Raw genomic sequence first — 72,089 nt, forward strand, 5'->3', positions numbered from 1 at the left:
CAAAATGGCTGTATTTCAAATAACTAAATATAACCCCTGTATTTGAAGGGTGTAACTCACACGCCCTGACCCACACTAGGACGCAATTAAAGATTTGTGCCCAAAATGGCTGTATTTCAAATAACTGAATATAACCCATGTATTTAAAAGGTATATCTCACAATGACATCATATTGTTTTTTTTGCAAATAGAGTCTGTTTTTAAAAACCCAGAAAATTATGGCTGTATTTCTAGCTTAAATTGCACACTGACTAATCCAGATGTTGTATATTGCCAAAAAAGTGTTTTTATTTTGTAACAGTATATGAAAGCTGTATATATTAACCACTTCAGCCCCGCTAGGTGAAACCCCCTTCATGACCAGAGCACTTTTTACACTTCGGCACTACACTACTTTCACCGTTTATCGCTCGGTCATGCAACTTACCATACAAATGAATTTTACCTCCTTTTCTTCTCACTAATAGAGCTTTCATTTGGTGGTATTTCATTGCTGCTGGCATTTTTACTTTTTTTGTTATTAATCAAAATGTAACGATTTTTTTGCAAAAAAATGACATTTTTCACTTTCAGCTGTAAAATTTTGCAAAAAAAACGACATCCATATATAAATTTTTCGCCAAATTTATTGTTCTACATGTCTTTGATAAAAAAAAAATGTTTGGGCAAAAAAAAAAAAATGGTTTGGGTAAAAGTTATAGCATTTACAAACTATGGTACAAAAATGTGAATTTCCGCTTTTTGAAGCAGCTCTGACTTTCTGAGCACCTGTCATGATTCCTGAGGTTCTACAATGCCCAAACAGTAGAAAACCCCCACAAATGACCCCATTTCGGAAAGTAGACACCCTAAGGTATTCGCTGATGGGCATAGTGAGTTCATAGAACTTTTTATTTTTTGTCACAAGTTAGCGGAAAATGATGATGATTTTTATTTTTTATTTTTTTCTTACAAAGTCTCATATTCCACTAACTTGCGACAAAAAATAAAAAATTCTAGGAACTCACCATGCCCCTCACAGAATACCTTGGGGTGTCTTCTTTCCAAAATGGGGTCACTTGTGGGGTAGTTATACTGCCCTGGCAATTTAGGGGCCCAAATGTGTGAGAAGAACTTTGCAATCAAAATGTGTAAAAAATGACCGGTGAAATCCAAAAGGGGCACTTTGGAATATGTGCCCCTTTGCCCACCTTGGCAGCAAAAAAGTGTCACACATCTGGTATCACCGTACTCAGGAGAAGTTGGGGAATGTGTTTTGGGGTGTCATTTTACATATACCCATGCTGGGTGAGAAAAATATCTTGGTCAAATGCCAACTTTGTATAAAGAAATGGGAAAAGTTGTCTTTTGCCAAGATATTTCTCTCATCCAGCATGGGTATATGTAAAATGACACCCCAAAACACATTCCCCAACTTCTCCTGAGTACGGCGATACCAGATGTGTCAGACTTTTTTGCTGCCAAGGTGGGCAAAGGGGCACATATTCCAAAGTGCACCTTTCAGATTTTGCAGGCCATTTTTTACACATTTTGATTGCAAGGTACTTCTCACACATTTGGGCCCCTAAATTGCCAGGGCAGTATAACTACTAGAGTTGAGCGAACACCTGGATGTTCGGGTTCGAGAAGTTCGGCCGAACATCCCGGAAATGTTCGGGTTCGGGATCCGAACCCGATCCGAACTTCGTCCCGAACCCGAACCCCATTGAAGTCAATGGGGACCCGAACTTTTCGGCACTAAAAAGGCTGTAAAACAGCCCAGGAAAGAGCTAGAGGGCTGCAAAAGGCAGCAACATGTAGGTAAATCCCCTGCAAACAAATGTGGATAGGGAAATGAATTAAAATAAAAATTAAATAAATAAAAATTAACCAAAATCAATTGGAGAGAGGTTCCATAGCAGAGAATCTGGCTTCCTGTCACCCACCACTGGAACAGTCCATTCTCAGATATTTAGGCCCCGGCACCCAGGCAGAGGAGAGAGGTCCCGTAACAGAGAATCTGTCTTCATGTCAGCAGAGAATTAGTCTGCATGTCATAGCAGAGAATGAGGCTTCACGTCAGCCACCACTGCAACAGTCCATTGGCATATATTTAGGCCCAGCACACACACAGGCAGAGGAGAGAGGTCCCGTAACAGACAATCTGGCTTCATGTCAGCAGAGAATCAGTCTGCATGTCATAGCAGAGAATCAGGCTTCACGTCAGCCACCACTGCAACAGTCCATTGGCATATATTTAGGCCCAGCACACACACAGGCAGAGGAGAGAGGTCCCGTAACAGAGAATCTGGCTTCATGTCAGCAGAGAATCAGTCTGCATGTCATAGCAGAGAATGAGGCTTCACGTCACCCACCACTGCAACAGTCCATTTGCATATATTTAGGCCTAGCACACAGGCAGAGCAGAGAGGTCCCGTAACAGACAATCTGGCTTCATGTCAGCAGAGAATCAGTCTGCATGTCATAGCAGAGAATGAGGCTTCACGTCAGCCACCACTGCAACAGTCCATTGGCATATATTTAGGCCTAGCACACAGGCAGAGCAGAGAGGTCCCGTAACAGACAATCTGGCTTCATGTCAGCAGAGAATCAGTCTGCATGTCATAGCAGAGAATCAGGCTTCACGTCAGCCACCACTGCAACAGTCCATTGTCATAAATTTAGGCCCAGCACCCAGGCAGAGGAGAGAGGTCCCGTAACAGACAATCTGGCTTCATGTCAGCAGAGAATTAGTCTGCATGTCATAGCAGAGAATCAGGCTTCATGTCAGCCACCACTGCAACAGTCCATTGGCATATATTTAGGCCCAGCACCCAGGCAGAGGAGGGAGGTCCCGTAACAGAGAATCTGTCTTCATGTCAGCAGAGAATCAGTCTGCATGTCATAGCAGAGAATGAGGCTTCACGTCAGCCACCACTGCAACAGTCCATTGGCATATATTTAGGCCTAGCACACAGGCAGAGGAGAGGTTCATTCAACTTTGGGTAGCCTCGCAATATAATGGTAAAATGAAAATAAAAATAGGATTGAATGAGGAAGTGCCCTGGAGTCCAATAATATATGGTTATGGGGAGGTAGTTAATGTCTAATCTGGACAAGGGACGGACAGGTCCTGTGGGATCCATGCCTGGTTCATTTTTATGAACGTCAGCTTGTCCACATTGGCTGTAGACAGGCGGCTGCGTTTGTCTGTAATGACGCCCCCTGCCGTGCTGAATACACGTTCAGACAAAACGCTGGCTGCCTGGCAGGCCAGCACCTCCAAGGCATAAAAGGCTAGCTCTGGCCACGTGGACAATTTAGAGACCCAGAAGTTGAATGGGGCCGAACCATCAGTCAGTACGTGGAGGGGTGTGCACACGTACTGTTCCACCATGTTAGTGAAATGTTGCCTCCTGCTAACACGTTGCGTATCAGGTGGTGGTGCAGTTAGCTGTGGCGTGTTGACAAAAGTTTTCCACATCTCTGCCATGCTAACCCTGCCCTCAGAGGAGCTGGCCGTGACACAGCTGCCTTGGCGACCTCTTGCTCCTCCTCTGCCTTGGCCTTGGGCTTCCACTTGTTCCCCTGTGACATTTGGGAATGCTCTCAGTAGCGCGTCTACCAACGTGCGCTTGTACTCGCGCATCTTCCTATCACGCTCCAGTGCAGGAAGTAAGGTGGGCACATTGTCTTTGTAGCGTGGATCCAGCAGGGTGGCAACCCAGTAGTCCGCACAGGTTAAAATGTGGGCAACTCTGCTGTCGTTGCGCAGGCACTGCAGCATGTAGTCGCTCATGTGTGCCAGGCTGCCCAGGGGTAAGGACAAGCTGTCCTCTGTGGGAGGCGTATCGTCATCGTCCTGCCTTTCCCCCCAGCCACGCACCAGTGATGGACCCGAGCTGCGTTGGGTGCCACCCCGCTGTGACCATGCTTCATCCTCATCCTCCTCCACCTCCTCCTCATCCTCGTCCTCCTCGTCCTCCAGTAGTGGGCCCTGGCTGGCCACATTTGTACCTGGCCTCTGCTGTTGCCAAAAACCTCCCTCTGAGTCACTTCGAAGAGACTGGCCTGAAAGTGCTAAAAATGACCCCTCTTCCTCCTCCTCCTCCTCCTGGGCCACCTCCTCTTCCATCATCGCCCTAAGTGTTTTCTCAAGGAGACATAGAAGTGGTATTGTAACGCTGATAACGGTGTCATCGCCACTGGCCATGTTGGTGGAGTACTCGAAACAGCGCAACAGGGCACACAGGTCTCGCATGGAGGCCCAGTCATTGGTGGTGAAGTGGTGCTGTTCTGTAGTGCGACTGACCCGTGCGTGCTGCAGCTGAAACTCCACTATGGCCTGCTGCTGCTCGCACAGTCTGTCCAGCATGTGCAAGGTGGAGTTCCACCTGGTGGGCACGTCGCATATGAGGCGGTGAGCGGGAAGGCCGAAGTTACGCTGTAGCGCAGACAGGCGAGCAGCAGCAGGATGTGAACGCCGGAAGCGCGAACAGACGGCCCGCACTTTATGCAGCAGCTCTGACATGTCGGGGTAGTTGTGAATGAACTTCTGCACCACCAAATTCAGCACATGCGCCAAGCAAGGGATGTGCGTCAAATTGGCTAGTCCCAGAGCTGCAACGAGATTTCGCCCATTATCACACACCACCAGGCCGGGCTTGAGGCTCACCGGCAGCAACCACTCGTCGGTCTGTTGTTCTATACCCCGCCACAACTCCTGTGCGGTGTGGGGCCTGTCCCCCAAACATATGAGTTTCAGAATGGCCTGCTGACGTTTACCCCGGGCTGTGCTGAAGTTGGTGGTGAAGGTGTGTGGCTGACTGGATGAGCAGGTGGAAGAAGAGGAGGAGGAAGCCGAGAAGGAGGAGGTGGCAACAGGAGGCAAAGAATGTTGCCCTGCGATCCTTGGCGGCGGAAGGACGTGCGCCAAACAGCTCTCCGCCTGGGGCCCAGCTGCCACTACATTTACCCAGTGTGCAGTTAGGGAGATATAGCGTCCCTGGCCGTGCTTACTGGTCCACGTATCTGTGGTTAGGTGGACCTTGCCACAGATGGCGTTGCGCAGTGCACACTTGATTTTATCGGATACTTGGTTGTGCAGGGAAGGCACGGCTCTCTTGGAGAAGTAGTGCCGGCTGGGAACAACATACTGTGGGACAGCAAGCGACATGAGCTGTTTGAAGCTGTCTGTGTCCACCAGCCTAAATGACAGCATTTCATAGGCCAGTAGTTTAGAAATGCTGGCATTCAGGGCCAGGGATCGAGGGTGGCTAGGTGGGAATTTACGCTTTCTATCAAATGTTTGTGAGATGGAGAGCTGAACGCTGGCGTGTGACATGGTTGAGACGCTTGGTGACGGAGGTGGTGGTGGTGGTGTTGGTGGTACATCCCCTGTTTGCTGGGCGGCAGGTGCCAACGTTCCTCCAGAGGCGGAGGAAGAGGCCGAGGCGGCAGCAGCAGAATAGGCCGAGGCGGCAGCAGCAGAAGAGGTAGCAGGGGGAGCCTGAGTGACTTCCTTGGTTTTAAGGTGTTTACTCCACTGCAGTTCATGCTTTGCATGCAGGTGCCTGGTCATGCAGGTTGTGCTCAGGTTCAGAACGTTAATGCCTCGCTTCAGGCTCTGATGGCACAGCGTGCAAACCACTCGGGTCTTGTCGTCAGCACATTGTTTGAAGAAGTGCCATGCCAGGGAACTCCTTGAAGCTGCCTTTGGGGTGCTCGGTCCCAGATGGCGGCGGTCAGTAGCAGGCGGAGTCTCTTGGCGGCGGGTGTTCTGCTTTTGCCCACTGCTCCCTCTTTTGCTACGCTGTTGGCTCGGTCTCACCACTGCCTCTTCCTCCGAACTGTGAAAGTCAGTGGCACGACCTTCATTCCATGTGGGGTCTAGGACCTCATCGTCCCCTGCATCGTCTTCCACCCAGTCTTGATCCCTGACCTCCTGTTCAGTCTGCACACTGCAGAAAGACGCAGCAGTTGGCACCTGTGTTTCGTCATCATCAGAGACATGCTGAGGTGGTATTCCCATGTCCTCATCATCAGGAAACATAAGTGGTTGTGCGTCAGTGCATTCTATGTCTTTCACCGCTGGGGAAGGGCTAGGTGGATGCCCTTGGGAAACCCTGCCAGCGGAGTCTTCAAACAGCATAAGAGACTGCTGCATAACTTGAGGCTGAGACAGTTTCCCTGGTATGCATGGGGGTGATGTGACAGACTGATGGGGTTGGTTTTCAGGCGCCATCTGTGCGCTTTCTGCAGAAGACTGGGTGGGAGATAATGTGAACGTGCTGGATCCACTGTCGGCCACCCAATTGACTAATGCCTGTACCTGCTCAGGCCTTACCATCCTTAGAACGGCATTGGGCCCCACCATATATCGCTGTAAATTCTGGCGGCTACTGGGACCTGAGGTAGTTGGTACACTAGGACGTGTGGATGTGGCAGAACGGCCACGTCCTCTCCCAGCACCAGAGGGTCCACTAACACCACCACGACCATGTCCACGTCCGCGTCCCTTACTAGATGTTTTTCTCATTGTTATGGTTCACCACAACAACAAATATATTATTTGGCCCAATGTATTGTATTCAAATTCAGCGGGATATAAATTTGAGGCCTAGTATTTAGGCGCTGGGTGACCGGTATGGATTTAGTGACAGAATTAGACTTGGAAATGCACAGAAGCGTGTGTGTGAAGTTATTCTGAATGACCCTATGTGCACCTTCAATATGATCTACCCTTTTAGGGATAGATTTCAAATAGCTCTGATATAGCAGAAACGACTAAATTATGAAATTGCTAAATTGGGAATTGTATTTCAACCCAGAACAAAAAATGTGCTTTGACGGACACTAAATAACTTTCCCAGCCACAACAGGACAGCGGTAACGAGAGATTTAGCGGGATATAAATTTGAGGCCTAGTATTTAGGCGCTGGGTGACAGGTATGGGTTTAGTGACAGAATTAGATTTGGAAATGCACAGTAGCGGGTGTGTGAAGTTATTCTGAATGACCCTATGTGCACCTTGAATATTATATACCCTTTTAGGGATAGATTTCAAATAGCTCTGATATAGCAGAAACCACTAAATTATGAAATTGCTAAATTGGGAATTGTATTTCAACCCAGAACAAGAAATGTGCTTGAACGGACACTAAATAACTCGCCCAGCTACAGCACTAGGGACAGATTTAGCGGGATATAAATTTGAGGCCTAGTATTTAGGCGCTGGGTGACAGGTATGGGTTTAGTGCCAGAATTAGACTTGGAAATACACAGTAGCGGGTGTGTGTGAAGTTATTCTGAATGACCCAATGTGCACCTTGAATATTATATACCCTTTTAGGGATAGATTTCAAATAGCTCTGATATAGCAGAAACCACTAAATTATGAAATTGCTAAATTGGGAATTGTATTTCAACCTAGAACAAGAAATGTGCTTGAACGGACACTAAATAACTCGCCCAGCTACAGCACTAGGGACAGATTTAGCTGGATATAAATTTGAGGCCTAGTATTTAGGCGCTGGGTGACAGGTATGGGTTTAGTGCCAGAATTAGACTTGGAAATACACAGTAGCGGGTGTGTGTGAAGTTATTCTGAATGACCCAATGTGCACCTTGAATATTATATACCCTTTTAGGGATAGATTTCAAATAGCTCTGATATAGCAGAAACCACTAAATTATGAAATTGCTAAATTGGGAATTGTATTTCAACCCAGAACAAGAAATGTGCTTGAACGGACACTAAATAACTCGCCCAGCTACAGCACTAGGGACAGATTTAGCGGGATATAAATTTGAGGCCTAGTATTTAGGCGCTGGGTGACAGGTATGGGTTTAGTGCCAGAATTAGACTTGGAAATACACAGTAGCGGGTGTGTGTGAAGTTATTCTGAATGACCCAATGTGCACCTTGAATATTATATACCCTTTTAGGGATAGATTTCAAATAGCTCTGATATAGCAGAAACCACTAAATTATGAAATTGCTAAATTGGGAATTGTATTTCAACCCAGAACAAGAAATGTGCTTGAACGGACACTAAATAACTCGCCCAGCTACAGCACTAGGGACAGATTTAGCTGGATATAAATTTGAGGCCTAGTATTTAGGCGCTGGGTGACAGGTATGGGTTTAGTGCCAGAATTAGACTTGGAAATACACAGTAGCGGGTGTGTGTGAAGTTATTCTGAATGACCCAATGTGCACCTTGAATATTATATACCCTTTTAGGGATAGATTTCAAATAGCTCTGATATAGCAGAAACCACTAAATTATGAAATTGCTAAATTGGGAATTGTATTTCAACCCAGAACAAGAAATGTGCTTGAACGGACACTAAATAACTCGCCCAGCTACAGCACTAGGGACAGATTTAGCGGGATATAAATTTGAGGCCTAGTATTTAGGCGCTGGGTGACAGGTATGGGTTTAGTGACAGAATTAGACTTGGAAATACACAGTAGCGGGTGTGTGTGAAGTTATTCTGAATGACCCAATGTGCACCTTGAATATTATATACCCTTTTAGGGATAGATTTCAAATAGCTCTGATATAGCAGAAACCACTAAATTATGAAATTGCTAAATTGGGAATTGTATTTCAACCCAGAACAAGAAATGTGCTTGAACGGACACTAAATAACTCGCCCAGCTACAGCACTAAGGACAGATTTAGCGGGATATAAATTTGAGGCCTAGTATTTAGGCGCTGGGTGACAGGTATGGGTTTAGTGCCAGAATTAGACTTGGAAATACACAGTAGCGGGTGTGTGTGAAGTTATTCTGAATGACCCAATGTGCACCTTGAATATTATATACCCTTTTAGGGATAGATTTCAAATAGCTCTGATATAGCAGAAACCACTAAATTATGAAATTGCTAAATTGGGAATTGTATTTCAACCCAGAACAAGAAATGTGCTTGAACGGACACTAAATAACTCGCCCAGCTACAGCACTAGGGACAGATTTAGCTGGATATAAATTTGAGGCCTAGTATTTAGGCGCTGGGTGACAGGTATGGGTTTAGTGCCAGAATTAGACTTGGAAATACACAGTAGCGGGTGTGTGTGAAGTTATTCTGAATGACCCAATGTGCACCTTGAATATTATATACCCTTTTAGGGATAGATTTCAAATAGCTCTGATATAGCAGAAACCACTAAATTATGAAATTGCTAAATTGGGAATTGTATTTCAACCCAGAACAAGAAATGTGCTTGAACGGACACTAAATAACTCGCCCAGCTACAGCACTAAGGACAGATTTAGCGGGATATAAATTTGAGGCCTAGTATTTAGGCGCTGGGTGACCGGTATGGATTTAGTGACAGAATTAGACTGGGATATGGCCAAAAAATAAACAGACTATTGCTGGTTAAATGCACTTGGTGTGACAGCTTCACCCTGATGTAGGCTTTAGCCAAAAAACAACCACACCATTGAGGGTTAAATGCACTTGGTGACAGGCGCAGCTTGCCCCTGATTTAGTATATGGCCAAAAAATGAACAGACTATTGCTGGTTAAATGCACTTGGTGTGACAGCTTCACCCTGATGTAGGCTTTAGCCAAAAAACAACCACACCATTGAGGGTTAAATGCACTTGGTGACAGGCGCAGCTTGCCCCTGATTTTGTATATGGCCAAAAAATGAACAGACTATTGCTGGTTAAATGCACTTGGTGTGACAGCTTCACCCTGATGTAGGCTTTAGCCAAAAAACAACCACACCATTGAGGGTTAAATGCACTTGGTCGCAGCTTGTGCTGGCGCACCACAAGACACAAAATGGCCGCCGATCACCCCAGAAAAATGTGACTGACAAACGGTCTGGGCAGCCTAAAAACAGTGAGCAATTGAGGATCAGCAGCTCAATGATCCACAGCTGCAGATCGATCAGTTAATCAAGTCCTTTGGAGGAGTTAATCTGCCTAATCTCGCCCTACTGTCGCAGCCGCAACCTCTCCCTACGCTAATCAGAGCAGAGTGACGGGCGGCGCTATGTGACTCCAGCTTAAATAGAGGCTGGGTCACATGGTGCTCTGGCCAATCACAGCCATGCCAATAGTAGGCATGGCTGTGATGGCCTCTTGGGGCAAGTAGTATGACGCTTGTTGATTGGCTGCTTTGCAGCCTTTCAAAAAGCGCCAAGAAAGCGTCACAAAAGCGCGAAGAAAGCGACGAACACCGAACCCGAACCCGGACTTTTACGAAAATGTCCGGGTTCGGGTCCGTGTCACGGACACCCCAAAATTCGGTACGAACCCGAACTATACAGTTCGAGTTCGCTCATCCCTAATAACTACGCCACAAGTGACCCCATTTTGGAAAGAAGACACCCCAAGGTATTCCGTGAGGGGCATGGCGAGTTCCTAGAATTTTTTATTTTTTGTCACAAGTTAGCGGAAAATGATGATTTTTTTTTTCTCTTTTTTCCTTACAAAGTCTCATATTCCACTAACTTGCGACAAAAAATAAAAAATTCTAGGAACTCGCCATGCCCCTCACGGAATACCTTGGGGTGTCTTCTTTCCAAAATGGGGTCACTTGTGGCATAGTTATACTGCCCTGGCAATTTAGGGGCCCATATGTGTGAGAAGTACCTTGCAATCAAAATGTGTAAAAAATGGCCTGCAAAATCCGAAAGGTGCACTTTGGAATATGTGCCCCTTTGCCCACCTTGGCTGCAAAAAAGTGTCACACATGTGGTATCGCCGTACTCAGGAGAAGTTGGGCAATGTGTTTTGGGGGGTCATTTTACATATACCCATGCTGGGTGAGAGAAATATCTTGGCAAAAGACAACTTTTCCCATTTTTTTATACAAAGTTGGCATTTGACCAAGATATTTTTCTCACCCAGCATGGGTATATGTAAAATGACACCCCAAAACACATTCCCCAACTTCTCCTGAGTACGGCGATACCACATGTGTGACACTTTTTTGCAGCCTAGATGCGCAAAGGGGCCCAAATTCTTTTTAGGAGGGCATTTTTAGACATTTGGATCCCAGACTTCTTCTCACACTTTCGGGCCCCTAAAAAGCCAGGGTAGTATAAATACCCCACATGTGACCCCACTTTGGAAAGAAGACACCCCAAGGTATTCAATGAGGGGCATGGCGAGTTCCTAGAATTATTATTTTTTTGCATAAGTTAGCGGATATTGATTTTTTTTTGTTTTTTTCTCACAAAGTCTCACTTTCCGCTAACTTAGGACAAAAATTTCAATCTTTCATGGACTCAATATGCCCCTCACGGAATACCTTGGGGTGTCTTCTTTCCGAAATGGGGTCACATGTGGGGTATTTATACTGCCCTGGCTTTTTAGGGGCCCTAAAGCGTGAGAAGAAGTCTGGAATATAAATGTCTAAAAATGTTTACGCATTTGGATTCCGTGAGGGGTATGGTGCGTCCATGTGAGATTTTATTTTTTGACACAAGTTAGTAGAATATGAGACTTTGTAAGAAAAAACAAAAACAAAAACAAACAAAAAATTTCCGCTAACTTGTGCCCAAAAAAATGTCTGAATGGAGCCTTACCAGGGGGGGGGGGGGGGGGGGGTGATCAATGACAGGGGGGTGATCAATGACAGGGGGGTGATCAATGACAGGGGGGTGATCACCCATATAGACTCCCTGATCACCCCCCTGTCATTGATCACCCCCCTGTAAGGCTCCATTCAGACATCCGCATGATTTTTACGGATCCATGGATACATGGATCGGATCCACAAAACACATGCGGACGTCTGAATGGAGCCTTACAGGGGGGTTATCAATGACAGGGGGTGATCAGGGTGATCACCCCCCTGTCACTGATCACCCCCCCCCCTGTAAGGCTCCATTCAGACATCCGCATGATTTTTTACGGATCCATGGATACATGGATCGGATCCACAAAACGCATGCGGACGTCTGAATGGAGCCTTACAGGGGGGTTATCAATGACAGGGGATGATCAGGGTGATCAGGGTGATCACCCCCCTGTCAATGATCACCCCTCCTGTAAGGCTCCATTCAGACATCCGCATGATTTTTTACGGATCCATGGATACATGGATCGGATCCACAAAACGCATGCGGACGTCTGAAAGGAGCCTTACAGGGGGGTTATCAATGACAGGGGATGATCAGGGTGATCACCCCCCTGTCACTGATCACCCCCCCTGTAAGGCTCCATTCAGACGTCCGCATGTGTTTTGTGGATCCGATCCATGTATCCATGGATCCGTAAAAATCATGCGGACGTCTGAATGGAGCCTTACAGGGGGGTGATCAATGACAGGGGGGTGATCAATGACAGGGGGTGATCAGGGAGTGTATATGGGTGATCACCCGCCTGTCATTGATCACCCCCCTGTAAGGCTCCATTCAGACATCCGCATGATTTTTACGGATCCACGGATACATGGATCGGATCCACAAAACACATGCGGACGTCTGAATGGAGCCTTACAGGGGGGTTATCAATGACAGGGGGTGATCAGGGTGATCACCCCCCTGTCACTGATCACCCCCCCTGTAAGGCTCCATTCAGACATCCGCATGATTTTTTACGGATACATGGATCGGATCCACAAAACGCATGCGGACGTCTGAATGGAGCCTTACAGGGGGGTTATCAATGACAGGGGGTGATCAGGGTGATCACCCCCCTGTCACTGATCACCCCCCCCTGTAAGGCTCCATTCAGACATCCGCATGTTTTTTTACGGATCCATGGATACATGGATCGGATCCACAAAACGCATGTGGACGTCTGAATGGAGCCTTACAGGGGGGTTATCAATGACAGGGGGTGATCAGGGTGATCACCCCCCTGTCAATGATCACCCCTCCTGTAAGGCTCCATTCAGACATCCGCATGATTTTTTACGGATCCATGGATACATGGATCGGATCCACAAAACGCATGCGGACGTCTGAATGGAGCCTTTCAGGGGGGTTATCAATGGCAGGGGATGATCAGGGTGATCACCCCCCTGTCACTGATCACCCCCTTCTGTAAGGCTCCATTCAGACGTCCGCATGTGTTTTGTGGATCCGATCCATGTATCCATGGATCCGTAAAAATCATGCGGACGTCTGAATGGAGCCTTACAGGGGGGTGATCAATGACAGGGGGGTGATCAATGACAGGGGGTGATCAGGGAGTGTATATGGGTGATCACCCGCCTGTCATTGATCACCCCCCTGTAAGGCTCCATTCAGACGTCCGCATGATTTTTACGGATCCACGGATACATGGATCGGATCCACAAAACACATGCGGACGTCTGAATGGAGCCTTACAGGGGGGTTATCAATGACAGGGGGGTGATCAGGGAGTGTATATGGGTGATCACCCGCCTGTCATTGATCACCCCCTGTAAGGCTCCATTCAGACGTCCGCATGTGTTTTGCGGATCCGATCCATGTATCCATGGATCCGTAAAAATCATGCGGACATCTGAACGGAGCCTGACAGGGGGGTGATCAATGACAGGGGGGTGATCAATGACAGGGGGGTGATCAATGACAGGGGGTGATCAGGGAGTGTATATGGGTGATCACCCGCCTGTCATTGATCACCCCCCTGTAAGGCTCCATTCAGACGTCCGTATGCTTTTTGCGGATCCGATCCATGTATCCGTGGATCCGTAAAAATCATACGGACGTCTGAACGGAGCCTGACAGGGGGGTGATCAATGACAGGGCGGTGATCAGGGAGTTTATATGGGGTGATCATGGGTGATCAGGGGTTTATAAGGGGTTAATAAGTGACGGGGGGGGTGTAGTGTAGTGTAGTGTGGTGTTTGGTGCGACTCTACTGACCTACCTGAGTCCTCTGGTGGTCGATCCTAACAAAAGGGACCACCAGAGGACCAGGTAGGAGGTATATTAGACGCTGTTATGAAAACAGCGTCTAATATACCTGTTAGGGGTTAAAAAATTCGGATCTCCAGCCTGCCAGCGAGCGATCGCCGCTGGCAGGCTGGAGATCCACTCGCTTACCTTCCGTTCCTGTGAGCGCGCGCGCCTGTGCGCGCGCGTTCACAGGAAATCTCGCGTCTCGCGAGAAGACGCGTATATGCGTCCAGGAGGAATAAAGCAACCACCTCCCGGACGCATATACGCGTACAGCGGTCGGGAGGTGGTTAAACTTGAATTTAACACTTGCAGATCTAAAAAAATTTTGTTTTTGGGCAAAAAAGTCTGTTTTTAAAAACCCAGAAAATGATGGCTGAATTTCTAGCTTAAATTGCACATTGACTAATCCAGATGTTGTATATTGCCAAAAAAGTGTTTTTATTTTGTAACAGAATATGAAAGCTGTATATATTAAACTTGAGTTTAACACTTGCAGATCTGGAAAATAGTGGTTTTTTTTTGCAAAAAACGTGTGTTTTTAAAAACCCAGAGAATGATGTCTGTATTTCTAGCTTAAATTGCACACTGACTAATCCAGATGTTGTATATTGCTCAAAAGGTGTTTTTTTGGTATAAGAATATGAAAGCTGTGCATATTAAACTTGAATTTAGCACTTGCAGATCTGGAAAATAGTGTTTTTTGGGGGCAAAAAAGTCTGATTTTAAAAACCCAGATAATGCACACTAACTAATCCAGATGTTGTATATTACCAAAAAAATGTTTTTTTTGGTATAGGAATATGAAAGATGTATATATTAAACTTGAATTTAACAATTGCAGATCGGGAAAATAGTGTTTTTTGGCAAAAAAAAGTGTTTTTTTTAAAACCCAGAAAATGATGGTTGTATTTCTAGCTTAAATTGCACATTGACTAAGCCTGCAAATGCACCAGATTATTTGTGCTGTTTTTAAAGCTTGGTTTCTATGTCCCAAAAGCTCAGATGCAGTGCTGGTGCACTGAACTTGCATAAAATGGCCGCAACCGCCGCCGCCCACCTAACTGATTTATAAAAGTTTTTTTTTTTTTCGGTCACTGAGCTCTGGGCAGGATAAAAAAATTGTGCCCTGCACCCACACAACACAATGTATGTAGATCACAGAGTTAGATTCACGTTTTCAGCAAAGATTCTCTCCTATTCTCTCTGTGAAATCATCAGCAGCATCCTCTCCCTACACTAAGCACAGCAGAGTGACGTGCAGCGCTACGTGACTCCAGGTTATATAGAGGCTGGGTCACATGTTACACTGGCCAATCACAGCCATACCATTAGTAGGCATGGCTGTGATAGCTTCTAAGGGCACAGAGTTAAACGCTTGTTGATTGGCTGCTCTGCAGCCTTTCAAAAACGCTGAGAAATTGCCGAACACCGAACCCGAACTTTTACTGAAATGTTCGGGTTCGGGTCCGGGTTCCAAAATTCCTAAAGTTCGGTACGAAACCCGAGCTTTACAGTTTGGGTTTGCTCAACCCTACTTAGGACCCTATTCTATGAAGTAATGTCTATTGTTAACAGTCGTCGACTTACAGTTGATAACTTCAACGACCCAACAAGTTTGGACCCTTTAACTCCCATCCATCTATTTCACCTTAAGTCTGATTTCATACAGCCACCACCTGGCAATTCACCAAAGAGGATTTATATGCAAAAAAGAGATGGCGAAGAGTTCAATATCTATCAGATCAGTTTTGAAATAGATAGAGGAAAGAGTACTTAGTCAATCTTATGCTAAGAAGTAAATGGCAAACACCCAGAAGAAATGTCTAAGTTGGTGACATAGTGTTAGTAAAAGAAAAAGATTTACCTAGAAGTCAATGGAAATTGGCCAAAGTTCTAGAAGTTCAAAAGGATGAAGACAAACTAGTAAGAAGAGTGTTACAAATAGGAGACTCAAACCTTGACCAAAAAAAAAGGAAAACGTCTCACTACTCCGCTCAAGTTGGAGCGTCCTATACAGAAGTTAGTTGTTCTACTTAAGAGTTATAAAAGACACTTGGAAGTTGAGAACCTGATGGAAAATTCCTCAAATTCATGTTTAAGTCCTACTACTAAGAACATAGAATTATAGGTAATTTTGGTGGGAGTGTAGCTGGCCAGCCAAGACCTGTCCTAGGCTAGTATAGCCTTATATATATACATAAACCTGCTAATAACCTTAATACCGTTCCTATGTTTTATGGGTTAAAGACAAAAGCAGAGTTATTTACTGTGACATCATGTTTTGGATGTCATATAACTTTTTTATTTTGTGTTCACAGAAGCAGAAAAAGATAGTATGTCTTTAAGATTCATTTTGTAATAAAGGTATGCTCAGTGACACAGCAGAAACAACAGAAACTATAGTGTCAATCTGTTGTTGCTAGGCAGAAGTCTAGACCAATTACAGCCAGCTTCTCACAGAGCAAGAGTTTTCACCAATCACAACCAGTCTCACACACAGCCTGTCTGGGAATTCCCCAGCTCCTGCTGCTAGAATCATTACTCACAGAGAGAGGAGCTGAACAGACACACAGTTCCAGTCAGAGTCCAGTTTTATGGAACAAAAGGCCAAAATAGGTATTTAGAACAGTTATATAATGTTCATATTGTTAGAATTGTGATTAAAACTGTATACTGAACCAGTTATATGTGTATTTACTTACAGTTCCACCAAACTACAATTGCAACCATACCAATGCAAATACAAATTGCAAGCATACAAACCAGATTCCATACAAATTGCATACAAACTGCGAACTGCTCATACCAGATCATAAATGTTAAAAAGTATAAATCTTAAGGTGTCAGCACTTTAAAGAGTAATGAGGGGGAAGTCACAGAGAGCGACGAGGAGAAAGTAAAGCTGTTCAATATTTTTTTCTCCAATGTATTCACAGGAAAATAAACTATCAGATGACATGCAGAATGCAAAAATAAATTCCCCATTAAAAGTGTCCTGTCTGACCCAGGAAGAAGTACATCAGATTAAAATAGATCAAAAGATTAAAATAGACAAATCGCCAGGACTGGATGGCATACACCCCCGTATCCTAAAGGAATTAAGTAATGTCATAGCCAGACCCTTATTTCTGATATTTGCAGACTCTATACTGACAGGGAATGTCCCACAGGATTGGTGCATGGCAAATGTGGTGCCAATATTTAAAAAGGGGCCAAAAACAGAGCCTGGAAACTATAGGCCGGTAAGTTTAATATCTGTTGTGGGTAAACAGTTTGAAGGTTTTCTGAGAGATGCTATATTAGAGCATCTTAACGGAAATAAGCAAATAACGCCATATCAGCATGGCTTCGTGAGGGATCGGTCATGTCAAACTAATTTAATCAGTTTCTATGAGGAGGTAAGTTCTAGACTTGACAGCGGCGAATCAATGGATGTCATATATCTGGACTTCTCCAAAGCATTTGACACTGTACCACATAAAAGGTTAGTATATAAAATGAGAATGCTCGGACTGGGAGAAAACGTCTGTATGTGGGTAAGTAACTGGCTCAGTGATAGAAAACAGAGGGTGGTTATTAACGGTACACACTCAGATTGGGTCACTGTCACTAGTGGGGTACCTCAGGGGTCAGTATTGGGCCCTATTCTCTTCAATATATTTATTAATGATCTTGTAGAAGGCTTGCATAGTAAAGTATCAATTTTCGCAGATGACACTAAACTATGTAAAGTAATTTAGACTGAGGACAGTATACTACTACAGAGGGATCTGGATAGATTGGAGGCTTGGGCAGATAAGTGGCAGATGAGGTTTAACACTGATAAATGTAAAGTTATGCACATGGGAAGGAAAAATGCAAGTCACCCGTACATACTAAATGGTAAAACACTTGGTAACACTGACACGGAAAAGGATCTAGGAATTTTAATAAACAGCAAACTAAGCTGCAAAAACCAGTGTCAGGCAGCTGCTGCCAAGGCCAATAATATAATGGGTTGCATCAGAAGGGGCATAGATTCCCGTGATAAGAACATAGTCCTACCACTTTACAAATCGCTAGTCAGACCACACATGGAGTACTGTGTACAGTTCTGGGCTCCTGTAAACAAGGCAGACATAGCAGAGCTGGAGAAGGTCCAGAGGAGGGCATCTAAAGTAATAACTGGAATGGGGCAACTACAGTACCCTGAAAGATTATTAAAATTAGGGCTATTCACTTTAGAAAAAAGACGACTGAGGGGAGATCTAATTAATATGTATAAATATATCAGGGGTCAGTACAGAGATCTATCCCATCAGCTACTTATCCCCAGGACTGTGACTGTGACGAGGGGACATCCTCTGCATCTGGAGGAAAGAAGGTTTGTACACAAACATAGAAAAGGATTCTTTATGGTAAGAGCAGTGAGACTATGGTACTCTCTGCCTGAGGAGGTGGTGATGGTAAGTACAATAAAGGAATTCAAGAGGGGCCTTAATAATATTACAGGCTATAGCTACTAGAGAGGGGTCGTTGATCCAGGGAGTTATTCTGATTGCCTGATTGGAGTCGGGAAGGAATTTTTCATTCCCCTAAAGTGGGGAAAATTGGCTTCTACCTCACAGGGTTTTTTTTTGCCTTCCTCTGGATCAACTTGCAGGATAACAGGTCGAACTGGATGGACAAATGTCTTTTTTCGGCCTTGTGTACTATGTTATGTAATTGCATACTGCAAACTGCAAACCAAGTTGAGCAAGCAGAACTATTAGTTAGACCTCGGATATACCTCTCAGAGAGATCATAAAGTGCTTAAATAACTTAAAGTGAGAGTACATATACTCAAGAGAGAAATATGTCCACCATTTTATATTGAATGACAATATTGAACAGTTGAACAACCATCTTATGCATACCGCCATTTTGTGATATCTTTTCAACACGTGTTTTGTACATGGACTATCTGCTGCGGAGGTGGCAGTGTTATATATAAAGAAAAGTCAATGTTAATAAAGAAGTTATTTTAAGCATTTGGTGTGCTCTTTAAACCTACTGTTTCCATAGCACGGCGCTAGAGGAATTACAGAGTAATAGACAGTCTGGTTAGACTAAGTCAAAGATATCAAAATTATTCTAATGCCACAGCGCAAAAGGCACTTCATAGTGCTACGCCTTCCACACTGTATTATACAGGCAGGCTATATGTACAGTATATATATATGGGTGATAACACAATACACAGAATAGATACCAGAATCTATATAACAGGATCAGAGGACATTACAGGAAGGAGGTATAAGAGGAGAAGACTACAATTCTCAGCATGTTCACGCTGTTATTATGTGATATCAGAGGACATTACAGGGAGGGGGTACAAGAGGAGAATACTACAATTCTCAGCATGTCCAGGTCATTATTATAGGATATCAGAGGACATTTCAGGGAGAATGCATGAGGAGAAAACTACAACTCCCGTCATGTCCAGGCTGTTATTACGGGATATCAGAGGACATGATGAGGTATAAGAGGAGAGAAAGAGAACTACAACTCCCTGACTGTCCATGTTGTTATTATGGTATATCAGAGAATAAGAGAAGAGGAATAAAACTCCCATCATGTCCAAGCCATTTTTATGGGATATCAGACGATATTTCATGTGGGAAGGGGTGTTAGAAGGAGAAGACTACAACTCCCAGAAAATCCATGTTGTTATTATGGGATAGGGCAAACACCAAAAAACAAGGATACTGTTTATATAAAAATTTATACTTTTATTAAATTACATCAGACAATAAATAACACTTATAGTCAAAAGGAATGGGTTATAGAGAAAGGAGCATCTAAAGAATGGGCTCAACAATGCAGAGAATCGCATCGGAGGAAAATTGCACATTGATGCAGCCACAGTTCACAAAATACTGAAGAGTCGGGTGACAATCAAATTCATAAAAAAATAATAATAATGACAAATATCATATCAAACCCCTAACATGATTTCCAAAAAATCCTTACACCCTCCTCAATATAGAAATCAAGTTGAATATCAGACTGCGGCGTTATCTTATTATGTAACTGGTAAGCAAAGCCTATAATCTAGATAACTGCTTTTCACTAGGTAAATCCGCCGGTTTCCATATTACATACCCATATTACTGCTGCTCGCGGTGACAGATCCCCAAATGCCTCAACCTCGCCACATATTCTGATAATAAGATAACGCCGTAGTCTGATATTCAACTTGATTTCTATATTGAGGAGGGTGTAACGATTTTTTGGAAATCATGTTAGGGGTTTGATATGATATTTGTCATTATTATTATTTACTATGAATTTGATTGTCATCCGACTCTTTAGTATTTTGTGAACTGTGGCTGCATCAAGGTGCGATTTTCCTCCGATGCGATTCTCCACATTGTTGAGCCCATTTTTTAGAGGCTCGTTTCTCTATATCCCATCCCTTTTGACTATAAGTGTTATTTATTGTCTGATGTAATTTAATTTAATAAAAGTATACATTTTTATACAAACAGTATCCTCGTTTTTTGGTGTTTGCCTTATGTTTTTTTCTGAGGATTGATGTGTTGTAATTCTGAGGGGTTGTAGGTCTAATAGTTATTATGGGATAGTACAGGACATTTCCGGCAAGGGGTATAAGAGAAGAGGACTACAACTACCAGCATGTCTATGCCTTGCAGCACTGGGGTACTAGGTTCAAATTTGACTAAAGACAACATCTGTATGGAATATGTATGTTCTCCCCGTGTTTGCGTGGACAGTTGGATGCTAATGTCTGTAAAATGTCTGTGAAGGTTCTCATTTATCCAGGTCATGGTATATCTGTAAAGAATAAATCAAGGCAACTGGTAATGTCTGTAAAGAGCTGTGGAATATACTAGTGCTATATATGTGCATAAAATAAATAAATAAATAAATAAATAAGAGGAGAGTACTGCAACTTCTAGCGTGCCCAGGCCTTTATTGTGGGACGACAGAGGATATTTCAAGGAGGGAGTATACTGCTCAGACTCGCCACTTCTCCATTGGTGAGCTCTGGCCCCTCCTGCATCGATCATATTGCAGTGATCGCTACTACTTTTATTCATTAATGACCACCCGCCCCTCCTATATTCATCACATGATGGTGACATCACTGCAGGTCCTTCAGCTCTTGCAATATAACAAATAGAGAGCTGGTCCTGGTGAATAATAACTTCTGCTGGTTCTTTGCAGGACACCTGAGCCCCTGACACCCCCTCCTTTGTGACCAGGTTGCCCAACTAAAAACTCTCCCTGGCACTGCCCCCCCCCCCCCCCCCCCGCTCATCCCCTCCCTAAACACATTCCCTTGGGTGCCTTATTGTAAATATGGCCCTGCTAAAACCGATAACATAATTGACATGTTGTGGATTTGGAAATCTGCGCAGCAGCTCAATTTCCACACAAAAGAAACTCTGCAAGGTCCACATTAGATTTGTGTATTCTCATGCACATTGCTGGTACTGTAGTATGCTGCGTTTTTTCCAAACGTGAATCCGCGCTGAAAAAACTGCACATATTCCACAACATGTGCAGGTTGCTTCAGTGTCAGATTTGCTGGACACTATTTTTTTGAAGGCACTGTGTGTCAATTATTGAAGGGATTTCTATTTTGGGTGACCCTTCACTACGTGTTGAGACACAATTTTATTTTTAATTTACAAATGATCAGTGAGACCAATGGCTGTCTCTAGGTTGACACGTGTGATAGTTTTCTAAATTAAAACATAGCATTTATTATATTAAATAGTAAAAAATCTTCACACTGAGCTAATGTTTAAAATTATCAGCTTAGCCTGCTATCTGTGTGGTGATTTTTTATTTTTATAAATCATAGGTGGCGATTTTAGCGTCTTAGGATGCATGTGGAGGTGCCGCTAGCTGTCTAGTTTTTTTGCTCTGCTTGGCTGCTTTATATTTAGCGGCCAACGCAGATACTTGCTAATGCCAGCTCTGTTATTCCACAGTGCTGTGGTCCGTCACAGTAATTTGTGCGCTTTCGCTCCTATCTCTTTATGACAGTAGCTAATGCACTATTGCTCCTCAATGTCCCCTATCTGACTGCTTCTATATTAGCTCCTTGTCGCTTATACACTGCAGGCTAAAGCTGTCTAAAATACATGCTTTACAGCACTCTGCCCCCCGACATGTTTTGCCAATTTACTTGACGTCTTCAGGGGAACGGGCAGTCTGCTGCTGAGGTGGGCGTGACCGGAGCTTATAAGACCTTCCTTTAATGATGTCATGCTGTTTGTATCCACTCTAGATACATTTCGTTACCCACGTGTTACTTAGGCCTATCAGGGACCAGCTTCTATATTACCATCAATTCCGCCTCCCTTTAACATCCAATCAACTCCTCTGTCTCTTTTCTGCTTGAGGACTTTGACGCAGCGCTCACTTTTGTGCGCTGGACCAGAAAGTTACGAGCTCGCTGTACGCCTGCGTCCCCCTGTTAGATTCACTTACTCTTTCTAAACATTGGTGCAGCATCCTGGACTTGTCTCCTACGATGAGCATCTTCAATCCGCATATCACTCCACTTATACTACTGGCGTCACCAATCGTATTATATATTAGATATTGATTATAATTCTACCAATACTGGGATGTCTATAATTATTTGAATTATGTAATCTTAACTAATTCTCCTATTAGTGGCAGTTATATTGTTCCTCATTTTGGAGGATATTGGTTTTATTGTTATTATTGATTATTAATAATTATTAATTTGATTATTATGTTATTATTACATGGCCTACTTATTTCCTGCCACTCTGTACTCATCTTACTTACTGCTTACTATCCTAATTAGCCTTATTTCTTGCTGTCATCCATGCACTACTAGTTCTAGACTGTTCATTGATTATTAATTTTTCTTTTCCTTTCCTTTTTCTTTTACTTTCTTTTTCCTTCTCTTTGTTCTTATTGTTGCTATTTTTTATTTATTTTATTATATATATTTTATAATTATTTTTATTCCAGTTAGTCACTTCCGATTGGTTCTTTCCACGAGATGCTTCATCCGTCGGATCACTCCCAACTTGGTAAGTATGCTTCTGTTTGCTGGACTTGGAGTTGGAGGCTGGGAATTGGGGATACAGATCTTCTATTTTTACTCATCTTGATGTATGGTACTTGTAGTCACAATTTAAAGGTTCCCTGATGTGCAGCTACTATTGGTCTCGCCCTGTTTGCATGTTACTCATTCTTATTTGTTGATGTTAGTGTGTATATCTCTTTATTTATCAATAAACTAATATTAATTATACTATATAGATTCCTCTATGGGTTCCCTATTAGAGAAAGGATACAAATGTGAACCCCTCATTTAACCCATGAGGGGCCAAACTTTTAAGACGATGTATCCATCTTGTTTCTTCTTGCTGAAGTTTTTTGTCCAGATCTCCCATCCGCTGGCCCATCATCATTTTTTGAATTCCTTACACTGTCAAGGTGTCAATATTACCTTTTATGGACTGTTTTCACATGTCTTGATAGGGACGTATAAGACTCCGTATTTATGGTGCTCAGATGTTTCGATATACGCCTTCTTAATTCTTGTATAGTTTTTCCTATATATAATTTGGGGCACTCACATTGTATGGCATAAATTACCCCAGTGGATTTACAATTGATATACTCCCTAATTATATATTTTTTGTTATCTACCGGATTGGTAAAATCCTTTTTTGGTACCATTTTTGCACAAAAGGTGCATCCACCACAAGGATAGGAGCCTGTGGTGCTCAGCCAACTTTTTGGGCTTTATTATAAGCTTTATGTAATGTTTTTTTAGGGTAACCTCTCTCCATAAATCTAGCATATAGGAGTTTACATTCGTCTTCAAACGCCTCGTCACTAGAACAGTTTCTCCCCCAAAAAAGTAACAGGATTGCATTGCTCTCTGAAGTGAAAAATCAACGACAAAACCAAAACATTGTACGATGCATAGGTAACTATGATAGCCAATATAACAAGATCCGAAACATATTGAGCAAGCATTGGCATATCTTACTCGCAGACAAAGAACTTAAAGAAATCCTTCCCCCCCCCACCCTGCCATTACCTATAGAAGGGGACCAAATTTAAAAGAAAAATTTGTGCATAGCCATTACACACTAGAGAAAGCATCATGTAAACAAACATGGCTGAGCACCACAGGCTCCTATCCTAAACAAGATGGATACATCATCTTAAAAGTTTGGCCCCTCACGGGTTAAATGAGGGGTTCACATTTGTATCCTTTCTCTAATAGGGAACCCATAGAGGAATCTATATAGTATAATTAATATTAGTTTATTGATAAATAGAGATATACACACTAACATCAACAAATAAGAATGAGTAACATGCAAACAGGGCGAGACCAATAGTAGCTGCACATCAGGGAACCTTTAAATTGTGACTACAAGTACCATACATCAAGATGAGTAAAAATAGAAGATCCGTATCCCCAATTCCCAGCCTCCAACTCCAAGTCCAGCAAACAGAAGCATACTTACCAAGTTGGGAGTGATCCGACGGATGAAGCATCTCGTGGAAAGAACCAATTGGAAGTGACTAACTGGAATAAAAATAATTATAAAATATATATAATAAAATAAATAAAAAATAGAAAAATAAAAAAATAAAAAATAGCAACAATAAGAACAAAGAGAAGGAAAAAGAAAGTAAAAGAAAAAGGAAAGGAAAAGAAAAATGAATAATCAATGAACAGTCTAGAACTAGTAGTTAATAATCAATAATAACAATAAAACCAATATCCTCCAAAATGAGGAACAATATAACTGCCACTAATAGGAGAATTAGTTAAGATTACATAATTCAAATAATTATAGACATCCCAGTATTGGTAGAATTATAATCAATATCTAATATATAATATATGAAATCCATGTACATAGGCAGAGAGTAGTAAAAGACGATTGGTGACGCCAGTAGTATAAGTGGAGTGATATGCGGATTGAAGATGCTCATTGTAGGAGACAAGTCCAGGATGCTGCACCAATGTTTAGAAAGAGTAAGTGAATCTAACAGGGGGACGCAGGCGTACAGCGAGCTCGTAACTTTCTGGTCCAGCGCGCAAAAGTGAGCGCTGAGTCAAAGTCCCCGAGCATGCACAGTAGAGCCCGCGGTCAGCCGGAGGCACCGTAGTAGGCGCATGCGCAAGCAGAAAAGAGACGGAGGAGTTGATTGGATGTTAAAGGGAGGCGGAATTGATGGTAATATAGAAGCTGGTCCCTGATAGGCCTAAGTAACATGTGGGTAATGAAATGTATCCAGAGTGGATACAAACAGCATGACATCATTAAAGGAAGGTCTTATAAGCTCCGGTCACACCCACCTCAGCAGCAGACTGCCCGTTCCCCTGAAGACACCAAGTAAATTGGCGAAACATGTCGGGGGGCAGAGTGCTGTAAAGCATGTATTTTACACAGCTTTAGCCTGCAGTGTATAAGCGACAAGGAGCTAATATAGAAGCAGTCAGATAGGGGACATTGAGGAGCAATAGTGCATTAGCTACTGTCATAAAGAGATAGGAGCGAGAGCGCACCAACTACTGTGACGGACCACAGCACTGTGGAATAACAGAGCTGGCATTAGCAAGTATCTGCGTTGGCCGCTAAATATAAAGCCAAGCAGAGCAAAAAAAATAGACAGCTAGCGGCACCTCCACATGCATCCTAAGACGCTAAAATCACCATCTATGTTTTAAAAACTAAATATCACCACACAGATAGCAGGCTAAGCTGATCATTTTAAACGTTAGCTCAGTGTGAAGATTTTTTAACTATTTAATATAATAAATGTTATGTTTTAATTTAGAAAACTATCACACGTGTCAACCTAGAGACAGCCATTGGTCTCACTGATCATTTGTAAATTAAATATTATTGAAGGGAAACTCGTATTTCAGGGGGATTAGCTGCTTCTGCAGTATAATATTGGGTAGCACAGCAGCACACAAAAGTAGGTGCCAGAATGGGGTGTTTAGAGGGTGGGAGGATGATGAAAAAGTTGGAACCTAAGATGTCTGTGTGTCAAACTCTGCAGAGAGAAGACTTGACTGAAAGAAGTCATCATGGCAGTTTGCTCTGAATGGAGATGATGAGGAATGAGAATGTCTACATTAGCGATGGATGAACATCGGCTAGGACGAATGTGATCAAATGTTCGAGAAAAGCAAGTTCGCGGTGGGCCACATTTACTTTAATGGCAGGAGAACCTGAAAAACCTTCAGCTCATATTTGCAGTCACCAAATACTTAGTAGAAGTGTACAAATAGTTCCACAATATGGACAGTGAGATACTAGACGGGATCAATGACAAAAATTCCAACAAGAAATATGTATCTTAATCAGGGGACATTTTTATGCGTCTTAAAGGAAATTCTCTGAAATGTGCCCTGTTGGAGCCTAGAAAATTTTTATTTTAGGCCACGGGAGTACTAGCCTTAAAAATTAGGCATTCACCTGACATAAAAGAATTTGTGATTAAGTGGCTCGAGGTACATTATGCGGTCAATGGATACAATTTTTCTGTAGGCCACTAGACTACAGGCCCCAAACATTAGGCATTCACCGGACAGAAAAGATCAAGTGATTATGTGGCCAGAGGTATATTATACGGTCAATGGATATCAATTTTACTGCAGGCCAGTACAAATACAGGTCAAATACATATGTTTAAAAGAACTAAAAATATAAAATTGGATTAAAAACGTGGATAACGAAATCCCCCCTCTTGAAAAAAAACTAATGATAATAGTTGAAATTTGATAACACGTGGTCATTACTGTGTTGAATACCTCCGAGGCCGCAACAATTATTCATTTAGCGTACAGAAAAGAAAGTATGTGGCTGGAAGTAGATTACACGGTCATTAGATATCAATTTTACAGCAGGCCAGTGTACTACATGTCCCAAAAATTATGCATTCAGTGTACATAAAAGAAAAAGTAAGTATGTGGCTGGTGGTAGATTACACGGTCATTGGATTTCAATTTTCCAGCAGGCCAGTGTACTACAGGCCCTAACAATTATGCATTCAGCATACATAAAATAACAAGTGAGTAAGTGGCTAAAAGTAGATTACACGGTCATTGGATATCAATTTTCCAGCAGGCCAGTGTACTACAGGCCCCAAAAATTATGCATTCAGCGTACATAAAAGAACATGTAACTATGTGGCTGGTGGTAGATTACACAGGCATTGGATATCCATTTTACAGTAGTCCAGTGTACTACAGGCCCCCAAAATTATGCATTCAGAGTACATAAAAGAACAAGTATGTGGCTGGAGGTCTATTAGATGGGCAATGGATATCAATTTTACTGAAGGCCAGTACCATACAGGTCAAATACATATGTTTAAAAGAACTAAAAATATAAAATTGGATTAAAAACATGGCTAACGAAATGTCCCATCTTGAAAAATCCCCTAATGATAATATTTGAAACATGTGGTCGTCACAGGTGTTGAATTCTTCCAAGGCCCAAAACATTAGGCATTCAACGGACAGAAAATGCCTTTTATACAGCTGCATTTACATAGGACAAGGGCCAATATTTGTTCTGGGTGGTGGCGGATTTTTGTGGGCTGGTATGAGGAAATTCAATTAAACGTGGTCGTCGCAGGTGTTGAATTCCTCTAAGATCCATGCCTCATTCATTTTTAGAAATGTGAGATAGACCACACTGTCGTGAGCTAGGCGAGTGCACTTATCGATCATGATTCTCACTGCTGGGCTGAACGTCCTTTCGGACAGGACACTGGACGAGGGGAAAGCCAACAGTTCCATGGCAAATTGTGCCAGCTCTGGCCACAGCCTGCACACCCAGTAGTCCAGGGGTTCCTCGCTTCTCATAGAGTCCACATCGGCTGTTAAACCGATGTAGTTGAACACCTGTTCGTCTAGGCGTTCCGTGAGGCTGGATATGGAGGGTGGCTGTCGATGGGTTGGCTGCAAGAATGATCTTATATCTGAAGTGACCAACACATCTTCAAATCACCCTCTTCTTGCATGCGCTGTTAGATTGGTACGCGCAACTGTTTCGTTGTGAGTGGAAATTCCTCTGCTAGTGCCCTCAAAAGCAGAATGCAGCATTTCTCGAAGCAAGGCCTGGAAGTGATGAATTCTGACAGCCCCCTGTGATGCTGGTAACATGTCCCCCATTTTTTGCTTGTACCTGGGTACTGGTACGTTGCCCCCTCCCCAGTACTGGTCCTTGCCCTTTATGCTTTTTATACGGGGGTCCCTCTTCAAACACTGGAGCATGAAGGCCCCCATTTGCACTAAACTGGAAGCGGTGGAGTGGAGTGGCCTGGCTCCTGCTCATCGTCCAGGATAATGTCGTCCTTGGTCTCCTCCCCCCAGCTACAGACAACACCAGGGATCCCAGAAACATTTAAAGCATGCTCTTCTTGCTCCTCCTCCGCCCTGGCACCATCCTCCTTTGACTCCTCTTCAGACTCCTGTTGACTTTTCTCAGATGGAGTAGCCCCCCTGGGAATTCATCCAGGATTGCGACTTCCTCATCTTCCTGCTCCTCGACGGCTTGATCAATCACATGACGCAATCCACTCTCCAGAAAAAAGGCGTAAGGTACGATGTCTAGCATGGCACCCTGGCTGTTACTGACCAGTTTTGTGATCTCATCAAATGGCCGCAGAAGTCTGCATGCATCGCGCATGAGCAGCCACTGGCGCAGTGAAAAAAAAACAACCTCCCCAGAACCTGTCCTGCCGCAGAGTTCATACAGATAGTTGTTAACTGTACGTTTCTGCTGGAGCAGCCTATCAAGCATCTACAAGGTGGAGTTCCAGTGCGTCAGACAGTCACATATCAGACATCTGACAGCCAGGTGGTGTCGTCGCTGAACATCAGCAAGGCGAGCCATGGCCGTGTAAGATCTTCTAAAATGGCCTGAGATTTTCCTGGCCTGCTGCAAGACGTCCTGGACCCCAGGGTATTTGGCAACGAATCGCTGCATGACTAAGTTCAGGACATGTTTTAGCCACTGATCGGTCTGTGACCGCAAAGCTAAATGGAGTGCAGGACCATTGTGGCTCTTGGCTTCCAGGTACAACAGATGCAGCACAGCATGGCAACGTCTCACCTGTTACATCAAATAGGTTCTGGGGAGCTTGGGGGGCGGAGCGGAAGAGGCGGTAGCAGTGGAAAAGTAGGAGTCAGCCGAGGGGGAGACGGAGTATGGAGTAGGAGGAGGAGAAGAAGAGTCAGGCTTGCATGAAATCAGTGGCGGTAACACCAAATCCACACGGGTGCCACGGGTTGCATGCTTGATGGCCCTCAGAAGGTTCAACCAGTGGGCATTGAATGTTATGTACCTTCCCTGTCCATGTTTGCTAGACCACGTGTCTGTGGTCAGATGTATCTTGGCACCGGCACTGTGTGCCAGAGATACATTCACTTTCTGCTGAACGTGGCCATATAGCTCTGGGATGCCTTTCTGTGGGAAATATTTCCTTCCGGGTACCTTCTATTGCAGTGTGCCAATGGCCACAAATTTTCTAAAGGCCTCTGAGTCCACCAATTTATATGGCAGTAGTTGGCGGGCTAGCAGTTCTGACAAGCCGGTGGTCAGTCATTGGGCAAGAGGGTTATCCGGCGTCATCATCTTTTTTCGCTCAAACATTTGGGCCACGGAAGCCTGCCTGTTTGCCAGATGAATGTGATGACGGCACAGTGGAAGGGGGAGTAGAGGACAAATGGGAGGAGAGAGAAGGGGAAGGAGAAGAAACAGGATATGGAGCACCAGGAGTGTTTCTTTGTGGGTTCTGACGGTGTTGCTCCCACTGGGCTCGGTGATGGGAGGCCAGGTGCCTTCTTAAGGCGTCATCTCTAGGTGAGTGTTGTGCGTTGACAGCACAGGCTGCAGATGGCAACACTATTGTCAGCAGTGGTGTAACCGGGCGCCAAAGGCGCACTCGGTCTCCCATCAGCCGCAGACCTGATGTTTAGCTTTGGGAGCGAGGATCTGTGTTCAGCCTCGTTCCCATGGCGGCTTTTGCTAGCTGGGAGGCTACCTGTTCCTAGGTCTGCCTTGAGAGTTAAGCTGATCACTCGGTGCTCGACTTGTTTGTCTGTCGGTCATGTGACGCTGGCCACGTCACATGACCCTCATTCCCAACTAAAAATACATGCAACCTGCTGGCTACAGGTTGCCTGTGATTTTGGTCCCTTAGGCTGTGTATTATTATTGTTATTTAGCTCACCTTTGGATTTTACCCTTGATCTGCTTCCTGACACCTCTTCTGCCTACTCCCTGAACCTTGACGCTACCTCTCGGATTTTGACCTCGGCTTGCTTTTGGATTTTGTCTTTGCCTCTTCTCTTGTACTGATGTGAACTCCTGGACTGACCCCGGCTAGTTGACCCACCTTGCCCTTCCGTTTTTGGTGGTACCTTGCATGTTCCACCTCTCTGTTCTCTCTAGTGCTACCTCTCATTGGCTGTCCGCTTCCCTGCTGTCTCTATCTCTCTGCTTGCACTTACTCAGGTCAGAGACTGTCGCCCAGTTGCGCCCCGTCACCTAAAGCGGGTGGTGCAAGTAGGCAGGGACAGGAGACCGGGTGGCAGCTCAGGGGGTGCACCTCCGCTCTATCTTTATACCCGCGACTATACCCCGTGACAAATGGACACGTTAAAAAAATCCCAAACCACTGAGCCATGTGCCGGCATACTGGGAGCGCCAGATGTAACCGTGCATGGTGGATGGCTCATTCCAGATACATTAGCAGTCTGATTTTTGTCTCCTGTGCACTGTAAGTTCTGCCTGCTTCTCCTTCTTCTACTCCCTATCTACTGCTCTGTCTCTCCCTCTGAATTCCCCTCCTCTTCCTCTCTTGTGTGCACCCACGTGATGTCCATAGACACATCATCATTGTCCCCTTCACCACCACTGACATTAGAGATCTCGGAGTAGGCAGCAACAGCGGGGACCACCCTCCTTGGGCTGATCTGGGTACTGTCGTCAGACTGCTGGGTGGCAACCGTTGATTCCTCCTCTTCCTGATCCAATGCCAATAATTGCTGCGCATCAGTAAGGTCTTGTAATGGATGGGAAAATAATTCTTCTGACTCAAGCGAAGGGGATATGGTGGTGGTGGTGTCTTTGGGGTGCACACAGCAGAGAGTGTGCAGATAGAGAGGATGAGGAGGGTGTAGAAGGATGAATGAGCCACTCAACCAAGTCTGGTGCGTCCTTTGATGTAATCGCACGCACCTTCTGCAACTTCCCACTTAGGCTCCAGCCTGGTGCACCTGCCTGACCCCTACCACCCCTGTGGAATGGCCTGCCTCTTCCTCTGCCTGCCATTTTCAAAATGACCCTGTGACAAAAATCCCTATAGAAGAGCAATATTTGTGGAAAATGTTATATCATACCCCTGCTTCAGTCAGTTTTTTGGGGAGCGGGCAACTGGTATATCTCACCAGTAGAAGTTATTTGTTCCAATGTCGTTTGTCACTATCTGCAGCTGAGGTAACGCATGAAAAAAAAACGCAAACTAACGCTGCACTACCCAAATTCACTATATAGACAGTATATAATTGGTATATAACACCCCTGCTTCAATCACTTTTTTGGGGGGGCAACTGGTATATCACACCAGTAGAAATTATTTGTTCCAATGGTGTTTGTCACTATCTGTAGCTGAGGTAACACAGCTAAACCACAAACAAATGCTGCGCTATCCCAAATGCACTATATAGAAAGGATATAATTGGTATATAACTAGAGTTGTGGCCGCGGCCACGGTCAGTGGGGTGACAGGAGGGGGTCCTAACGGTGGCTAGTGTGTGCCTGGAGCCACGGGACGTGGTCCTGCCTAAAAGAGGGCCAAAAGACACAGGGTAGGGAAGGTGCTGTTTAATGCGTGAAAAACAGATTACAAAACCAAGGAACGGAATACCTGGCGGGTTTCAGTCAGCGGATCCGGAATGTACCGGGAAAAACAGGCAGATCTCCACCTACCCATGTGGCGAATGACGTGCGGAGGTGTCCCGTGCTTGGAGGCTGCGGAGGCCGCCCCAATGCGGAAGGAATGACCTGATATGGTTTTGGGGTCCACCCCTAACCCAGCGACCAGGGACCGGATGTATGAGACAAACTGTGGCGTGGATAGGGGTTTCCCTTGGCACGGGAGCAACGGAGCCTCTGGATTCGGAGAAGGCGTGGAATCAAGGAGACCTTGGAGTACCACCACAGGGCACCAGGCGTTTTCGGATTTGAAGAAGCGGATCCGTATGGGAGGACCGGTTTGCGACGTCTTGGTGGATGGAAGACTTAACACCAGATGGTCCTGATTCCAGGACAGCTGTTTTCTCTTCAGGAAGGTCGACTTCTGGGAAGAGACTGAGAATTCACCTGGGCGCAGGAATCCGTAGAAGCTCAGGTACATCGCGGCCTTGATGACCAGGCTAATGGAAGGGCCAAAAGGGTTGCCATCTAGGGATGCGGACAGTTGCCTGAAAAGTTCGCCTGAGACCGGTCGACGGGAAGGACCTGACTCCTTACTGCTTTTTTCAATACCCCTGAGAGTGGCCTTGACGGCTTGGGAAGTGAAAGCTGTGCGAACTTCGGGATTCTGTAGAACCAAGAAATGTTGAGCCCCGGCCAGATACAAACGGATGGTGCTGGGTGCCAGCTTGAGATTGACATGGCAATGGGCCATGAAAGCCATGATATATGACACGAAGGCGGTATCTTGCTGAGGATGATCTTTTGAAAATTTTTGGAACAGGTTCCAACCCGTGTTATAATTCCGGGCCGTGTTGACTGAGAGGGACCGGTGCATGAGGTCCTTGGCGGTAGCCAGCAGGGACCTCAATCCAACATCAGGTCGTAGAAACCGGGAATCCGGGCCCCGGCCTGGTCTGCTTCGGGACACACCTGAAAGAAGGTTTGAAAGTTGAACCTGGACAAGGCATCGGCCGCCGTGTTGCTGACACCTGGGATATGGGCACAAGTAAAATGGAAATTATTGACCATGGCCAGCCAGACTAGTTTACGCAGCAAGGACATGACCCTGGCGGATTTGGCTCGGCCTTTGGAAATGATGTCCACCAGGTCCTGACTGTCGGTGATGAACATTACGCTGGTATTAGCCCAGAGATGACCCCAAACAGATGCGGCTGCCACAATGGGGTAACATTCCAGGAACGGGGATGACCTGAGGGACTGCGGATCAGCACTGACCTGAGGAGGCCATGGCCCAGCCAACCACCGGGATCCGCAGATGGCTGCGAAACCCTGAGACGCCGCGGCATCAGAGAACACCCTGGTGGACGACTGGGACCACGGTGACACAAACAGGCTGACCCCGTTCCAGGTGGAGAGAAAGCTGTCCCACATGCGCAAATCTGCCATGGCAGCTCTGTCCAGGTGGATGATGCTGCTGGGTTCGGAGGCCGTCGGAAGAAGTGAGAGCAGGGAGATGAAGGCCCTGCCCTGGGGCATCACCCTTAAGGCAAAGTTCAGCCGGCCCAGGATGGACTGGAGCTCGACCTTGGTTACCTGGGACGAGGTGATGGCCCCTGCCACGACTTCCCGGATCTGGGACAGCTTTGCCTCTGGCAGCCTGGCCTCCATCCGGTCGGAGTCCAGGACGATGCCCAGGAAGGTGATGGACGTGACAGGCCCCGCAGTTTTCCCCTGCGAGATGGGAATGCAAAGGCCGGAAAACAGGTCCAGGAGGGAGCGCAGCCCGGCTGGCTGACATAGCGGAGGTTCTATAAGGAGGAAGTCGTCCAGGTAGTGGATGACCGCCGGGGTGCTGCCGTGGTGAAGCAGGATCCAATGTAAGGCCTGCGCCAACCGGTCGAACAACCACGGGCTGCTTTTGGAGCCAAAGGTCAACCGGTTGGCGAAGTAGAACCTGCCCTCCCACTGGATACCATAAAACTGCCATAGGTGTGGGGCGATGGGCAGCAGTTTAAAAGCGTCCGCTATGTCAGCTTTGGACAGCCAGGCGCCCTTCCCAGCGCTGAGGATGAGGGCGATGGCCTCGTCAATGGAGGCATAAGACATGGAAAACTCCTCAGAAGGAATCAGCGAGTTGATGCTGGGGATGACAGAACCATGGGGGGCGGAGAGGTCATAAATCAAAAGTTTTTTATTTGAGTCCTTTTTGGACACAATGCCTATGGAGCTGATCCGCCAGCGAGAGAAGGGAATTTGGCTGAAAGGGCCCAGGAGGAACCCCTTCTCAACCTCCGAGTTCAGGAGTTCCTGAACCGAGGCAGGATCTGCTCTGGCCGACTGCAGATTGTCGCACTCCCAGTTGGAATGGGGGAGCGCCACCAACCCTGTGTCGAAGCCAAAGCAGAGGCCCGTGATCAGGAAATCCGCAAAACCCGGCACCGGATGCTCCCGTAACAGGAGGGCCAGGAGGTCGATGTTGCAGTCGGCCAGTCATAGGCGCTTTGATGCCTTCTTGGGACATGTGGAGCTGGGGTGAGCCCTGAAGCAAATGGAGCAGATGTGCAGGGCCCTGCACCCGCTGAACAGACATGACCCGAAATTGAAATTATTGCACACTTGACTGTTGCCAAGGTACACGATGGGTCTGCCCAGTTTATCGGTGGAGGAGGGGCTGCGGGAAGCCCCGGAGGGGCCTGGGATGGCCCTGTCTGGCTGGGTCGTGGCCGTTTGAGGACACCACTCGGTGGCATGGAATATTGACTGACATGTTGAGCATGCGGGGGCCCGGAGACCGGCGAAGTGCCGGCAGAACAATTCCATGTCCAAGGTGGCCCAGCTGACAGTAAACTGAAACTGGGTCAGCGTGGCGGCGGCTTTGGCTGAGAAGGAGCGATGATAATCGTAAAAAGCCGTGCCGCCGTACTTGTGCCCCAGATCAGTGACCCTGTATAGGTATGTGTCCAGCTCCTCCCGGCGAGCTGGGTAGGCGGAGCAGATCACATCCCTATACAGGCTGAAGGCCAAGACAAACTCAGGCACCGTGAGTTTGCGATTGAGGCGGCCATCTTTGGCCCGAAGGACCACCGAGATCTCCCCGCAGTCGAAGGTCTTGTTATCCGCCGCATCGTGGGACGCGATCAGGATGGACGCGAGATTCACGTCCTTGCCCGCCAAAATGTCCTTCCTGATGTTGTCCTTCCTGATTGGTAGCTGATACAGCGGGGGATCGCTGAGAGGGACCACCGCCTGAGATGGAGCCGGCGCCCTGGCCTCCAAGTCCACCACCCTGGACCTGATGTCGGCCACGGACGAGACCAGAGAATCCATTGAGGCCTGCAATTGCACCAAGGATTGCTGGATTGACGGGGTCGGATCTTCTCTCTCAGGAGGACCGGATTCCGTCATCAACAGCCTGTACAGCTCCGCCTTTCTGGCTGAGGCTGGGTGCCTGATGCCCCTTCTGCTCAACTCTGCCACCAGCCTCGGTACGGTCCATCTTCGGAGGGACTCGGGCCCACCTTGGCCAGAGACCGAAGTACCCGGGAGGGACAACACGTCGTCCACATCTGAGACTTGAGACATGGTTTCGCCGCCGGTCGAGACTTAAGCGAGACCTGGAATTAGCGACAACAATATGGCCGCTGGAACGGACATGGGGACCGTGTACCGTGGCTGCTGCGGACGTGGGTGAACGTATGGATGACGTACCTGAAAGCTTGGGATTCAAGACCCTTGCCTTACCGTCTAAGGAACAACAAGAACGACCCGGCTGGCCCTGAGGACTGGAAAAGTTAGGAGCGACGTGAGAAAATAGCGGAGTGGACTCGAAAACAATGCAGATGCGGACGGACCCGCCACTGTGCTAGCTCAAGGATGGACACAGCGGGGTGAGAAAGAACACTGAAGAAAACGGAGGAATATCGGGTGAGCCCGGAGATGGAGTTGAGGACAGCGGAAAGGAGGCGGCCTGAAGGTACCGGGGTTGGTGGCGAGGAGTGACCTGGATATTTTGGGATGGGAGCGCAAGCAGGGTTGCCTGGGTGCCGCTAGGAACGTGGACCTGGAGGATACCTGACGTCTTGGTTGCGACCGTCGCGGGGGTTGTGAGCAGTAGGCAGAAGCAACCAAGACGAGACCCTGATACTGTTGGCAACGGGGGACGGAGGGGACCCTTGGGCCCCGGGGTACCTGGCCAAAGAAGACCCCTGAACGTTTCAGGGTAGATGGACAGAGAAGACACCTGCATGCTGCCGGAACCTGGACAAAGAAGACACCTGAACGCCTCAGGCTAAAGGACAGAGAAGACACCTGAAAGCTTCAGGCTGAGGTGGACAGAGAAGACACCTGAACGTTTCATGGTACCTGGACAGAGAAGACGCCTGAACGCCTCAGGCTAATGGACAGAGAAGACACCTGAACGCCTCAGGCTAATGGACAGAGAAGACACCTGAACGCTTCAGGCTAAGGTGGACAGGGAAGACACCTGAACGCTTCATGCTACGGTGGCCAGAGCAGACCCTGAACGTTTCAGGCTATGGTGGACAGAGAAGACACCTGAACGCTTCAGGCTAAGGTGGACAGAGAAGACACCTGAACGCTTCAGGCTAAGGTGGACAGAGAAGACACCTGAACGTTTCAGGCTAAGGTGGACAGAGAAGACACCTGAACGCTTCAGGCTAAGATGGACAGAGAAGACACCTGAACGCTTCAGGCTAGGGTGGACGGTACTGCCGTATTAACTTACCGGAACCTTAGAACTAACGAAATCCCGCAAGTGGTTGGTAGCAACCTTCTGCAACCTGTTGGAAGATAAACACCTTTTTTTTTTTTTTTTTTTTTTTTGGTGTGACCGTAGTACCCCCGCCTAATACCTAAACCTGATGTCAGATTGCTGCGACAAGACACGGCGGGGACCACGCACGCTACTGGCACCTAAAAAAGAAATGAAGATGTGAGGATGGGGGCGGCGATGACCGGGGGTCCCGTGAGGCCCGGCCGTAAGGTCGTGGGGTGCAGGGAAGGAGCGAGGCCGGCTGGGGCGTGGAAGGCCTGGGAGGCCATGGCCGGACCCGGGAGGCGTGGCGGTGGGTGTGTGCCGCTTGCCTGGCAGGTGCAGGGGGCACGGATGAGTGGACGGTGGAGCAGAGGCACGTGGAGAGTGCCGTCCTGCCTCTATCAAGTACCCTGAGCGTCCGCAATCAGCAGCATAGCTGGTCGCAGGCTTGCAGGGACCAGCCGAGGACCGCTGGCTATGCTGCCCACCGTGCGTGCGGGCAAGTGCCATGATGGAGACTCGGTCAGCGCTGTGCATGGACGGTGCTGGGAACCAAGGGTTGAGGATGCTCGGACATGGGGAACGAATGGGCCCATGCAACTGGCACGTGTTTTGATGTAGTGAGTCTCACCCATGGGAGAATGGGATGGCAGGCACGGGGTGGCCTACAAGTGAGATGTGGAACTGGCCCCCAACATACCACCACGACGGCATGTGGCATGGCGCCTGCTCGCAGGACGCCCTAGTCTGAATGGCATGTCGGGTGATGACACGGAACAGGACAATGTGGTGAAGTGGTGGAGTGCAGTTTATTAAACGTACGTTTCAGCATTGGAGTTGAATTTGTATTCCTACAAGGAGTAGTTTGAGTGAGCTGTGTCGGTACGACATGTGGGATGATGGCATGGTGCAAGGCTGCACGCTGTCTCTGGGGAGTCATGGCAGCGGTCGGGGCTCCTCCTCCGCTCTCACCCCCCCCCCTCTCCACCTCCCAGCAGCCGGCGCAGGGAACGGCGCCGGCCGCTGCGATCGGGACCCGTCCGCGGCAGGGCCTGACCTCTCGCGAGAGTGCGGTCGGACGGGAGCCCGCGGGAACGGGGCGGTGTGCGTGGCTGGGCGCCGACGAGACCCGAGACGGCGAGCCTGAGGAGGGGGGGGGCGGAACGACCAGGGACACGCGGTGCGAGGCGGCCGGCGTACTTACCTGATGGCGATACCTACCGGAAATAACGAAACACACGGAGGAGCGAACGCGGCAACGGGGTAAGAGAGCAGGGGGTTTAAGAAGGGGACCTGGCCCCTCCCACAATTACAGGCTGCATGCAGCCTTAATTATATGTCGCGAACATAAAATTTTCTGTGCGAACGTGAATTTCCGCAAATGTTCGGGAACCGGCGAACCGGGCATACCGCCATTGACTTCAATAGGCAGGCAAATTTTAAAACCCCCAGGGACTCTTTCTGGTCACAATAGTGATGGAAAAGTTGTTTCAAGGGGACTAACACCTGGACTGTTGCATGCCGGAGGGGGATCCATGGCAAAACTCCCATGGAAAATTACGTAGTTGACGCAGAGTCAGGTTTTAATCCATAAAGGGCATAAATCACCTAACATTCCTGAATTGTTTGGAATAACGTGCTTTAAAATATCAGGTAGTGTAACGGTTACGCCCGCTTCACAGTGGCAGAGCAAACTCCCTGTTTAACGCAACGCAAACAACCGCAAACAGTCCATTTGCACAACTGCAAACTCCCCATTTGCACAAGGTTGGATACCAAGCTAGCCATGTCCCGTTCCTTGTCCTTACTGATGTCATTGAAGGTCTCTTCCTCCACCCAGCCACGTACAACACCAAGGGTCCCCGAAAGGTGACAACAAGCCCCCTGCTGAGTTTGGTCTTCCACCTCCTCAAAGCCACCTTCCTCCTCTGACTCCTCTTCTTCAGACTCCTCTCACTGCGTTGCCTCTCTCTGCGTTATTATAAGGTGTGTTAACTGTTAAGTAGTACTATTCCTATCAGTTTAATCCCTGTTACGTCCCCTATCAGGGGACATGTATATGGAATCGATTTTAGGAACCGGGAGATGGAAAAAGATGCTTGGTCGGTCTTCCTACTTCCAATTTGGGGCACTGCGTGTGCAATCGAATGTGCCACCAGATAGGAGTGGTGTGTTAACTAGTACTATTCCTATCAGTTTAATCCCTGTTACGTCCCCTATCAGGGGATGTGTATATGGAATTGATTTTAGGAACCGGGAGATGGAAAAAGATGCTTGGTCGGTGTGGCGAAACCAACCTCGCCACTGGGTTTTGAAGGGGCCTGTTTGCCAGCCTCTTGCCCCAGGATTATGGCCCATACTAACTTTGAAGGAGAAGACAGATCGGCCACACAGCTTAAATCTGTGGAACAGTTTTGGGCAGGAAAGCCATGCTTGCGGCCGGCCAAATGTGACTTCCATGGAATTCGGGAACCCCTGCTCGGATCTGGGTGATTTTGGGATATGTTGTTCACCCAGATGAGAGCTATCCATGGATGTATACATCATGGGGAAATGTGGGGTTTTGAGGTGTTTTCTGTGTTTTGGGAAAAATGTGTGGTTTCTGTCTGTGAGTGATTAAGTTAGCCCATTACGTTTGGCTATTGTATTTTGTTGATTGCATCGCTGACAATGCCAGTGTGTTAGTTAATTGCGTCAAAGACAATGCTCATTGTATTTTTCTGATTGCGTTACAGACAGAGGGAAGGGGGTTTTGTGTACAATTGCTGGGAAGGTGTCAATACTGTAAATGCATGTGATTGGCTGTTTTTACAAAACCCTGTAGGTGGTAACCTTGTTGGAAAATGTGTATAAATCAATGCTTGTGTGTCCAAATAAAGAGTTCCTGTTTTTACCCTTTACCATGTTGAGGCTGGTGTTTGGGTAACTGATCGACACTGGGGGATTGCTATAAGCTGAAGATTTGCTATACTCCCCTGGCATAACTACTAGCTCTTGTAAGAGCTGTTCCTGCTCTCTGGTTTTAGGAGAGGTTCACCCACTAGAGCCTGGAGCCTTGTCGTAGGTCTGCAGTGCATACAGTGTCAAGTGGAGTGCTTGGAGTCCTCGGAAAGCACTAGGAGCGTCTATCGACGGAGGTACACGGTCGGGGTGCCAGGAGATCCGTTACAGTCGGTCCTCCTACTTCCAATTTGGGGCACTGTGCATGCAATCGAATGTGCCACCAGATAGGAATAGTACTACTTAACACACCACTCCTATCTGGTGGCACATTCGAGCACACGCAGTGCCCCAAATTGGAAGTAGGAGGACCGACCAAGCATCTTTTTCCATCTCCCGGTTCCTAAAATCGATTCCATACACACGTCCCCTGATAGGAGACGTAACAGGGATTAAACTCATATGAATAGTACTACTTAACACATCACTGCTATCAGTTTAATCCCTGTTACGTCCCCTATTAAGGGACGTGTATATGGAATCGATTTTAGGAACTGGGAGATGGAAAAAGATGCTTGGTCGGTCCTCCTACTTCCAATTTGGGGCACTGCGTGTGCAATCGAATGTGCCACCAGATAGGAGTGGTGTGTTAAGTTGTACTATTCCTATCAGTTTAATTCCTGTTACGTCCCCTATCAGGGGACGTGTATGGAATAGATTTTAGACAACCGCAAAGAGTTTTCAATAGTTGACACACTCATGACATAAATTTTATTTCTCTATGCATCAATCTTGGTGTAGTTATGACTGTGCTCTTGCACACGTTTGGGAGATTGCAGGCGATGGGGTTTTTTCAAAGCCTATGGTCGTGCTGAGGTAGTTCAGTGACAGTTTAGTGACCAGAAAACAATGATTCTGCAGTGTGGGCCCATTGTTGGCCTAGTAGGCTTTAATGATCACCTTAGATGATCACAAAGAAAATGTATGTTTTTTCTCATGCAAAATTATCCAGCTGATCGCTTTTGGTCTGTTCACAATGAAGCAACGACCTTATCATCTGTGGTGTGTCAACATTGCCATTGCCAACACACTCATAGAAGTGGTCGCTTCATTGTGATACGCAAGCCACTTCACCACAACAAGGTAACGATCATGAAGGGGAATTGACACATGTATGTGCCTTTTTTCTGTTTGGTTTTTAAAGCCACAGTGCAGCACCAGAGGCCAGAAAAATTAGGTATTGTTGTAGCCGCTGCTGTAGCAGCAGCCAGAAAAATGTATGTTTCCCAGGCAAAAAGTGCCCTAAAACATTGCGGCTTGAACCCTAGTTGGTGGCGGATAAGTCACGCAAGTCATCCAGCATTCAGAGATAAAATACAGCAGCGCAGCGTGTGGACCATTTTTAGCCCAGGGCAGCTCATTTCATCAGGCGTTTTTTAGTCGAATGTATCGCCCACTGTCAGTCCCTTCGGGATCCATCCCTCATTCATCTTAATAAAGGTGAGGTAATCTAGTCTTTTTTGACCTAGGTGACTTCTCTTCTCAGTGACAATACCTCCTGCTGCACTGAAGGTCCTTTCTGACAGGACACTTAAAGCGGGGCAGGCCAGAAGTTCTATTGCAAATTGGGATAGCTCAGGCCACAGGTCAAGCCTGCACACCCAGTAGTCAAGGGGTTCATCGCTCCTCAGACTGTCGATATCTGCAGTTAAGGCGAGGTAGTCTGCTACCTGTCGGTCAAGTCGTTCTCTGAGGGTGGACCCCGAAGAGCTGTGGCGATGTGTAGGACTTAAAAAGTTCTGCATGTCCTCCATCAACAACACGTCTGTAAAGCGTCCTGTCCTTGCCGGCGTGGTCGTGGGAGGAGGAGGATTACTTTCACCTCTTCCCCTGTTAGATTCCCGTTGTGCTGTGACATCACCCTTATACGCTGTGTAAAGCATACTTTTTAATTTATTTTGGAACTGCAGAATCCTTTCCGACTTCCGGTAATTCGGTAACATTTCAGACACTTTCTGCTTATACCGGGGGTCTAGTAGCGTGGACACCCAGTACAGGTCGTTCTCCTTCAGCCTTTTTATACGAGGGTCCCTCAACAGGCACGACAGCATGAAAGACACCATTTGCACAAGGTTGGATGCCGAGCTACTCATGTCCCGTTTCTTGTCCTCAATGATCTCACTGAAGGTATGTTCTTCCCCCCAGCCACGTACAACACCATAGGTACCAGATAGGTGACAACGAGCACCCTGGAATGCCTGTTGTGGTTGGTCTTCCTCCTCCTCCTCAAAGCCACATTCGTCCTCTGACTCCTCTTCCTCACATTCCTCTTCCAGCGTTGCCGCAGGCCCAGCAAGCGATGCTGATAAGGCTGTTTCTGGTGGTGATGGTGACCACAACTCTTCCTCTTCCTCTTCATGCTCATCTACGGCCTGATCCAGCACTCTTTGCAGGGCACGCTCTAGGAAGAGAACAAATGGGATGATGTAGCTGATGGTGCCTTTGGTGCGACTGACTAGGTTTGTCACCTCCTCAAAAGGATGCATGAGCCTACAGGCATTGCGCATGAACGTCCAGTAACGTGGCAAAAAAATTCCCAGCTCCGCAGAGGCTGTCCTAGCACTCCGGTCATACAAATACTTGTTGACGGCTTTTTATTGTTGGAGCAGGCGGTCGAACATTAGGAGTGTTGAATTCCAACGTGTCGGGCTGTCGCAAATCAAGCACCTCACTGGCATGTTGTTTCAGCGCTGAATGTCTGAAAAGTGCGCTATGGCCGTGTAGAAATGCCTGAAATGGCCACACACCTGGCCTGCTTGATGATGTCCTGTAAGCCTGGGTACTTATGCACAAAGCGTTGTACGATCAGATTACACACATGTGCCATGCACGGCACATGTGTCAACTTGCCCAAATTCAATGCCGCCAACAAATTGCTTCCGTTGTCACACACCACTTTGCCGATCTCCAGTTGGTGCGGAGTCAGCCGCTGATCCACCTGTGCGTTCAGGGCGGACAGGAGTGTTGGTCCGGTGTGACTCTCTGCTTTCAGGCAAGTCAAGCCCAAGACTGCTTGACACTGTCATATCCAGGATGTGGAACAGCCCCTGGGGAGCTGGGGGGTGCCGTTGATGTGGAGCAAGACGCAGCAGCAAAAGAGGACTCAGCCGAGGAGGTTATGGAAGAGGATGGAGTAGGAGGAGTAGAGGAGGTGGCAGCAGGCCTGCCTGTAAGTCGTGGCGGTGTCACCAACTCTAAAGAGCCACGCATTCCATGCTTGGCTGCCGTGAGCAGGTTTACCCAATGCGCAGTGTAGGTGATATACCTGCCTTGACCATGCTTTGTAGACCAGATATCAGTGGTCAGATGGACCCTTGCCCCAACACTGTGTGCCAGACATGCCATGACTTCCTTTTGCACAATCGAGTACAGGTTGGGGATTGCCTTTTGTGCAAAGAAATTTCGTCCGGCTACCTTCCACTGCGGTGTCCCAATAGCTACAATTTTTTTGAAGGCCTCAGACTCCACCAGCTTGTATGGTAAAAGCTGGCGGGCTAAGAGTTCAGACAAGCCAGCTGTCAGACACCGGGCAAGGGGGTGACTTTGTGACATAGAAACATAGAAACATAGAATGTGTCGGCAGATAAGAACCATTTGGCCCATCTAGTCTGCCCAATATATCTGAATCCTATGAATAGTCCCTGGCCCTATCTTATATGAAGGATAGCCTTATGCCTATCCCATGCATGCTTAAACTCCTTCACTGTATTTGCCGCTACCACTTCTGCAGGAAGGCTATTCCATGCATCCACTACTCTCTCAGTAAAGTAATACTTCCTTATATTACTTTTAAACCTTTGTCCCTCTAATTTAAAACTGTGTCCTCTTGTGGTAGTTTTTCTTCTTTTTGTTTGGCTTCTTATGCTCAAACATGTCCTTGACAGACACCTGACTGTGGGCAGATGAGCAGGAACTGCTCAAGGCGAGAGACGGAGTGGCGGATGGTTGAGAGGGGGCAAGGAGGACAGCAGTGGTTGATGTGGCTGAAGATGCTGGACCAGGAGGAGGATGGCGGCTTTGAGTTTGTGTGCTGCTTGTACTCATGTGTGGATCCCATAGGCGTTTGTGATGTGCGATCATGTGCCTTCGCAAAGCAGTTGTACCTAGGTGGGTGTTGGACTTCCCACGACGTTTCTTTTGGCACAGGTTGCAAATGGCATCGCTGTTGTCAGAGGCAGACACACCCAAAAAATGCCACACTGCTGAGCTCTGCAATGACGGCATTCTGGTGGTGGCAACAGCATGTGTTGATTGGCGTGCTGTCTGGCTGACCCCGGGTGCCGATGCATGATGTCTGACTGTGCCACTAGCTCTTTGCGATGACCTCCCCCTGCTTCCAACTCGTCTCCTCCTCTCTGTCTCCCCATCAGAACTTTCCACCTGTTATTCTTCTCTTCTAGCAGGCACCCACGTGACATCCACGGACACATCGTCATCATCAACCGCTTCACTTGTATCTGACAACTCAGCAAAGGAAGCAGCAGCGGGTACAACATCATCATCATCACACCGTACGTCCATGTGTGTAATGCTGCCTGACTGAGACATATCACTGTTATCTACATCCTCTGGCAATAATGGTTGTGCATCACTGATTTCTCCCAACTGATGTGTAAAAAACTCAGCTGACAGATTAAGTGAAGTGTTGTTGGTGGCGGCAGGCGGGCGGGTAGTAACTTGAGAGGTGCCTGAAGCTGAGCTGGAGGAGGATGGTGCATTAAGGTTCTGAGCGGAAGCTGTAGAAGATTGGGTGTCCTGTGTTAGCCAGTCAACTATGTCCTCAGAACTTTTCGAGTTCAGGGTACGTGGCCTTATTCTAGGGCCAAAGGGAATCACAGCACATCGACCACGACAGCCCCTGCGGGGTGGCCTGCCTCTGCCTGTCATTTTTTTTTAGATTAGTTAGCACTATGCGTGCAAGCTATTGTGACACTAGATATGAGTTGCGCTGAAGTGACACTATGGACTTGCAGCTGGGCCTTAGGCCTCCTGCACACGAACGTTTTTTTACACGGTCCGCAAAAACGGGGTCCGTAGGTCCGTGATCCGTGCCCGTTTTTTCTTCCGTGGGTCTTCCGTGATTTTTGGAGGATCCACGGACATGAAAAATGAAAAAAAAATCTAAGTCAAGTTTGCCATTGAAATGATAGGAAAAAACGGACACGGATCACGGACACGGATCACGGACACGGATGACAATCTTGTGTGCATCCGTGATTTTCACGGACCCATTGACTTGAATGGGCCCGTGAACCGTTGGCCGTGAAAAAAATAGGACAGGTCATATTTTTTTCACGGCCAGGAAACACGGCTCACGGATGCGGCTGCCAAACGGTGCAGTTTCCGATTTTTCCACGGACCCATTGAAAGTCAATGGGTCCGCAAAAAAAAACGGAAAACGGCACAACGGCCACGGGTGCACACAACGGTCGTGTGCAGGAGGCCTTAAACACACAAACACGTGTGTGCAATTGACTGCTATTTATTCAGTCAAAATTGTTGCTTTTCTTTAAATGGAATCGAATGTGATACCAGATATGAGTTGCGCTGAAGTGACACTATGCGCTTGCAGCTGGGCCTTAAACACACAAACTCGTGCAGGGCAACTGACTGCTCTTTATTCACTGTCAAAATTGTTGATTTTCTTTAAATGGAATCGAATGTGACACCAGATATGAGTTGCGCTGAAGTGACACTATGCGCTTGCAGCTGGGCCTTTAACACACAAACACGTGTGTGCAACTGACTGCTATTTATTCAGTCAAAATTGTTGTTTTTCTTTAAATGGAATCAAATGTGACACCAGATATGAGTTGCGCTGAAGTGACACTATGCGTTTGCAGCTGAGCCTTTAACATACAAACACGTGTGTGCAACTGACTGCTATTTATTCAGTCAAAATTGTTGTTTTTCTTTAAATGGAATCGAATGTGACACCAGATATGAGTTGCGCTGAAGTGACACTATGCGCTTGCAGCTGGGCCTTAAACACACAAACACGTGTGTGCAACTGACTGCTATTTATTCAGTCAAAATTGTTATTTTTCTTTAAATGGAATCGAATGTGACACCAGATATGAGTTGCGCTGAAGTGACACTATGCGCTTGCAGCTGGGCCTTAAACACACAAACATGTGTGTGCAACTGACTGCTATTTATTCACAGTCAAAATTGTTGCTTTTCTTTAAATGGAATCGAATGTGACACCAGATATGAGTTGCACTGGTGACACTATGCACTTGCAGGGCATGAAACACGTGCGTGCCGGCAACTGACTGCTATTTATTCACAGTCAAAATTGTTGTTTTTCTTTAAATGGAATCGAATGTGACACCAGATATGAGTTGCGCTAAAGTGAGACTATGCGCTTGCAGCTGGGCCTTAAACACACAAACATGTGTGTGCAACTGACTGCTATTTATTCAGTCAAAATTGTTGTTTTTCTTTAAATGGAATCGAATGTGACACCAGATATGAGTTGCACTGGTGACACTATGCACTTGCAGGGCATGAAACACGCGCGTGCCAGCAACTGACTGCTATTATATTACAGTCAAAAAAGTATTTTTTTTTTTTTATGCAAGCTACTGTGACAGCAGATATGAGTGGTGGCACTGGGCAAGTGGGCACAGTATACGCTGTGAGCCTGACACACATGCTGGCAGGCAGGCAACTGCAATTAGATTACACAGGTGGGGGGGGGAAGCATACTGATGTTCTAGCCCTAAAAAGGGCTTTTTGGGGTGCTGTCCTTACAGCAGAGATCAGATGAGTCTTTCAGGACTGTAGTGGACACTGAATACACTTGCCTAGCTATTGATTTCCCTATTAAATCAGCAGCAGCTACACTGTCCCTCCTCTCACTAAGAATGCAGCTTCCGAATGAATCTAAAATGGATGCTGTCCAGGAGGTGGGAGGGTCTGGGAGGGAGGGTCTGCTGCTGATTGGCTAGAATGTGTCTGTTGACTGTGAGGTACAGGGTCATTAGGAACCCAGCTCTAAGTTGAAATCGCAATGCAATTAATATAACCTATTAATCGCATTGCGATTACAACTTAGATCTGAGTTCCTAATGGTTGTATTGCTAGAATTGACGAATATAACTAATATAGCACTATATTCTCAATCTTCGTTATATTCTAGCAATACAACAACCATTAGGAACCCAGCTCTAAGTTGAATTTGCAATGCGATTAATATAACCTGCATTAATCGCATTGTGATTGCAACTTAGTCAAATTTGTGACACTGCAGCTTCTGAATGAATCTAAAATGGTTGCTGTCCAGGAGGTGGGAGGGTCTGGGAGGGAGGGTCTTCTGATGATTGGCTGGAATGTGTCTGCTGACTGTGAGGCACAGGGTCAAAGTTTACACAATGATGACGGATAGGGGGCGGACCGAACATCGCATATGTTCTCCCGCCGCGGCGAACGCGAACAAGCTATGTTCGCCGGGAACTATTCGCCGGCGAATAGTTCGGGACATCTCTATATATAACACCCATGCTTCAATCACTTTTTTGGGGGGGCAACTGGTATATCACGCCAGTAGAAATTATTTGTTCCAATGGCGTTTGTCACTATCTGTAGCTGAGCTAACGCAGCTAAACCGCAAACAAATGCTGTACTACCCAACTGCACGATATAGAAAGTATATAATTGGTTTATAACACCCCTGCTTCAATCACTTTTTTTTGGGGGGGGGGGGGGGACTGGTATATAACACCAGTAGAAATTATTTGTTCCAATGGCATTTGTCACTCTGTGTAGCTGAGGTAACGCAGCTAAACCGCAAACAAATGCTGCACTACTTAAATGCACTATATAGAAAGTATATTATTGGTATATCACACTCCTGCTTCAATCAGTTTTTTTGGGGGGAAACAGGTATATCAGACCAGTAGAAATGATTTTTTCCAATAGCTTTGGCACTCTGTGTAGCTGCACAACACAAATGCACAAATTCTATGTTAGAAAGAATATTATTAGATTATTACACCCCCTCAGTAAGTCACACCTATTGTTAGCACACCTATACCAGCCCTTAAAAGGACATTTGTGACCCTATTAGGGTTTTTCCGGCATAGAGTTCCGTCCTAGGGGCTCTATACCAGAAAATAACTGATCATTTGTATCCCCGTGCATTCTGGATTAAGAGCATTCCGTTCCGGATGCATCAGGATGTCTTCAGTTCAGTCTTTTTAACTGTTCAGGATGGAGGTTTTGTCTCCGGAACACTTGCAGGAATGCCTGATCCAGCATTTTTTTTTACATAGGAATGTATCAGTGCCAGATCCGGGATTCAAAATACCGCAATGCCGGATCCGTCCTTCCGGTCTGCGCATGTGCAGACCAAAAAAAATGCGAAAAAATAAATGCCGGATCCGTTTTACCGGATGATAGCGGAAAGACAGATCCAGCATTTCAATGCATTTGTAAGACAGATCAGGATCATGATCAGTCTTAAAATGCCATCAGTTGGCATACGTTTTGACGGATCCAGCAGGCAGTTCCGGCGACTTGTGAAAGTACCCTTAGCTAGCATTTGGTGTCCCCAACAGTCTGTCCCTGCGCCACACAGCAACCTCTCCTTACACTGGCAAAAGACTGAATGTAAAATGGCAGCCAGATCAGGTTTATTTATAAGGTAGGGGGTATGGCCATGTGCTGAAACGTCTCAATTGGCTGTCCTGTACCACCTGATGGATGTATCATGGGTCAAAGTTCTTCACAATGTAATAGAATATGGCACCAGCGAACATCGCCGTATGTTCGCCCATTCAGCGAGCCGCGAACGAGCAAGGTTTGCCGCAAAATGACCGCCGGGTGAACCGAAAGGCCATCTCTAGTCTACATAAGAGGAAACATCACTGGATGTAAGATATGTAGTGCTGTGTTCTCCTGTATGCTTAGTACTACGGAATGTAATTTATAAAGTAATAGTCATCCATCATGGGTTCTAATGCGCTGTCTGTTATTTTGACAGGAAGATTAGTGCTGCATGCTGTGATATTCTCTCTATCAAATCTGAAGAAACTGCTGTCAGAGGCTTAGAATACAGTCTATGACTGTAGCGTGAGAATAGCCTTATTTTGATAACATTTACCACTGTTTGGTTCCTTGGGGGTACTGGACTCGAACTTGGTGTGAAAAGGTTGAGAACCACTGACCTAGATGGCAGAAAAGTCCATGATCAATGTGGAGAAATGCACTCCACATTTTCTACAGAATAGTTAAGCCTCCTCATATGCATAGACTCTGGTATGGACTGTACAAGGATAAAATCAAGGATACCAGGATTCAGCTCAGAGTGGGGGTTGAAATAACTGTGTGCAGGGGGGAAGGGTATTAGCCTAGAAATCTGTTTTCTTTCTGAAAAGAATGTGAGAAGACGACAACCCGCAGAAAAGGCAAGTAATGACACAAACTCTTACTGCTTTACAGTATAGCCTTATATGGAAGAAAGACACAAGGGGCGTTCACTGTGGAGTCGGACTCATCACTGACAGCATGCATTCCTTTGATCGTGATAGTTTTACTACAAGGCTGTGATCATACTGAGTAACAGTAACCATTTCTGACTAGGTTCAGATCTGGAATTTAACTAAATACTGCTGTAGGGTATTAGGAAGTCATGTGTAATTTATATAACATCTGGTGGTTGTGGTGGCAGTGACGGGGACGGACGGACGGGGGGGTCATTATGCAGCTGTATGGCACATATTTGTACACATACATTGGAATGTCACCACAGTTATGTGAACAGTAGCACCAGATATTAATATCATGTAGTATACTACACTTTGATACAGGTGCTGTTCTTTGTCACCTCATTTCTACTAAACTATTGAAAAGAGTTCCTCTTTGTAAGATATGTACATGTAACCTCCTTGTTCTGTTATTAAAAGATATGAGCAAAGTTTTCAAAAATTCAACTTTGATGCTTCGCTGAATTTTAAAAAACAAAATAAATTTCATCTGAATTAATTTGTGACGAAGCGCATTAAAAAAATCATATTTCCCACCTGTACAGCACTGTGCATTGCAGAAACATGCATACAGTAGCTAGCCCGCTGTGGTAGTAAAACAGTTACTGTGCGTCTGTATGACAGGCAGTTGACAGGTGTCACTCTTAGAATCAGTTCACACTTCACTTATTTTGTCAGTTACGGGACCAAAATTTACCAAATAACTCAAGTGTGAACTAAACCATACAGGTCAATTTAGAGTCAGGTATAAAGACCGGTGCAGTGACCCAAGACTCTACTTTAGAGTGAAAGAGCTCACTCTTTTTACACAGTCTGCTGAATCCACATAGATTTCTACAGAACCTGTTCTATTACACGCTGATACAAGTAGTGGGCCCATGACAGAGTGGAGAGGGTGTCAGCAGTACATTTTTGTTGATGTCACTGTTTATTTTTCCCTTTTTCTGATCCGTCAAAAGAACAACCCCCAAAAGAAGGATCCTGTTTTTTGAGCATCCGCCTTAACACGGCCAGCATTTGATCAGTAATCTATCAGTATTGTTAAGCCCCCCAAAAAAACTGAAAAAAAAAAAAACTGGAGTGAATCCATGACACATGATTGGAATATATATATGTCTTCTGTGTTTTGTGAGGAGTCAATACAGTGGCTCAGTCACAGAGTAGTGAGGTTGGCAAACGCATGAGGAGTCAACATAGTGGCTTAGTCATAGAGTGGTGAGGATGGTAACCCCATAAGGAGTCAACGTCAACATACCGGCCCAGTCACAGAGTTGGGAGGGTGACAACCTTATGATTATAAATGTCCTGTTCTTTAATACTAGGTCCTAGGCATTCAGTTTGTGTTAACTGTATGCTTTTCTTGTATGCATCTCGTATTAGATATTTCACTCCTCATGTGGTTGCCACCCTCACCACTCTGTGACTGGGCCCAGTCACAGAGTAGTGAGGGTGGCAACCACATGAGGAGTGAAATATCTAATACAAGATGCATACAAGAAAAGCATACAGTTAACACTAACTGAATGCCTAGGACCTAGTATTAAAGAACAGGACATTTATAATAATATCAACTTTATCACACAATACAGTACATCAAATACTGTTATTCTGAAAACTCTACAGAAACATTGGCACATCCTACTACAAGATCCTTATCTAGTGAAATATCTTTCTAGCAATGCTAATATTACATACAGATGTGCTTCCATCATTAGGAATTTAGGGGCTCCCAGTAAGCCAAAACAGCATCAGAAGGGACATGCCCAAACCACCACCACCAGATGTAATTTCAGTGTAGGTTAGATAGTGACATGGTGTAGCTGATAGGCTCCAGTGCTGGGTGTTAGGTAGTGTGATAGGAATTACTGTACTGTGCCTTTTCTCCAGTCTCAGTCTCTAGCAGCTTGAAAAATGTAGCAAAAGTGACCCACGCCTGTATTGCATGCACATTACAGTTTCTCCTCTGTTGCAAAATAATCACACACAATAAAACATCCTTTTCTTCCGACACTAACAATACCACCTTCAGGATTAAGCACCACCTTACATGCCAATCTTCATATGTAATCTATTTAATTGAATGTGGCTGTAGTTTACAGTATGTAGAACGAACCACCCAAGCACTCCAGTGCCATCTTAATCAGCATATGTACAACATTCAAAGACAATACTTTAAACACTATGTATTCAGACATTGTGCAAACACACCACATAAAGACAAACACTCTATTAAGATAACCCCAATAGACTTCATTTCATATAATCCGTACAATAGATTTGACCTTCTTCAGAAACGTGAGGTGTATTGGATCCACCAATTGAACACACTGTCTCCCCACGGATTAAATAAAATCTATGAAATAATAATATAACAAACGGATTGAACAGAAAAATAAATTAATGCAACTAAACAGAAAAATAAATTAAGATAGTGTAGGATTAATTATAACAGAAAATACTGGACTGTAAATGTAACAAGTGAGGTAGGGGGCGGCACCACTATCCCGGCCGCATACACAAGGATCATATGCTGTTAACGGCTGGAGAGGACAACACACGATCGGTGGTGCTCGGCTGCACAGGTAAGATTCAGTGTGAACGTGGTGAGAAGTAAATCAAAACAGTGGCACTCACCCGTGTGTTTCAAAAGACTTCGGCAGCTTTATTCATTCAATAGTTTCATCAGGCAGGGGGCAGATATTCACAGGCACGCATTGATCAGCGGCGCATGATACATGCGCTTCTTCTGGCTATGCGTCCTGTAAACCACTACCCACATTCACCTTTCTCCTTTCTATGATCTTAAAATGTCATATATAGGTAAATAGATCTATGTATATATACACAGATATTTGTATATATGTACATCTGATACAATATATTGACTACCCACTAGATGTGGGATTTTATCTATACTTCTGGATTGTATATTTCACAATTACAATCCATGCATACCAATTCTGATTATTAATTAAAGGGGGTGTCCAGGTTCAGAGCTGAACCCAGACATATTCACATTTTCACCCAAGTAGCCCTGCTGACTTGAGCATCGGAGCAGTTCATGCTCTGATGCTCTCCTTTGCCCTGCGCTAAATCGCGCAGGGCAAAGGCAGTTTCTGGAGATCCATTGACGTACCGGGCTCTCCATGGGGCTGCCAGGCAGAGGTTTCCGCATATCAGTGAGCCCGGTGACATCACTGGCACTGATGGGCGTGTTTTAGCAGCTCTAAAGCCCGCCCATCAGAGCCAATGACATCACCGAACACACTGCTGGGCGGAAGCCTCCACCCGGCAGTGTGTTATTGTAAATAAAAGAGCCCTTGCCCTGAGCGATCCATCGCAGAGCAAGGGAGCACATCGGAGCATTAAATGCTCCGATGCTAACATCAGGGGGGACGCCTGGGTGAAATTATGGGTATGTCCGGGTTCAGCTCTGAACCCGGACAACCCCTTTAACTGATCAGTATGTGAATTTACACCAATGGTCAATTATTGCCAATTCTATCACTACACTTTGAATACACATCAATGACCTTTTATTTTTGTGATGTCCTAATGTCATGCCCCACTCTGACCATGTGCGGAGGTCAGCCAGGATAGCAGCACGAGTTTAGTGATTGCTTTGGAGCCGTGCTGGATCCGCCTCTCTCAGGTGCACTGGGTGGGGTCTTTAGGTTAAATAGCACACTGCCCAGTGCCCTGAGCGGATTATACTGTTCATTCTGTCTGGGAAGTTTGGAGAGAAGGTTGGCTGTCTGTTCCTGCTCTCAGAGATAAGTGTCATTGCTTGTTCGGTTGTTTGTGTCTTCTTGTCCATCCAGGTTCTGTGCGAGCAGACTGCTTCCATCTCCCCACTGTGACGAGCAGACTGCTTCCATCTCCCCACTTCCTAATCTGCCCAACTGTGATGGCCATTGCTCAGCGCTTTTGTGATGGCGTCAATTGATGCACTGGTTGACCGCATGCAGGGTTTATCCCTAGAGGTTGCGGATCTGCGTAGTTCGGTCACATAGTGTCAGAAGGTGCTGGCAACAGGTGCAGGTCAAATTGTTGGGGAGCCTAAAGTCGCTCTTCCTGAGAAATTTGCAGGGGGTACTGATGATTTTTTTCGCTTCAAAGAATCATGTAAGTTGTACTTTAGATTGTGCCCATTTTCTTCAAGTAATGAAGATCAGAGGGTGGGTATCATCATGTCTTTGCTTAAAGGGGACACGCAATCCTGGGCTTTTTCTCTGCCGTCCGGTTCTCTGGCCCTCCGGTCGGTGAAGGAATTTTTTTAAAGCCCTGGGATTGATTTACAATGACCCAGATCGAGTTTCGATGGCAGAATCAAAATTACGTAACTTACTACAGGGTAAACGTACTGCTGAGGTTTACTGCACAGAGTTTAAGAGGTGGGCTACTGAGTCGAGGTGGAACAACCCCGTGTTACGTAGTCAGTTTTGTCAGGGCTTATCTGAAAGGTTGAAAGATGCCCTGGCTTTTCATGAATACCCAGATACTTTGGAGAATGCAATGTCTTTGGCTATACGTTTGGATAGACGTATCAGAGAGCGGTGTAAGGGTCCCTCGGTGCAGGGATTCCTCCCGCATGTGGTTTTGTTTCACCAGCTGCCCAGGGTGATATTGCTTGTTACTCTGGGGTAGGGGAGGAACCCATGCAGTTAGGTCAGATTTCTGGCCATTCTGATAGTAGAGACTTTTGAAAAGTTATTTTTTCTTGTCCTTATGTTAAACCACAGGTAGAAGAGAAAATGAAAAAATAAAAAAAAACTCCCCTCACACTTGGTTGTATGAATGGTGTGGTGGAGAAGACAAGTATGCAAGCTCCCTGCAGTTCCTGTTTTCTCCTTTCAGCTATGGTGGCGCTAGAGTCTAGAAATGTGTTTGTTGATGTTTTCCTTGATTGTGGTGCTGGGGTGAATTTAATTGACTTTCTTTTTCTTCAGGACCTGGGACAAAGTATTTGCACGTTAGAGAACGAGATTCCTGTTTTTGCAATTGATTCTTCCCCTCTTTCTCAAATGAGCCTTACTCACATTGTTCATGGTATTCATTTAAGGGTGGGTGATTCACATGCTGGGATTATTTCTTGTTTTGTCATGAAGGATTTGTCAGCGCCAATAGTGTTGGGGTTGCCATGGTTGTCTAGACATAACCCAATTATAGACTGGCAAGCAAGACAAATCATTGGTTGGAGCAAGTTTTGTTCGGATAATTGTCTTGTCACATCTATCGCTGAAGTGTCCATTACGGCCTTGCCTCAGTATCTCTCGGATTTTTCGTATGTCTTTTCGGAGGGTGGAGCTCAGGAATTGCCCCCTCATCGAGACTATGATTGTCCAGTGAATCTTATTCCGGGGGCTAAGTTGCCTAAGTCTCGGCTTTACAACCTCTCTCAACCCGAGAGAGAGGCCATTCGAAAGTATGTCGCCGAGAGTTTGGCAAAGGGTCATATCAGACCATCTAAGTCTCCAGTGGCAGTAGGTTTGTTCTTCGTGAAGAAGAAAGATGGATCTCTGAGACCGTGTTTGGACTTCCGGGAGTTGAACCGTATTACAGTCCGGGATCCATATCCCCTGCCTTTGATCTCTGATCTTTTTGATCAGATTGTTGGAGCCAAGGTGTTCTCCAAGTTGGATTTGAGGGGAGCATACAATCTGATCAGGATCAAGGAGGGGGATGAGTGGAAGACGGCCTTCAATACACACGAGGGTCATTTTGAGAACCTGGTAATGCCTTTTGGGTTGACGAATGCGCCAGCGGTATTTCAGCGATTCGTCAATGATATTTTTCATCACTTGGTGGGGAGGTTTGTAGTAGTTTACCTAGATGACATCTTAATTTATTCTCCTGATCTGAAGACCCATCAGGATCATGTGAGAGAGCTTTTGACGATCCTTCGAGAGAATAGGTTATATGCTAAACTAGAGAAATGTTTGTTTGCGGTGCAAGAGCTTCCGTTCTTGGGATACATGCTTTCTGATTCCGGTTTTCGTATGGACCCCGAGAAGGTCCGGGCAGTTCTGGAGTGGGACCGACCGGAGAATCAGAAAGCTTTGATGCGGTTCTTGGGGTTTACGAATTATTATAGAAAATGTATTTCAAATTATTCCACCCTAGTCAAACCCCTTACTGATATGACCAAGAAGGGCGCTGATGTCTCTGTCTGGTCGGACGAGGCATTGCAGGCCTTTTCGGCCATTAAGGAGCGTTTTGCGTCTGCTCCCATTCTGGTGCAGCCGGATGTATCTCAGCCATTCGTGGTGGAGGTTGATGCATCAGAGGTGGGGGTTGGGGCGGTGCTTTCGCAGGGTTCTTCTCCTGGCAAGTGGGTCCCGTGTGCCTTCTTCTCCAGGAAGCTCTCGGTCGCCGAGAGGAATTATGATGTTGGAGATAGGGAATTGTTGGCTATCAAGTTGGCCTTTGAGGAATGGCGTCACTGGTTAGAGGGGGCGTCCCACCCTGTTACGGTGTATACAGACCATAAGAATTTGGCCTACCTGCAATCTGCCAAGCGTCTGAACCCTAGACAGGCCAGATGGTCATTGTTTTTTTACCAGGTTCAATTTCGTAGTTACCTTTCGCCCAGGGGTCAAGAACGTCAAGGCAGATGCTTTGTCTCGAAGCTTCCCTGGGAGAGGTGATTCAGAAGATCCGGCGCCGATTTTGGCGGATGGGGTGGTGGTCTCTGCTCTGTACCCTGAATTGGAGATGGAGGTATTGGGAGCTCAGGAGGGGGCTCCTGGTTCGTGTCCTCCAGGGAGGTTGTTTGTTCCTGAGGGTCTACTATACAAGGTGTTCAAGGAACATCACGATACTGTTCTCGCTGGACATCCTGGTGGTAAGTCCACCTGTGATCTGGTGTCCCGGAGGTTCTGGTGGCCAGGGTTACGTAAGAGTATTGAGAATTACGTGACAGCTTGTGAAACCTGCGCTCGGTCAAAGGTTGCTCATACTCGACCGCCTGGTTCACTTCTTCCATTATCTATTCCATCTCGTCCTTGGACGCATTTGTCCATGGACTTTATTACGGACCTGCCGAGTTCCTCCGCGAAAACAGTGATTTTGGTGGTAGTCGACCATTTCAGTAAAATGGCTCACTTTATACCACTAAAGGGTCTGCCTAACGCTGAGACTCTTGCGCAGATCTTTGTGGATAATATTGTGAAATTGCACGGTGTTCCTTTCAGATGTGGTCTCTGATAGGGGCACGCAGTTTGTCTCGAGGTTTTGGAGGGCGTTCTGCTCTCGGCTTGGCATTCAACTTTCTTTCTCGTCGGCTTTTCATCCACAGTCAAATGGTCAGACGGAGCGTACCAATCAAAACCTGAAGACCTACTTGAGGTGCTTTGTGGCTGAGAATCAGGAGGACTGGTCCTCATTCTTGTCCTTAGCAGAATTTGCATTGAATAACCGTAGGCAGGAGTCCACGGGTAAGTCGCCATTTTTTGGCGCATACGGTTTCCATCCTCAGTTTGGAACCTTTTCTGGGACTGGTTCCTCTGGGATGCCAGAGGAGGAGAGATTCTCTTCTGACTTATCCTCCATCTGGCGGAGGATTCAAGGGAATTTGGAGAAGATGGGTGAGAGGTATAAACGAATGGCTGACAAGAGACGTGTGACTGGTCCGGACCTGTGTGTGGGTGATCTGGTTTGGTTGTCCACTAAGAATATCAAATTGAGAGTGCCATCTTGGAAACTGGGTCCAAGATTTATTGGTCCGTATAAGATTTCTGCGGTGATCAATCCGGTGGCGTTTCGGCTGGATCTTCCGCAGACTTGGAGGATCCATGATGTCTTCCACAGGTCTTTGCTAAAAAAATATGTTAAACCGGTGGTACCATCGCCATTGCCTCCTCCTCCTGTTCTAGTCGAGGGAAACTTGGAGTTCGAGATCTCCAGGATTCTCAACTCGAGAGTTCTTCGGGGCTCCCTCCAGTACCTGGTGCACTGGAGGGGACACGGTCCTGAAGAGAGGATGTGGGTTCCGGCGTCTGATGTCAACACCAGCCGACTGGTGAGGGCCTTTCATAGGTCCCATCTGGATAAGGTTGGTCCGGGGTGTCCGGAGGTCACCCGTAGAAGGGGGGGTACTGTCATGCCCCACTCCGACCATGTGCGGAGGTCAGCCAGGATAGCAGCACGAGTTTAGTGATTGCTTTGGAGCCGTTCTGGATCCGCCTCTCTCAGGTGCACTGGGTGGGGTCTTTAGGTTAAATAGCACACTGCCCAGTGCCCTGAGCGGATTATACTGTTCATTCTGTCTGGGAAGTTTGGAGAGAAGGTTGGCTGTCTGTTCCTGCTCTCAGAGATAAGTGTCATCGCTTGTTCGGTTGTTTGTGTCTTCTTGTCCATCCAGGTTCTGTGCAAGCAGACTGCTCCCATCTCCCCACTTCACCATCTTAGGGAGTTCAGGGTTTTTGTTAGCCCAGGCTGGAGGACACTAGTACACCTACCTTCAAGGTCTACTGTGGGCTGAGCAGTGCAGGGAAAGAGGTCAGGGATAAGCTAGGAGGTGACCCTTCCCCTGTCTCTCGTCCAGAGCCTGGTTGGTGTGTTGTCTTTGATACTGGGTGTACGTCCGCCGTGACACCTAATCTGTTTTCATACACCAATTGCCAATTCATTGCCACACCCTGACATACTTTTATGATACATATATTTATTTTTATTTTATTTGATTGCTGTAGTATGTTGTTTTGTGATGATCTTTTAGAATAGATTTTATTGACAATAGGCAGTACAATACCAGGCTCTTTTCTATTGTTTAATTGTATTGTTATAATTAGAGATGAGCGAATCGAAGCTGACGAAGTGGAATTCGTTACGAATTTCAGGAAAAATTTGATTTGTACCGAATACGAATTTCCTCACGCTTCATAGTAACGAATCACATTTTTCCTAAAATGGCTGCTGCACGTGTGAGGACATGGAGAAAAGAAATCTGGGAAGGCGGGATCACCCATACTGACATGCATGCAGCCAATCAGCAGCCAGCTAGCTCTGTGATGTCACAGCCCTATAAATACGGCAGCCATCTTAGATTCCACCATTCACTAGCATACTTAGTGCAGGGAGAGCTATATCTACAGGCGCTAGGGACAGTCATAGAAAAATCGTCATTGTGCTAAAAAAAAAAAAAAAAAGGATTTACAAGTGCAGGTAAAGATTATTCAAGGTGTAGGGAAAGGATAGGGAGTTATCATTCCACTGAATTTCTGTTGAACAGGGTTCAGTCGGGGAAGTGACAGCCTCAGTAATAGGAACATTCCTATTAGTCCTTGCACTGACTGGGCACCCAAATTGCCATTATACAGCTCTGTAATTCCAGCAAACCATTCTTATGAGGGTGCAAGTGCTGTTTGATACAGGCATTTGTGAGATTGAGAAACAGCTCCCACTGTTTGTGTGTGGATTAAATTAAATGTTTTTGTCTGACATTCTGCTGTTTGGCCACAAGATGCTGTTTGGCCTCAATTAGCAGGCACCCTGGGTTAATGCCGAGGGGGGTAGTGTGACTACCCCGTGTCAGCGATCAATGCGGATTAACCCCTTCTATGGCGTTACTGGGGCATAAAAGGGGCTTGTGTTTGAGGGAGCCCATCGAGTCCCCGCGCAGCTGTGGTGAGGACTCGAAGTCTTAGAAGGCAGCCCGATGCCGTGCAGAGGCTGCCCAATGCCTTGCACGGCATCGGGAACTGCCTTCTACGGGAGCCAAGGAGATACAGCCTCAGGCTGGGTCTCCTAGGCAACCTGTTAGTGTATTACTTTGTATATTAACAGGCAATGCATTACAATACAGATTTACTGTAATGCATTGCAGAGGGGAGCAGACCTCCAAAATGGAACATCAGAAATAAAGTAAAGAAAAAAAGTTTAATAAAATGAATAAAGTAATAAAATTAATAAAGTTGTGGCGAAACCAACCTCACCACTGGGTTTTGGAGAGGCCTGTTTACCAGCCTCTTGCCTCAGGATTATGGCCCATACTAACTTTAAAGGAGAAGACAGACCGGCCGCACAGCTTAAATCTGTCTTTGGAATTGTATTTTATGTTATGTGAGGGTACCCAGATAGCTAATTTTATTGTATTCGTGTAGTCTGAGTGCCATCCACCTAATAATATGCACTCAGACTTGGGCTATCTGGGGATATGTTAAATGTCTGTGTTTACTGTAAGGGTGTGACATTGTATGTTTAAATGGTGAATTCTGTCCTGTTGTCCCCACATGTGTATTGGCGATTTCCCTTCGTCCTGAGAGATAATTGGATTGCTCCTCGGGTGTCTCCAGGGCAGAGAGGAGGAAACCATGATGCATTGTGTGGATGTATTGTGTCTGTGTATCCTGAATTGCTGCATATCTGTCCTGTGTCAAAGTCTTTCTTCTGGTCCCCTAGGGGCGTGTCCACCAGATGGGGACTTGCATAAATACGGGCGGGTAGCCCTCAATAAAGAGTTGCTGTTTTTACATTCAACATAGAGCCTCGTCTCATGTGTGTGGGGATTGCTATACGTGTATACTCCCCTGGCTATTACTCCTAGCTCTTGTAAGAGCTGTTCCTGGTTCCTGTGGTGGTATTGGTGTCGAGCGGAGTGCTTGGAGTCCTCGGGAGGCACTGGGAGCATTTATCAACGGAGGTACCCGGTCGGGGTGCTAGGAGATCCGTTACAAAAGTAAAAAAAGAAAAAAAAAACACCCCTTTCCCCTTATTTTATAATATAAAAAATTGAAAAAAAAAAACATATTTGATATTGCCGTGTCCATAATGACCAGCTCTATAAATATATCACATGATCCACCCTGTCCGATAAATACCATTAAAAATATATAATAACGGTGTAAAAAAAAGCCACTTTTGTCACCTTACATCACAAAAAGTCCAACACCAAGTGATCAAAAAGGCATATGCCCACCAAAATAGCACCAATCTAAACGTCACCTCATCCTGCAAAAAATTAGCCCCTACCTAAGCCAATCACCCAAAAAAATAAAATAAACTATGGCTCAGAATATGGAGACACTAAAACATCATTTTTTTGTTTAACAAATGCTGGTATTGTGTAAAACTTAAGTAAATAAAAAAAAGCATACATATTAGGTATCGCCGCGTCCGTAAGAACCTGCTCTATAAAAATATCACATGACCTAACCTCTCAGATGAACACCGTAAAATAAAAAGATAAAAACGGTGTAAAAAAAGGCATTTTTTGTCACCTTACATCACAAAAAGCGTAATAGCAAGCAATCAAAAAGTCATACGCACCCCAAAATAGTGCCAATCAAACTGTCATCTCATCCCTAAAAAAATGAGCCCCTACACAAGACATTAGCCCCAAAAATAAATAAAACCATGGCTTTCAGAATGTGGTGACACTAAAGAATCATAAAAAAAAAAATTGTCATATTTGGAATTGTCGCATCCATGACAACCTGCTCTATAAAAATACCACATGATCTAAACTGTCAGATGAATGTCGTAAATATCAAAAAATAAAAACGGTGCCAAAACAGCAATTATTTTGCTACCTTGCCTCACAAAAAGTGTAATATAGAACAACCAAAAATCATATTTACCCTAAAATTGTACCATGTTTTTTTTTTTACTCCATTTTACCAGTGTCATGAAGTAAAATATGTGATATAAAAACAGAATGGCCTGGATTAGTAAAAGCGTTTTAAAGATTTTCACACATAAAGTGACACTGGTCAGATTTGCAAAAAATGGTCTGGTCCTTAAGGTGAAATATGGACATGTCCTTAACCCCTTAGGGACACAGCCTTTTTACACCTTAGGACCAGGCCATTTTTTGCAAATCTGACCAGTGTCACTTTAAGTGATGATAACTTTAAAACGCTTTGACTTATCCAGGCCATTCTGAGATTGTTTTTTCGTCACATATTGTACTTCATGACACTGGTAAAAAAAAGTTTAAAAAAAATTTTTTTTTTGCATAAAAAAAATGTCAAATTTACCAAAAATTGGGAAAAATTAGCCAATTTCAAAGTTTCAGTTTCTCTACTTCTGTAATACATAGTAATACCCCTAAAAATTGTGATGACTTTACATTCCCCATATGTCTACTTCATGTTTGAATTATTTTGGGAATGATATTTTATTTTTTGGGGATGTTACAAGGCTTAGAAGTTTAGAAGCAAATCTTGAAATTTTTCAGAAATTTACAAAAACCCAATTTTTAGGGACCACTACAGCTCTGAAGTCACTTTGCGAGGCTTACATAATAGAAACCGCCCAAAAATGACCCCATTCTATAAACTACACCCCTCAAGGTATTCAAAACTGATTTTACAAACTTTGTTAACCCTTTAGGTGTTGCACAAGAGTTATTGGCAAATGGGGATGAAATTTGAGAATTTCATTTTATTGCCTAATTTTCCATTTTAACCCATTTTTTCCACTAACAAAGCAAGGGTTAACAGCCAAACAAGACTGTATCTTTATTGCCCTGACTCTGCCGTTTACAGAAACACCACATATGTGGCCGTAAACTACTGTACGGCCACACAGCGGGGCGCAGAAGGAAAGGTGCGCCGTATGGTTTTTGGAAGGCAGGTTTTGCTGGACTGGTTTTTTGACACCATGTCCCATTTGAAGCCTCCTGATGCACCCCTAGAGTAGAAACTCCATAAAAGTGACCCCATTTTAGAAACTGCGGGAAAGGGTGGCAGTTTTGTTGGTCAAGTTTAGGGTACATATGATTTTTGGTTGCTCTATATTACACTTTTTGTGCGGCAAGGTAACAAGAAATTGCTTTTTTGGCACCGTTTTTTTTGTTATTTACACCATTCATCTGACAGGTTAGATCATGTGGTAATTTTATAGAGCAGGTTGTCACGGACGCGGTGATACCCAATATGTATACAATTTTTTTTATTTATGTACGTTTTACACAATAATTTTATTTTTAAAACAAAAAAAAATGTTTTAGTGTCTCCATAGTCTAAGAGCCATAGTTTTTTCAATTTTTGGGCGATTATCTTAAGTAGGGTCTCATTTTTTGTGGGATGAGATGACGATGTGATTGGCACTATTTTGGGGTGCACATGACTTTTTGATTGCTTGCTATTACACTTTTTGTGACGGAAGATGACAAAAAATTGCATTTTTTACACCGTTTTTATTTTTACTTTTTTACGGTGGTCATCTGAGGGGTTAGGTCATGTGATATTTTTATAGAGCCGGTCAATACGGACGCGGCGATACCTAATATGTATACTTTTTTTTATTTATGTAAGTTTTACACAATGATTTCATTTTTAAAACAAAAGAAATCATGTTTTAGTGTTTCCATATTCTAAGAGCCATAACTTTTTCAGTTTTTGGGCGATTATCTTGGGTAGGGTATGATTTTTGCGGGATGAGATAACGGTTTGATTGTTACAATTTTGGCGTAGATGCAACTTTTTTGATCACTTTTATTACCTTTTTTGGGAAGTAAGGTGGGCAAAATTCCAATTTCATCATAGTTTTTAATTTTTAATTTTTATGGCGTTCATCGTTCGGGTAAAGTAACATTACCGTTTTATAGATCAGGTCGTTACGGACGCGGCGATACCAAACATGTGTAGGGAATTTTATTTTTTTCATTTTTAATCAGTGATAAATGTGTTTTTTGATTTTTACTTTATTTTCACTTTTTTCACTTTTTTTTGACCCAGACCCACTTGGTTCTTGAAGATCCAGTGGGTCTGATGTCTGCATAATACAGTACAGTACAATATATATTGTACTGTACTGTATTTTACTTACACTTTGTCTGAACAGATCTATGCTTTCAGCACAGATCTGTTCAGAACCATGGACAGCAGGACGCCTTAGAAGGCGTCCTGTTGCCATGAGAACCTTCCCCGTCTGCTCAGTAGTGTTCAGAACTGCGCAGACGGGGAAGGGTATGGACGGGGCTTGGGGGGCTGCCTGGAAGCTCTCTCCCTCTCCATTTGGAGGGGCTGCAAAGGCACAGCAGCCCCCCGATGGGAGAGGGAGGGAGCTCCCTGAGCTGTTAACCTTTTCCATACAGCGGTCCGTACGGACCGCTGTATGGAAAGGGTTAAACGGCTGACATCGCATCACCGATGTCAGCCGTTTATACCAGGGTGCCAGCAATGTGCTGGCACCCTGGTATACCCACTAGACGCCAACGATTACGCAATGGGAGGCGGGCGGGGGATCGCGATCCCGCCTACCGCACCGCCCTCCTCCCGCACCGCCCGCAACCCTCCCCCTGCACCTCCCACCGTGCTCAAATAACTCAGGGGTGCAGGGGGGAGGGATACTGCTCAAAATTTTGAATCCTAAAGTTTCTGATCCCCGCGGTCAGGGACCGCGGGGATCATAAACTGCAGAAATCGCAGCAAACAGCAGGTCTGAATTGACCTGCGGTTTGCCGCGATCGCTGACATGGGGGGGTCACGGGACCCCCCCGCGCAGTTAGCCTAGGTGCCTGCTCAATGATTTGAGCAGGCACCGGGTTCCGATCACTGCCAGCCGCACGGCAGTGATCGAAAATGCACAGGGCGTACATGTACGCCCTGTGTCCTTAAGTACCAGGGCACAAGGGCGTACCTGTACGCCCTGTGTCCTTAAGGGGTTAAAGGGTTAAAGGATGTGGTCCAGGCCCTGTGGACATAATTAAGAGAACTTCGGCTGGAAGTGTGCCGATCTCCCTGGCCTCCGGAAATTACCCCAGCACCCCGCGCCACTCCACCCAGGATAACTCAGGTGCACGGACACGTCAAAAGAGGGCCCCTCTGCTGGGCTTGTCGATAGTAAGGCCATATGGCCAGAGTTCCCCGAACAGATGAAGTCCTGAGCCAACGTTAAACTTCCGACCGCCGCAGTAGCTGGGCGTCCTGCGGCGGTTCAGCAGAAGCTAAGCCCTATGCGTGAGGAACACGATCTGGTATGCCAGCAGCCCTGTTATGGAAGCCAAGTTGGAAGGTCAAAAGGTTGGCACCCTTATGCCTAGTTGGCACCCTTATGCCTCTTGAGTTCTTCAAAAGACATTTTGGACTTATGATGGAGCCAGAAGACGGGAGCGTCATCAGGCTGACAGCTGCCAACAACAGGGAGATGGACGTCCGAGGGGTAGTCTGGATGCGGGTCCGACTGTTTGGGCAAGACATCCACTCCAGGACAATAGAAGTATCTGGAAGACACCCTTTGGGAATTTCAGGAGGTGTTCTCAAGACATGATGAGGACTTTGTGTGTGCTTCCGCCATCAAGCACAAAATTGACACCTGTGATGCTGCACCAATCAGGGAACGTTACTGGCAAATCCCTCCTATAATATACCAGGAGGTGAAAGACATGGTGACCAGCATGTTGGAAAACCAGATGATCCAGGAGAGTCAAAGCCCTTGGGCTGCTCGACTTGTCTTGGTGCTGAAGAAAGATGGGAGTCTCCAGTTTTGCATGGATTATCGGAAGTTGAATGCCCAAACTTCATCCTACCTATGGGACTCTACGAGGATGCCATTCGGCCTTTCCAAAGACCCGGGAACATTCTAGTGGTTGATGGAGCACTGTCTGGGAGTTTTCAACTTCGAGTCGGTATTAATATACCTGGACAACATAGTAGTGTTTGGGACCTCCTTTGAGGATCACCTTCGAAAGCTGCAACATGTCATAAGACTGCTGCGAGACCATGAGCTCAATATCAAGCCCAAGAAGTGCCAACTGTTCTGACAGCAAATAGAGTATTTGGGACATTTAGTCACCCAGGAGGGGGTAAAGCTGGCTCCCAGCAAGGTGGAGGCTGTCCAGAAGTGGCCCCAGCCGAGTACACTACGAGAAGTGCAGGCGTTCATGGGACTGGCCGGCTACTACAGGAGGTTTATACCCAAATTCGCTCATTTGGTGGGTCCATTAAACGAGTTATTAAGGGGCACTGCGGGGGCCCAAAAAATGGTCCCATCCAATGGGTCCCATGGCAACGAGGCCTTTGAAGCAGTGAAATAGGCGCTGACCAGAGCCCTGATCCTGGCTAATGGCGGTTCAACACCCCATTCCTGCTGTACATTGACAGAAATCTACAGTTGCAAGAAAAAGTATGTGAACCCTTTGGAATGATATGGATTTCTGCACAAATTGGTCATAAAATGTGATCTGATCTTGATCTAAGTCACAACAATAGACAATCACAGTCTGCTTAAACTAATAACACACAAATAATTAAATGTTACCATGTTTTATTGAACACACCATGTAAACATTCACAGTGCAGGTGGAAAAAGTATATGAACCCCTAGACTAATGACATCTCCAAGAACTAATTGGAGTGAGGTGTCAGCCAACTGGAGTCCAATCAATGAGATGAGATTGGAGGTGTTTGTTACAGCTGCCCTGCCCTATAAAAAACACACACCAGTTCTGGGTTCGCCTTTCACAAGAAGCATTGCCTGATGTGAATGATGCCTCGCACAAAAGAGCTCTCAAAAGACCTATAATTAAGAATTGTTGACTTGCATATAGCTGGAAAGGGTTATAAAAGTATCTCCAAAAGCCTTGCTGTTCATCAGTCCATGGTAAGACAAATTGTCTATAAATGAAGAAAGTCCAGCACTGCTGCTACTCTCCCTAGGAGTGGCTGTCCTGTAAAGATGACTGCAAGAGCACAGCACAGACTGCTCAAGGAGGTGAAGAATAATCCTAGAGTGTCAGCTAAAGACTTACAAAAGTCTCTGGCATAGGCTAACATCCCTGTTAGCGAATCTACGATACGTAAAACACTAAACAAGAATGGATTTCATGGGAGGATACCACAGAGGAAGCCACTGCTGCCCAAAAAAACATTGCTGCGCGTTTACAGTTTGCACAAGAGCAAGAGGATGTTCCGCAGCAGTACTGGCAAAATATTCTGTGGACAGATGAAACCAGAATTGAGTTGTTTGAAAGAAACACACAACACTATGTGTGGAGAAAAAGAGGCACAGCACACCAAGATCAAAACCTCATCCCAACTGTGAAGTATGGTGGTGGCAGCATCATGGTTTGGGGCTGCTTTGCTGCATAGGGGCCTGGATGGATTGCTATCATCGAAGGAGAAATGAATTCCCACGGCACACCGATGCACTCTACCGAGTCCCTGTAGGGTTGTTGACTCAGAGTGGCGATGAAGAGCTAGAGGACACTGAAACTCCTGATCTTGTTCGATTACCCATGTTCCAGGACGTGGCACATTCAAGTGGGGTGGCGTTCGGGATGTCCATGGCGTTGGGAAAGACGTTGACTGATTGGGAGAGAGTCCAGAATAGCTGTCCGGACCTGTGGAAAGTGAAAGAATGGGTCCGGAGTAAGATCTGGACTGGGCCAGAAGAGTGGGCCCGTCTGACTACAGAGGGCCAGAAGTCGTTGAGGCAGTTCGATAAGCTGACTGTTAGGCCTCATGCACATGACCGTTCCATTTATTTGCGGTCCACAAACCGCGGATCCACAAAAAACGGAAGCCGCCCGTGTGCCTTCCACAATTTGCGGAACAGAACGGGCAGCCCATTGTAGACATGCCTATTCTGGTCCTCAAAATGGAAAAACTGCGGCTCGGATGCGGACCCGAACAAAGGACGTGTGCATGAGGCCTTACCCAGGGCCTCCTGTGTCGGACCATATACTTGCAATCAGAGTTGCAGTACCGGCGACAGATTGTCATCCCCATGTCATTGGGACTAGAGGCTGCCCGGGAAGCCCATTTCGGGAACAAAAAAATGATCAAGCGGCTCCAACGACTGGTATACTGTCCAGATCTGGCAGACATGGTGGCCGAGGCATGTCTCAAGTGTCGGCCCTGTGGGCTGAATAAGAGTACTGAACAGCAAGCTCCTGTCCAGGCCATCTGGACCTCAGTACCCCTAGAGCTCCTTATGATCGATTACATAAGGTTTGGGACACTCATACTGTTTATCCATGATTAGAGATGAGCGAATCGAAGCTGACAAAGTGGAATTCCATCCGAAATTCAGAAAAAAAATTGATATTCAACGAATGCGAATCACATTTTTCCTAAAATGGTGGCTACATATGTGAGGACTGAGGACATGGGGCAAGGAACTCTGGGAAGGCAGGATCACCCAGATTGACATGCCTGCATGCACAGGCAGCCATCTTACAGTCAGACATTTTCCAGCGTTCAGATTGCAGGGACAGACGTGTGAATGTGCTATGGATAGCAATTGGAAAAACTGATTGTGGGGGGGGGGGGGGGGAGACAGAAAAAAACTATTTATAAGTGCAGGGAAAGGATAGGGAGGAATAATTTCACAGAATCTTAGTGCAGGGAGAGACGTCAAAAGGAGCTAGGGACATTGATAGGAAAGCGATTTTCAAGTGCAGGGAAAGATTATTTGGGGATCCAAATAGCCATTAGACAGCTCTGTCATTCCAGCTATTTGGGCTGCAAGTGCTATGTTGAAAAGCATTTAGTGGCTTACAGTGAGGAACAGAAGTATTTGAACACCCTGCAATTTTGCAAGTTCTCCCAGTTAGAAATCATTGAGGGGTCTGAAATTCACATTGTAGATGCATTTCCACAGAATGAGACAGAATAAAAATAAAATAAAATCAGGAAATCACATTGTATGATTTTTAACCCCTTAAGGACTCAGCCCTATTTCACCTTAAGGACTTGGCCATTTTTTGCAAATCTGACCAGTGTCACTTTAAGTGCTCATAACTTTAAAACATGTTGACTTTTTTTTGCATAAAAAATACCTAATTTACCAAATATTTGGAAAAATGAGAAAATTTCAAAGTTTCAGTTTCTCTACTTCTGTAATACCCCCCAAAATTGTGATGACTTTACATTCCCCATATGTCTACTTCATGTTTGAATTATTTTGGGAATGATATTTTATTTTTTGGGGATGTTACAAGGCTTAGAAGTTTAGAAGCAAATCTTGAAATTTTTCAGAAATTTACAAAAAACTAATCTTTAGGGACTACTACAGGTCTGAAGTCACTTTGCGAGGCTTACATAATAGAAACCGCCCTAAAATGACCCCATTCTATAAACTACACCCCTCAAGGTATTCAAAATAGATTTTACAACTTCGTTAACCTTTTAGGTGTTGCACAAGAGTTATTGGCAAATGGGGATGAAATTTGAGAATTTCATTTTTTTGCCTAATTTTCAATTTTAACCCATTTTTTTTCCACTAACAAAGCAAGGGTTAACAGCCAAACAAGACTGTATCTTTATTGCCCTGACTCTGCAGTTTACAGAAACACCCAATATGTGGCCGTAAACTACTGTACGGGCACACAGTAGGGTGTAGAGGGAAAGGTGCGCCGCATGGTTTTTGGAAGCCAGATTTTGCTGGACTGGTTTTTTGACCCCATGTCCCAGTTAAAGCCCCCTGATGCACCCCTAGAGTAGAAACTCCAAAAAAGTGACCCCATCTAAGAAACTACACCCCTCAAGGTATTCAAAACTGATTTTACAAACTTTGTTAACACTTTAGGTGTTGCACAAGATTTAATGGAAAATAGAGAACATTTTTTGGGCAGATTTTCCATTTTAATATTTTTTTTCCAGTTACAAAGCAAGGGTTAACAGCCAAACAAAACTCATTATTTATGGCCCTAAGGCCTCATGCACACGACCGTTTTTTCTTTTAAGGTCAGCAAAAATGGGGTCCGTAGGTCCGTGATCCGTGACCGTTTTTTCGTCCGTGGGTCTTCCTTGTTTTTTGGAGGATCCACGGACATGAAAAATGAAAAAAAAATCTAAGTCAAGTTTGCCATTGAAATGATAGGAAAAAACGGACACGGATCACGGACACGGATGACAATCTTGTGTGCATCTGTGATTTTTCACGGACCCTTTGACTTGAATGGGTCCGTGAACCGTTGGCCGTGAAAAAAATAGGACAGGTCATATTTTTTTCACGGCCAGGAAACACGGATCACGGATGCGGCTGCCAAACGGTGCATTTTGCTATTTTTCCACGGACCCATTGAAAGTCAATGGGTCCGCGAAAAAAAGCGGAAAACGGCACAACGGCCACGGATGCACACAACGGTCGTGTGCATGAGGCCTAATTCTGTAGTTTACAGAAACACCCCATATGTGGTCGTAAACTGCTGTACACGGCAGGGCGCAGAAGGAAAGGAATGCCATATGGTTTTTGGAAGGCAGATTTTGCTGGACTGTTTTTTTTGACACCATGTCCCATTTGAAGCCCCCCTGATGCACCCCTAGAGTAGAAACTCCAAAAAAGTGACCCCATTTTAGAAACTACGGGATAGGGTGGCAGTTTTGTTGGTACTAGTTTAGGGTACATATGATTTTTGGTTGCTATATATTACACTTTTTGTGCGGCAAGGTAACAAGAAATAGCTTTTTTGGCACTTTTTTTTTTTATTTACAACATTTATCTGACAGGTTAGATCATGTGGTAATTTTATAGAGCAGGTTGTCACGGACTCAGTGATACCTAATACGTATACAATTTTTTTTATTCATGTAAGTTTTATACAATGACTTCATTTTTAAAACCCCAAAAAATGTTTTAGTGTCTCCATAGTCTAAGAGACATAGTTTTTTCCGTTTTTGGGTGATTATCTTGTCATTTTTTGCGGGATGAGATGACAGTTTGATTGGCACTATTTTGGGGTGCATATGACTTTGATCGCTTGCTATTACACTTTTTGTTTTGTAAGATGACAAAAAATGGGGGGTTTTTTACACCCTTTTTTTTTTTTTTTTTTTACGGTGGTCACCTGAGGGGTTAGGTCATGTGATATTTTTATAGAGCCGGTCGATACGGATGCGGCGATACCTAATATGTATACTTTATTTATGTAAGTTTTACACAATTCAATTTTTGAAACAAAAAAAAATCATGTTTTAGTGTTTCCATAGTCTAAGAGCCATAGTTTTTTCAGTTTTTCTGCGATTATCTTGGGTAGGGTATGATTTTTGCGGGATGAGATGACGGTTTGATTGGTACTATTTTGGCGTACAAGCGACTTTTTTTGATCACTTTTATTACCTTTTTTGGGAAGTAAGGTGGGCAAAATTTCAATTTTCTCATATATATATATATTTTTTTTTTTTATGGCGTTCACTGTGTGGGGAAAGTAACATGACCGTTTTATAGATCAGGTCGTTACGGACGCGGCGATACCTAATATGTGTAGTGTATTTTATTTTTTTAATTTTTATTCAGTGATAAAGGTGTTTTTTTATCTTAACTTTTTTCACTTTTTTTACATTGTTTTGACCCAGACCCACTTGGTTCTTGAAGATCCAGTGGGTCTGATGTCTGTATAATACAGTACAGTACCCTATACAGGGTACTGTACTGTATTTTACTTTACACTTTGTCTGAACAGATCTGTTCAGCACCATGGACAGCAGGATGCCTGAGAAGGCGTCCTGTTGCCATGGGAACCTTCCCCGTCTGCCACAACTTCGCAGACGGGTAAGGGTAAGGACTGGGCTGTCTGGGGGCTCTCTCCCTCTCCATTGGGGGGCTGCAAAGGCACAGCAGCCTGCCGATGGGAGAGGGAGGGATCTCCCTGACCCTGACAGTTAACCTTTTCCATACAGTGGTCCGAACGGACCGCGGTATGGAAAGGGTTAAACGGCTGACATCTGCACAGATGTCAGCAATTTATACCAGTGTCAGCAATGTGCTGACACTCTGGTATAACCACTTGCCACCAACAAATTTTCAAGAGGAGGCCACAACCCCCCATGCACCACCTGCCGGCATAAAATTATGCAGAGGTGCAGAGGGGTGCAAAATCGACATTTTGGGCATTTTAAAGTTTCTGATCCCTGTGGTCAGGGAACGTGGGGATCAGAAAGCGCAGCAAACCGCAGGTCTGAATTGACCCCCCTGGCGTTGTGACAGGATGCCAGCTGAATGATTTCAGCCGGCATCCCGTTCCGATTAACCCCCGCGGTGCCGGAATCTCGATTTAAAGTTAGGACGTATCAGTACGTCCTGAGTCCTTAAGGACTCGGGAAATAGGGTGTACCCGTACGCCCTACGTCCTTAAGGGGTTAAAGAATTTATTTGTCTTGCACTGCTGAACATTACATGAACACGCTGAACAGTATTTGAACACCTGAGAAACAGCAATAATTCTGACTCTTAAAGACCTGTTTCTATGCCTTTAAAAAGTCAACCTCTACTCCACTCATTAATCTAACTTAGGGTACTTTCACACTTGCGGCAGAGGGATCCGGATCCGGCAAAACGTATGCAAACTGATTGCATTTTAAGACTGATCAGGACCCTGATCCGTATTACAAATGCATTGCAAGAACAGATCTGTCTGTCTGTTTGTTATAAGGACAAACGGATCCGTTTAAAAAAAAAAAAAGCATTCCGGTATGTTGACTACTACATTCCTATGTAAAAAAAGGAATGGCAAGTGTTCATTTTTTGGGGCCAGAGATAAAAACTTAGCATGTTGCGGTATTATCTCCATCCTGATCAGTCAAAAAGACTGAACTGAAGATATCCTGATGCATCCTGGATGGAATGCTCTCCATTCAGAATTCATGGGGATAAAACTGATCAGTTCTTTTCCAGCATAGAGCCCCTAGTACGGAACTCTATGCCAGAAAATAAAAAAGGCAAGTGTGAAAGTACCCTTAGTAACACCTGTCTGAGCTCTTTAAAGACACCTCTCCACCCCCACAGTTACCAAGACCAAAGAGCTGTCAAAAGACACCAGAAACAAAATTGTGGACCTCCACAAGGCTGAAAAGGGCTACGGGGCAATTGCCAAGCAGCTTGGTGAAAATAGATCAACTGTTGGAGAAATTTTTAGAAAATGGAAGGGGCTAAAGACGACTGTCTGTCTCCCTCAGACTGGGGCTCCATGCAAGATCTCACCTCGTGGGGTATCACTGATGATAAGAACTACAAGGGAGGAGCTGGTCAATGGCATGAAGAGAGCTGGATCGGTAGAACACTACGCCGTTATGGTTTCAAATCCCCTGCTCAAGTCATCACATGTCCAGGCCCATCTGAAGTTTGCC

This window comes from Bufo gargarizans, chromosome 7, assembly GCF_014858855.1.
Source record: "Bufo gargarizans isolate SCDJY-AF-19 chromosome 7, ASM1485885v1, whole genome shotgun sequence".
Lineage (NCBI taxonomy): Eukaryota > Metazoa > Chordata > Amphibia > Anura > Bufonidae > Bufo > Bufo gargarizans.